General features: G+C 44.7%; 2 protein-coding genes across 2 annotated transcripts in view; one reads left to right on the top strand and one right to left on the bottom strand.

Annotated features, from left to right (window-relative positions):
• Positions 1-2329, top strand: part of RPL36A (ribosomal protein L36a) — a 13189-nt gene extending 10860 nt beyond the window's left edge. Inside the window, exons 4-5 of the mRNA XM_029607371.1 lie at positions 1349-1471; positions 2253-2329. Coding sequence (XP_029463231.1) covers positions 1349-1471; positions 2253-2273 — 144 coding nt within the window. The 3' untranslated portion in view covers positions 2274-2329. The remainder of the gene's footprint in view (positions 1-1348; positions 1472-2252) is intronic.
• Positions 2330-16067: 13738 nt separating this feature from the next.
• GLA (galactosidase alpha) lies at positions 16068-62285 on the bottom strand. Its single transcript, XM_029607370.1, has 8 exons — positions 62140-62285; positions 53965-54203; positions 46010-46184; positions 43308-43485; positions 42455-42546; positions 25749-25910; positions 25075-25272; positions 16068-21257 (listed from the first exon to the last, which is right to left on the bottom strand). Exons 2-8 carry the CDS (start codon positions 54123-54125, stop codon positions 20934-20936), a joined length of 1290 nt encoding a protein of 429 aa, XP_029463230.1. The 5' UTR covers positions 54126-54203; positions 62140-62285; the 3' UTR covers positions 16068-20933.
• Between the last annotated feature and the right edge of the window lie 9804 nt (positions 62286-72089).

Below are 72089 nucleotides of genomic sequence, written 5' to 3'. Positions count from 1 at the left end.
ATCTCTGAAGGTGGCTTTTTTTGATGGCAATTTGTTCGGCCAGGAGGACTTCAGAGATTCAAGCATTGTCTTGTAGATACCCTTTTCTTAAGATTTCGGAGGATGGGCTTTCTTTCCATAATGGACCTTCTTTTTACCATAGATGGTATCTTCGCCTCATCTATGTCAAACGGTGCATCTTCCTGCTTTTTGGAGTTTGAGACACTTCTACTTCGCTTGTGTGGAAGCTGCACTTGTTGGATGTGTGTCGGGTGCTGTTACGTTATTTGAAGGTGGTCAGCTGCTTTTGAAGACACATTCGTTCATGCTCTTTAGTGGGAAGAGCAAAGGAAACAAAGCCTCCAGCAAAAATCATGTATTGGCTTATGGAAGCCTTTGTCTCAGCCTATGTTTGTAAGGATCGATTGACCAGAGAGGCTTCGGGGTTCATTCCTCTAGGATGCAAGTGGCAGCCTGGGATGAATGTCAGTTGATGTTCCCTCTGTACATCTGTTGCGCAGCGACCTGATCCTCTTTACGCACGTTCACAAAACATTGTCGGCTAGACGGGCAGATGCCTGAGGTGGCTGGCTTTGGGAAGAGTGAGTGAGTGGGTTTTTTTGATGTCTCACCCAGTTTAGGGGAGCTTGGGTATATCCATGCATCTGGGGTATGAACAGGAAAATTTGTTCGTACCTGCTGACTTTCGTTTTTGGAATACCCCAGATCAGTCCAGAGCCCTGAGCCCTGCCCTTTTCAAGAGAGACTGCTCTTCTTTGTGTAGATAGGAAGAAATATTGTTCAATTGGGAGTTTGTCTCCCTTATCAGTTGTTGGGCCTCAGGTTTGGAGTCCAGCCTTTGCCCCGCTCTGGTTGAGTAGGAGAGTTGGTTAGTTAATCTCATCTTGGCATGGGTACAGGTTATACTGAGGGGACTGCAGGTGGCATGCTAACTTGAGTGTTAGTAAAGCTTTTCTTCTGTTGCCATATGCTGGTAGGGGAGCAAAACCCATACATCTGGACTGATCTGTAATATTCCTGGAATGAAAATTAGCAGATTATAAGAAAATTAGTTCTTAACTACATAAGTGTGGCTGATGGCCTAGTAAATGCTGGAATGGCACAAACTGCTGTGTAGTGATTTCTCAGCTTTTCTCTTGTCCCAGAAATTATTTTAATGTTGACTGATGCTGCTGCAATTAGTATGGTAGTTTGGCAATATAGACCTTATTGAATAAAGATTTCATGGAATCATATTGGACACTTCACTGTATTCTCAGGCTGCTGTCTCTGCCATTATGACAGATCTTCCTTTAGGCTTTGGTGTCTTGAGTAGGTTCCCTGCACTGATCTATTTCATTTGTTCCAGGCTAAGACCACAAAGAAGATTGTCCTGAGGCTTGAGTGTGTGGAACCAAATTGTAGGTCCAAGAGGATGCTGGCTATTAAGAGATGCAAACATTTTGAGCTGGGAGGCGACAAGAAGAGAAAGGTATAACATGGGGATTAAAGATTTTAGCACTTCCTTGCTGCAGAGGAGCTAGATTGAGTCTATTTTTTTTTTTTTGCTCTGAACTGAGAGGGGCACCAGAATTTATCTGCAGCAGCAGAGCTATGGTAATGATTCCCAAATCAGCTAGTTTGGTTTTTAAGTTAGCTACAAGGAATGTGTATTAGGATGCAGTCTAAGTATTCTCATTCTGGATATCCCAAAAAACAGACTATATGGTGGTATACCTGGAGGACAAGTTTGGGAATCACCCGCTCAGCTATAGTTAGGAAAGGCCAAGGAAAAGCAGCCTGCATTTAAAGGGGAAATCTTTACTAGCTCAGGTTGTGTGCAAAGTGCCCAGGCAATCTTATTCTGTATACGTGGTGCCAGTTCTCAAAAAGAAACAGTGTGGGTTGTTTCTTTGGAAAATGAGTGGGTGCAGAGTGTGCGCATTAAAAGCATTTGTGTACTTAGTGCTTGCTGTGTGTATGGGTGGCAGAGCGGGGCAAATCCTGTATGTCCCCCTTTTTCCTGCTCAAACCTAAATCTGCCCGCAGGAATAAGTACTTTCAGTGTGGCTAAAAGTAAGCATGCTGGGTAACTCAAAGGGAACTCATTGGGCAGTTTTTCATTCAGGCTGTTTTGCCTGTTTTTGAAAATTGCCTTCATTAAAACTCAACCTAGGACTGGTGGAATCATTTCTAATTTCTAGTGTTTAGATGAAGTTGCACAATGCTGTTTTCCATAAGCCGATACTGATAACATGTTTTCTCTCTTACAGGGCCAGGTCATCCAATTCTAAGCACCAGTCTTTCATTGCTTTGTTATAAATTGCAATAAAAAGATTCTAAATCTCCAGCCTGTGTGGTATGATTTTTTGATTGGCCCTGCATCACAGTGAACTTGACAGAATCAAAATCATTAAACCTTAAGATGAATATCCCTGAGTTATTTTATACCCTTTGACATCCTATATATTGTTTGTTTATTTGTTTTTTTATATACTGATGTTCGATTTTGCATATCACCTCTGTTTACAGACAACTGAGTGTTGCAGGAAACGAGGCGTTTCCTTTTGTCAAATACATTGAACATTTATAATGGTTAACAGACAAAAATTAAATATATTGAATGAAGATATTGCAGTAAAATTTTAAAGGATGATGTAGCTTGTGAGGGACAAGAGAATTTCAGGGCCCCAGTCCAACAAATAGAAAAGATGAACCCAACATTTGTGAATTGAATCCAATTCAAATTATTTCCTTGGCGATTAGGGCAGAAATTTCTTCATGTTTAACAAAGTTGGTGAATTTATCTTTAAATGAAGGTCTCTGCACCGATCACTTGAAGAGAGCAATAGTGTGCCTACTATTGAAAAATGAGCAATTGGACGGAATGAATGTGTTGAACTACCGTCCTGTATCTAACTTGGCCTTTATGGCTAAGGTGATAGAGAATGTAGTTTATAAACAATTAGATGAATATCTTGAAGGAAATTTACTTTTGAATTGTAATCAATATGGATTTAGGAAAGCTTGTAATATTGAACCTTTATCTCTTAAGTGATGTGATTCTTAAGAGGTTTTGATTGGGGACAAGCATTTGTGTTGAACTTCTAGACATAGCAGCATTCGACTTGGTGGATCACACTGTGTTGCTGCATCGATTAGCTGAGTTGGGGATAACTGGGACTGTTAAAACTTTTTTTTTTTTTAAGAGATTTTCAGGTAAGTTATGAGAATAAAACATCAGGGCAGTTTGAAATTTCAGCTGGAGTCCCATAGGATTCCTCCTTACGTGCCACCTTATTTAAAATATATATTGCACCTTTATGTAAAGTGTTTGAATTGGGGGTGGAATACAAATTGTTTGCGGATGATATTCAATTTTGGTTCCCTATTAGTGATTCTGCAATAGAAACTTTGCATGTTTTAATCTTTGACCTTCATACGATAAAACATTGGTTGAGTCAGAATAGGTTAGCATTAAATACAAAAAAGAAAAACAAATTATGGTGTCTAGGAATAATCTAAAGGGTGATGTTTTGTTTTTTCTTTTGAGGGAATGGATGTCAAAATGTCTAGAGTTCGTGATTTGGGAGTGCAATTAGACTAATTCATCAATGAAGGAACAAGTTCGAAAAATAGTAAAGTTGGGGTATTATAAATTATGTATTTTGTGGTGCCTGAAACCAAAGCTTGAAAAGGATGATTTCCGGTTAGTTTTACAGATGCTGATTTTTAGTAATATGGATTACTGCAATGCACTTCTTTTGGGTCTTCCCAAAAATGTGATTAAGCCTTTACACCTGCTCCAGAATTCGGCTGGTAGAGTGGTGTTGGGGGTAGGACGGTATGAACATATGCCAGCTTTATTCCATTTTCATTGGCTGCCAGTAGAACATAGAATTTGTTATAAGATCTTGACAGTAGTTCATAAGATTATTAATAACTTTGGCAATGATTGGTTGGGAATAAGATTGCAGGTATTTTCTTGTATGTACCCAGATCAGGCCAGTCTCCTGGGTTTTGCCTCCCTGCCAGCAGATGGAGACAGTTTCACTGACACTGTACATAACCCAGTCCCTCAGTATTTCTGTCTCCAGATGGTGCAAAACCTGCAGTTATGCAGTCAGAAGACTTTTGGATTTATGAGCCTTCCTCCCAGGGGGTTTTTGAGTTCTTCCCTGTCTGGTTGAGGTGGACGAGCTGCGGGTTGGTGACCATTTTGTATGCTCACTCCTTTTTTTTTCTATGGGGTGTAAATCTGGTGGTCCAGATTCCTCCCCGTCATGAGACTGCTGAAGCAGCTATAGGCTCAGGGCAGCTGTTTTCTTTTAGTCTGTCCCTTTTTTATGGTTTAACACTTTTTATTGAGAAAAATACACATTGACATTTGGCAAGCCTGTGACTCAGGCATACCAAGCAAAACAAGTAGCACATTTTTCAAATATCACAGCTTACAGAACAAAACCTCTATTCCCCCCCCTCCCCCCAATAGGCCCTAACTGCACCTTTATCAAGTTAACCCAAAGTATTCTTTCTCACACATACACTGTCACATATATACACATTCATGCTCTTATACCCAACATAACCTCTCGCTCTCACTGACACACTCTTCCCCCCCCCCCCCCCCCCCCCCAAACTCTTACTCCCTTGGATTTTCTCACACACACACATGCTCTCACTCTCTCTGGCTCCCTCACAAACACACACCCAGGCAAGCTCCCAATCATTCTCACACACACACACCCAGGCAAGCTCCCATTCATACACATGCACACACTAAAGGCAGACCCCCCCCCCCTCTTTCTTTTGCCAGCAACCTCGGATCCTCTCTCGTTCCTCTGCTGCCACTGTCACTGCTGCCGCGTGGCTATTGGGAAAGCGCTGATTGCTGCTACTGGTACTGAAGCCCATTCTGCTGCCTTCTCTGTGCAGGCCCCATGGGTTTCCACTTCCTCCACGTTGATCTCGTACATTGTGAAATCCGCATAGAGAAAGTGCTACTCTTGCACATTCCCAAAGATTACATGTGCCAATCAGTAAAAAGTAATTTATTTTTTTACCTTTGCTGTCTGATCTTAGTTTTCTAATCGGTTGGTCTCAGGCTTTTTTGTTCCACCTCCCCTTTCTTATTTTTTTTTGCCAATTCCTTTCATATTGTCTTTTTTCTATTTCTTTTCTTTCCATCTTCTTCTCTCAAACACACGAATTCTCACTCTCACATGCTCTCTCTCATACAATCATTCATACAGTCTCTCTCTTGCACATGCTGTCTGACTCTCACACATCCAGGTGCTCTCTCCCACATGCTGTCTTGCTCAAGCACAGGCTCTCACTGTCGCATGCTGTCTCACACACGCACACAGGCTCTCACAGGCTGTCTCTGCAAACATTCAGGTCCTCACTCCCGCACACAATCTCTCATCTCATACACACACTCTACGGGCCCTCAGCCTCTCTCCTACCTGTGGGCCTCCTCTTCACTGGTTGCTGCAGGATGGGCTCTGCAGTGGCCCTGATCTTCTTGGGCTGATCCACGGTGGGAGCCCTGTTACCGGGCCGCCTCTTCTCAGCCCACTGCGACAATGCTGCTCCTCTTCTGCACGCGGCTGATGCTGCTCCTCCTTCCTGCCCATACGGCTCCGGCAACATTTTTCTTGTGGGGCCATGTGGGCAGGAAGGAGGAGGAGCACCTGCACATTTAGACGTGACCTTTTTCTGCGGGCCTTGGGGATGTGAGCTCCATCATGGCCCTACTGATCTTCCTGCCTGTGAAGTATTGCTGTGCTGTGTCTCTGGCATAGCATAGCAATACTTCACTACTCAGCCGCCAGTGGGATGAGGTCCACTGGTGGCCGTATTGGCTCCCTCTGACATTTCCGTGGTATACCACTTGCTCCGCCCCGTCACGTGCACCGGGCTTCCGCGGCACAGTGCAGGCGCCACACTAAAGTGTCGCGACGCACACTTTGGAAAGCTCTGGTCTAGAGGATGTGAATGAAGAGTGGGTGGCTCACGGAAACGATGGCTACTACCTGGTGATAATACCCTTATTCAATAAACATACACACGGTTAATGCGACTCCACCATTGCTCTAAGCTTCAGCAGCAATGAGGAAATGTGGAAAAAAAGGATTTGCATTCACAAAAAAGCGGGGAGTAGCTTGCTTGTTATGGCGGTTACTACCCCAAACCAAATAAGCCTGATACTTCACTTTCAATGCAAAACCAGCATAGCTCTCTGCTTCAACGGCAGGGATGAAAGTTTGACACTTCACGCATATCCAGCATGGCTCTCTGCTTCAACAGTAGGGGGGAATGAAGAAAGGGAACCCTTCTTTTCGGAGAAGGTAGCCAACAAATGGGGCGAATCCCCATTGCTGTGGTTACAGGAGGACAGGAATAAGAGAAACCAGCGACCCTTCCCCTGAACTTCCAGGGGCAGAGGATCACAGCGCATGTCAAGCGGCTCACCCCGCAGGCAGGAACCAGTCCTTTCGGAACAAGCACAACAAAAGGGGAGCTGGCTCGGGCCCAGGTCCCACCCGCACCCCACAATGAAAATCAGCTGATCCGTCCAAAGGAAGAAGCCATAGGGGACAGACTTGCCTTATTCTACCAAAGTTGGATAGAGATAACTTTGGACAAGTGGGTCCTAGCCATCATTCGAGAGGGATATTACCAGGATTTCCACCACCTCACTCTGGACAAGTTTGTCGAATCCCCCTGCCACGACCCTTCCAAAAGGATGGCAGTGGAAGCAACACTGACCAGATCACTAGCCTTAGAGGCTATAACACCGGTGCCCACACAACAAATAAAATAAATGGAATAATGTCCAGTATTTATCGTTCCCAAGAAAGAAGAAACATTCCGGCCCATCCTGGACCTCAAGTCGGTCAACCGCCACCTGAAGATTCCTCGCGTCTGCATGGAAACCCTATGCTCGGTAGTATGGGCAATTCAACCGGAAGAGTTCCTTACATCCCTGGACCTGTTGGAAGCCTACCTACACATTCCAGTCCATCAAGACCATCAGCGTTTTCTACGCTTCACGATCCTGGATCACCACTACCAGTTCCAGGCACTATCATTCGGGTTAGCCACAGCTCCCTGGATGTTCACCAAGATCATGGTGGTACCCTGTTTCCCCGAAAATAAGACAGTGTCTTATATTAATTTTTGCTACCAAAGATGCACTAGGCCTTATTTTCAGGGGATGTCTTATTTTTCCATGAAGAAGAATTCACATATATTGTTGAACAAAAAAATGAACATTTATTATATTCTGAGTAGTTGTCTGGTTATGCTGGTTTGTGATGACAACTAACTGTGAATCCTGCAGGGTAAAAAAATCACAGCTGCATGCTCTGGTGTTCTGTGTGACGGGCATGCTCCCAAATAAAAACTTTGCTAGGTCTTACTTTCGGGGGAGGTCTTATATTTAGCAATTCAGCAAAACCTCTACTAGGTCTTATTTTTGGGGGATGTCTTATTTTCAGGGAAACAGGGTAGTAGCAGCAACACTGAGGAGGGAAGGAATCCTCGTACACCCTTATCTAGACGATTGGCTGATCAGGGCGAAATCCCCAGAGGAAAGTCACCAGGCGACCAACAGAGCCAAAACTCTACTGGAGAGCCTCGGGTGGGTGGTCAACACAAACAAGAGCTGTCTGCAGCCCTCCCAATCTCTAGAATACCTGGGAGTTCGGTTTGACACCAAACAAGACAAGGTCACCCTGACACCGACAAGGAGATCAAAACTGATGACCCAGTTGCGAACCTGTTGAGTGAGCTTTGTCCCACAGCATGGGACTTCCTCCAAGTCCTCGGCCTCATGGCATCCACACTGGAAATAGTGCCATGGGTAAGAGCTCACATGAGACCCCTACAGTGCTCCCTACTCTCACAATGGAATCTGCTGTCCCAGAACTACACCGTACGTCTTCAGTGCCCGGACAAAGTCTGGACCCAACTACGATGGTGGCTACAAGAAGGCCATCTGAGCCGGGGAGTGAGGCTATCCACACCGACCTGGATTCTGCTCACCACGGACGCCAGCCTACGAGGATGGGGAGCACACTGCCAGGAGCTAACTGCCCAGGGGCAATGGAACAAAGAAGAGTCAGGATGGAACAACAATCGCCTAAAAGCCTGGGCAGTCAGACTAGCCTGCCTGCAGTTTGGTCAACGACTCCGAGACAAATCAGTCAGAGTCATGTCGGACAATGCCACAACAGTGGCATACATCAACTGCCAGGGAGGAACCAGAAGCCAACAGGTGTCTCTGGAAATAGACTTCCTAATGTCATGGGCGGAAGCGAATCTTCACGAGATCTCGGCCGTCCACATCACCGGGAAAGACAACGTCGCTGCAGATTACCTCAGCAGAGAAAGTCTAGACCCAGGAGAATGGAGGCTATTGACCACAGCATTCCAATTGATAGTGAGCTGTTGGGGAACACCAAACATGGACCTCCTGGCAAACCGGTCCAATGCCCAAGTGCCCAGCTTCTTCAGCCACAGACAGGAACCTCAGTCCCAGGGAATCAACGCCCTGGTACAGACCTGGCCACAGGAAACTCTACTATACGCCTTCTCACCGTGGCCCCTATTGGGCGCAGTCATCCACAAGATAGAACACCACAAGGGACCAGTATGTCTAGTGGCCCCGGACTTGCCAAGAAGGCTGTGGTATGCAGACATGCAAAGTCTGCTGACAGGGAGTCCTCTTCCACTACCGCCACACAGGGATCTGCTCCAACAAGGGCCGATCCTCCACGAGGATCCAGCTCTATTCTCTCTTATGGGCTGACCATTGAGAGGGACTTGCCTGAGGAAGAGCGGATACTCGGGGGCTGTAACTGATACCTGCTCCATCAAGGTACAGGTGGCCGCAGTGTCATGCTACGGAACCAAGAGCGAGGACGGCAGCATAGCCTCCCACCCAGATGTCTCCCGTTTCCTAAAAGGAGTCAAGCAGATCCGACCACCCCTAAAGTGGCCGGTGCCTCTATAGAACCTCACCCTAGTCCTAGATTTCTCTTCCTCACAAGATAAACTTGACTTGTTTTAAGAGAATCAGCATTATCACCAATAATGTGTATTTGAGGGAAATGTCCTTTAAATTTTTGCAGCGAGTGTATATTACTCCTGTCAGGGGTATAAGGCTGATTTGTCTAAATGCCAAACTATCCACCCAGCTGTCTCCCATTTCCTGAAAGGAGTCAAGCAGATCCGGCCACCCCTAAAGTAGCCGGTGCCTCCCTGGAACCTCAACCTGGTCCAAGATTTCTTAGCAGGAGCCTCCTTCAGACCTCTTTGTTTGTTTGGCAGTCTGTTCGGCCCGTCGCATCTCCGCGCTACAAGCACTGTACTGCCGGGAGCCGTTCCTCAGACTCATGCCGGGAAGCATCCAGTAACGCACGGTCCCGTCCTTCCTTCCCAAAGTGGTTTCCCACTTCCATCTCAACCAAAATATCTCCGATGAGCATAAGAATTCAGAAGAATCTCGCCCTCTATGCCACCTCAACGTTGGCAGACTCCTAGTCTGATACCTGGAAAGGTCTGAATCCGTACCAAAGACGGACCACCTATTCGTCCTTCACAGTGGGAAGAAGCAAGGAGAAGCGGCCTCGCGGGCAACCATAGCCTGCTGGATCAAGGAAGTTATCAAGGCGGCCTACGTAGAAGCAGGCAAGCCGCCTTTGCAAATCAAGGCCCATTCCACTAGATCCCAGACAGTGACCTGGGCGGAAACCAAGATGCTGTCACCTGCCGAGATCTGTCGGGTGTCGACATGGTCCTCCATCCACACCTTCTCCAGGTTCTACCGCCTGGATGTTCAGGCTTGAGAGGACACAGCATTTGCAAGGGCAGTACTAAGTGGGCCATGGGCAGCCTCCCACCCGATTCGGGAGTAGCTTTTATACATCCCATTGGTCCTGAGTCCATCTGCTACACTCTAGGAAATGGAGAAATTACTTGATAATTTTGTTTTTCTTAGTGTAGACAGATGGACTCAGCATCCCACCCACGGCTGCCATCATTCATGGAATTCTCGGGTGACATCCCCGAGAGCGAGTTATTCACAGGTAAGCCAAGCTTTCCTCTCCAGTTAGGACACCCATCCTACTGCGTGCCGACGTTTCGAGGTTGAGGGCACTGGCGGTCTCCAGCTACAACCAATTCAAAGTTAATAAAGTTATCCACGTTATATAAGTTATTCAGCCACGCATATATCCACAATTACTTTTCGAGGAGAATACTGAAGAGCTGCACTTCCTGCAGAGGTATATGTACTAGGGCTGACGTCAGATTGAAATCTGATCCGTCTCCAACTGCTATCAGCAGTACATTATACTCATTGGTCCTGAGTCCAGCTGTCTACACTAAGGAAAATCAAATTATCAGGTAAGTAATTTCTCCAATATTACCCAGAATTAGCTACCTTTTTCAGGCCCTTCCATGCTTTCTTGCAGAGCAGGAACTGCGGCCTCTCCAAAGGCAGATGTTTGCTTTTGTCTGGTGAAGGCGACCTCCCCAAGTCTCCTGCCAGACACTTTACTAGACGTGGCAAGTGGGAGGCCTTAACTTTCCCTCTCTTATCCACTATTACGCAGCATCACAATTGAAATATATCATTGATAGTCATAATTTGAGTGTCTCCAAACAATGGGTTCAGATAGAATAGGCATGGATGGGTGTGGTCCTGCTGCAGGCTATATACTGGCTGCTGAGCCTAACTCAGAAGGAACAAGTGGCTTTCCCACCAAGCCTTCGTGCTATTCTAAAGGTCTGGGTACAATGGAAATTCAAGTTGTTGGGGGGGAAAAAGCAGTACTCTGCCCTTTCCCATATTCGATACCTTAGGGACTTTTGTTTGGGGTGGGATACCCTGGTCTTTTGAAACTGGGAGAAAAGAGGCCTGGCTAATTTAGGACAGCTGTGGAGTCAGGGCATTGTCTCCTTCCAACACTTACAAACCACCTATCAGTTACCTGTTCAGGATTTTTTGGCTTATGCATAACTTTGCCATTTTATATTAACTAATGGCCCCCGCAAGGATCTGCAACTCCCTCGCTCCATATTTGAAGGCTACTGTGTTTTGGTAGGAAAAGTGCAAAAAGTAATCTCAAACATCAATCAAAACATGGGGAGAAAGGCGGCTCACTTCGTTGCGTGGGAATGTGATTTAGGGGCTCACTGGGGGGATGAAAAATGGGAGTAGTGTTTTAAGTCCATGGGACGGTTCTCGATGTTTGCATCCATGATGGAAAATCAGTATAAGCTTCTTTATCGATGGCACTGAAAGCAGGCGTAACTTTGCGCACGTTGGCCGGCAGCCCTGCTCCGTCCTCTGGTCCCGGGGGCTGGTCCGGAGGCCTCGACCATGCCCCCGGGCCCGCCCCTGAAATGCCGCGTCATTTTGGGAACGCCCCCTCCCACCCCTTTTCGAAAGCCCCGGGACTTACGCGCGCCGGCGGCCTATGCAAAATAGGCGCGCCGGCGCGCACAGGGCTTTTAAAATCCGCCCCTCAGGGAGCAGAGGATAGACCAAAGGGTAGAACTTTGTATTGGTAGTATTTCAAATTCAATTGGAAGCACAGGAACCGCCAACATGAGGGATGTATTAGAATGTGGGTGAAGGCATCTTTGAGGTCCAATGAACACATCCAGTCATTCTCTTGCATGAATGAGAATACTAGTTTGAGGGATGTCATCTTGAATTTCTCTTTCTGAAGGTATTTGTTTAGGGAGTGCAAGTTCAGAATAGGACAGAGACCTCCTGAACGTTTGGGAAACAGGACGTATTGGGAGTAGTATCCCTCGTTGATCTGGTGGTTGGGTACCAACTGAATGGCCAGTTGTTGGATTACGGCATGCACCTCCTGTTTCTAGAAGAGGCAATTGAGAAGTGTCCTTCAACGGGGCCGTATGACGGGGAAGCGGAGGTTGAGAAAGGAAATTCAAACAATAGCCTTTGTAGACAATTCATAGGACCCACTGATCCAAAGTGATTCAGTTCCACTGTGAGGCAAAGATTGTTATCCTGCCTCCTACCAGAAAGTGAGGCTGTGGTTGGGTGTCTCTCAAAAAAGATGGTGGGGGCTTTTGAAGAGACGGTTGGGAGGATTTTTGCTGTTTCCTGTTCCTTTGGCGTCCCCTAGTTGGAACCGACTGAGCTGCTGAAACAACTGGAACTGTTGAGGTCTGTAGGATGGAAGAAATTTATATGGTTTCCTCTGGTTATAATATGATCTTCTATACTGATAGGTCCACCTCGATGATGGTTGGGGGATCTGAAACAGCTGACAGACTGAACTACCACATTCAGATCTTTTAACTGGGTCACCGTATCCTTCAATTTCTCACTGAATAGATTATCACCTAAGCAGGTAGATTGGCTAGCTTGTCATGCACATCTTTCCTGATGGAACTAGAGCAGAGCCAGGCTGACGAGCAGCTAGCGCAGTTGCCGAGGTCAATGAAGAAGTTTCAAAGAATTTGTACACTTCCCTGAGCAAATGCCGTAGATCCTCTTGCATGTCAGAATGGTTAAGGCATAATTTTCTCTCCCGATTCATTATGCAGGAATGGTTTAAGTAGCTGTAAGGTTTTGGACAGATACTGCACCATATAAAATTGATGCTGCTGTATTCGTGAAGATAACATAGCACATTCATCCAGAATCCTATGCTCTTTGAGAGGAGGAGTTGATGCATGGAGTTTAGATTTCATCACTGGTTTCATTGCTGACTCAACTACTACTGATGTATGAGGGAGTTGAATGACTCCGTATATGGCAAACTTTTGCAATCTGAATTTTAAATCCAGTTTTCTGGAGACAGGAAGTATTGATTGAGGGGACTCCCACATCTTAGACAATAGGGCATCCAGCAGTTTAAATGACAGCAGAGCAGATGGATCAGCTGGTACATCAATTATTTTCAGTATTCCAAATACTTCCTCCCAAGGGTCAGGAATTTTATGGACTTCCACCCCCAGTGCATTGCCCAGTTTCTCCCTGAATTTGGTGTGAGATTCTCAGAAGGAGAGAAGTGGTCTGGGGGCTCCTTTGGCAGGTCAGATGGAATTCCTGTTGAGCTGATCGGGAGATGGTTCGGTGTAAAGTCTTGGTGACTGGTTAACGTATGTTGCCCCATATCAGGCTGTTCCTAAGGAGGTGATCGTGGTTGCCCTGGCAGAGAGGGAGGAGTGTGCAATGGATTTGCATCTCTTGCTGGACCCTGAATGATGTGGAGGAGAAAACTGTGGTTGAAGAGATGAGAATAGATTTTTAATAATGGAGGAGATCTGGTCTATGGCCTGCTGGGAGCAACTGGCATTTGGATCTGTAGCAGGTCTTGGGTGATGTTCATCCTGAGGGGAATGGGATTTGCTTCTGTGAGGTCTTACTATTGCAGATAACTCTCTGAGGATGGTTGAAGTTCCCAGGATCCTTGTTTCCTGACAGGAAGCAGACATCTGGGTGAGAGTTCCTCCTGAAGTATGAAACAATGTAAATGAAGGCGATAAGCCTGAATATACAGAACGGTTGTCCTGAAATGAAGGTGATCAAGAACTTATGGAAATAGGTCTGGGAGGTGAGAAGCAAGGGAGTTGAGATAATATATCTTGGAAGGGGTCTATAGGCTGGTTTGGAGATCTGTGTTTCTGACCATGCAGACTCAGGACAGGTGTGAAATCAACTTTCCCCATCTTGACTCTCTTCTCTCGCAATGAATGTGTCAAAGAAAGCTTTGCTTGTATCACAGTTGCTCTGTGTTTATGACGATGCGCCTGTGTTGATACAGATTGTGTGGTATGATGTGGCGCCAAGGCCCCATTCCTTGGCTTGTGCGTTGAGGACCGGGGCACTGCGTGGTGTGTCAAAGCCCATGCCGATGTGTTGTGGTCTGTGCCAGTGCATCATGGTAACGATGCGTTTCTCCTCCGACACTTCTTTGGATTGGTGCGACGCAGCTCGGCTCCGATTCTCTTTCAGCGCTGAAGTCTCCAATTTTGAATGATTTGTGGATTGGTCCCCTGATCCCGATTTGGGCTTCTTAGGTGCCGCAGAGATCTCAGACCCTGATGGAGTCGGGTGTTTCTTACCCTTCGTTTCGACGGAGGAAGCCCTCCTTGTCACATCATGAGTAGCAGATTTCAATCCTGGAGATGAGTGGATGGAGAATCTCGGTGAGGGTGCATAGCTACCCGAAGCTGATGAGGCGTCCTCCCGGTCCCGAAGGCCCACTATCTTCACCGCTCTCTGTCTCCTCGCCCTAGGAGCCATTTGCCTGGTCATGATCCAGACCTAGGCAAATGTAACAATAATTATGATTGTCAGTGACAGACATTATGTGTCTGCACTGACAATATGTAAATCCTGTGTTTTTTCGTGACATAATAGCACTGAAAAGTGCTGTTTGGGAATTGGTAGTGTGAAATGTTTTAAGACAGAAGAGTGAAGAGACACACAGAAAAGTGAGCACATGTCCGTGCTTGAGCGTGGAAAAATAGAACTGAAGAGACCAGTACACACTTTGCATGGGAAGTGCTGCGCAGGCACAGCAGATTAAAAAACTTTGACTCAGAGAACAGAATGTCTGTGAAAATGCCATCGGTGATGTCATCCAAATAGCATGGCTAATTCAGTCTGCTTATCGATGGATTCCAATGGAATCACTGCAGGGGCTGGGTCATGCTAAGTGAAGAAGGCAGCAGTGGTAGCTGGCTAGCTCCTGCGGAGGGGGGGGGGGGGGGATTCTGAAAAAGAGACTGGGGGAAAATGAATGTTTATGTGTATATTGACATTCACGTTGGGCAAAGAGGACAGGGTTGGGAGAGCAAGGCTAGAGTCAGGAAAGGGGAATACGGTTGAAGCCAAGAGAGGGACACCTTCCTCTCCCCCTCTGGATGCCTCCCCAAGATCCCAGAAACTTCCTGCCCGATTCTTTTAACTTTCTCCCTGAGATATCTTCCACTCCTACATCAGCACCTGAGATTCCCTACCCATAAAACTCACAAAAGAAGAAGATTATATACACAAAGCATGATTGGAAAATAATTTTAATTATGCAAAATAAATTTATATTTAACCATTTGACGCTAAGTATCTCATAATCCAACAAATGCAATACACTATAAACCCCTGGAATATAGAGCAAGAAAAATTATAAAGTCGTGGTGGTAGGGAGTGTGGTCTCTTCTATTCCCCACAGCCAACATAGATCATAGAAAGCCCAAGTCATTCTGCTCATTTTAGCTTAGTGTACCCTGCCCCCATTCCCCCTATAAAAATACAACTATTTTTAGCCGGAGACTAGAAACCACACGAATAATACATGTACACTTCACCTATTCAGAACCCAGTTATGGGCTTTCAGAGATAAGTTTGGCTAGAGCGGTCCCACATCTTCAAAAAAGATCTTTTATGTTTGAAGGATGAAAGGCTTGCCACATTTTCCATTTGCATAAAAAAAAATGAAATTGATTTTGCCACAACCAAAAGGATGGTTCTAAGTCCTTCTATACACTTACAATTGATTTCTTCCCTAATAAAGAACCTTTACTAATTAACAAAAACCCACCCTATATTGTAAAGAAGAGACATCATCAAATAACAAGCTCTGACACAGTATATAAGGGACATCACATCATAATAAATGACCAAGAAAGATGGTAATCTTTTTTTCAAATTGTTGTATTAAGTAACAAGACCAAAAAACATGTGAGAAGGAACAAGGGGTATTTTGGAATTTTAGACAAATCAGCCTTATACCCTTGACAGGAGTAATATACACTCTCTGCAAAAATTTAAAGGACATTTCCCTCAAATACGCATTATTGGTGATAATGCTGATTCTCTTAAAACAAGTCAAGTTTATTTTGTGAGGAAGAAGAGTGCAACTCCCTATACCACAATTTAGCTAAAGATATACCAGAATTTTGATCTAATTTCCAGAATGTTTTATGAAATCTGGAAATTGAGAGCTTTTCAACCTCTTCCTTCTTGAAAAACATTTCCATTTTCACTTGCATTGCTGAAGTAAGGAAGTTTCCATTCAATGATAAAGCCTCAGTTGTAAATAAGGGCAAAAATCTTTATTTGGTATTTTATACAAATCATATATACATTTATATTTAATAAGCAAAATGATTCAAATTTATATAAATGTGATACAGAATTTCAAAAGCTTTGCTGCAGAATTTTCTAATCCTTATCACGATCGATTCCTGAGATGCCTCTGTTCTTCAAAAGATCTTTGATTTTTTCCACATACATTGATGCATGGACACAGGATAATATAGACCAAAGTGGATGTACAATTGGAAAACAATTTCATGATGATTACTTCATGGCTGAGATACTGAAGCATAGTCATCTTAGACATAACAATAGTCCCAAAAGTAAATGCTCTTTAAGATGTCTCTTTAAGATGGTGGGTTTCCTGAGCGTGGTCCATTTTGCAGGTCCTAGGCTCCAGGGCAATGGGCATGAATATAGTACCTTAGGTACAAACACATAGGCATCTCACTCAATTTGCTCTCTTCCTGGAGGATATTCAGTAGCCCAGGATCACCAGGCTAGAATTCCCTCTGTCAAGAGGTTATAAGAGGTGTGAGCAAGTAGTTTTTCAAAGTTGCTTCCTGTAAGGTTCTTTCACACCATAGGCATGAGCCTTATAGGTTGAGAAGGGAGTTATGTTCCTGGGCAGCTGAAGCAGGGAGAGGAATCAATAGGTTCAAGTCTAGGCTGATGGCTAGAGCCAGCCATTTAGCATTCCACAAATCCTGGCTTCTAGCTGTTGTGAACAAACTGAGAGATCTCCACCAGGACCTAGCAGCAGTTCCATGGCCAACAGCATCATCATATGGACAAATGTTTTGAGCTGACACTTTTGAAACCCTGAACTGTAAGGACAAGTAGAAGCAACCTTTGCCCTTCTAGGGGTTAGAAAGGGCGATTCTGAGTGGATTTCAGATTAGCAAGGGAAATGATGAGCAAGTTGTTCAACTGGAAAAAGGAAAGCAAGAGCCAGGAAGTCTGTATAGCCTCGTAGAACCATGACCAGCAGCTCGTCTCTGGCATATGTTTCCGCTGGAAGCCTAGACATTCCCTGGACATGCAAGAAGAAGTGCTTCTTCACTTATTCCTCTAGTCAGAAGATTTTTCCTTAGAAGATCCCTTCCATTCTTTAACAACCTTGGCAGTTAAGAGAACCAGGCTACATAGTATTGATACTTAAGATTGGAGTTTACAGCCTTTGGAGGCACCAAAGGAGAAATTTTATCTACTAATTTCCTTTCTATTAGTCCTGCTACACCAGTCCAGCCATGACAAGTGGGTTATTTCCCCCTACCAGCAGCTGGAGGCAGACAACACTGTTTTCCTTTGAGACATCACAGCCACCAGTTAGGATGTGGTGTTAGCAGTCGTAATCCAGTATTCTTCTGACAAAGTGGCAGTGTAGGCAACTGGAGAGTCTTGCATCTGACAAAGTAGACTCCTGTTCTCAAAATCTCATACCCGTAGATCAGTTAGTCTATAAAAGTGCCACCAGTCTGTCATTTTTGTTGCTACAAACAAATACAGCTACCTCTTTAAGACCCTTGGAAACACTCAAATCCATAATCATAATCCAACTTCTTCCCCTTTGCTTAATCTTTGCAAAACATGCTTTGTTGGATCACAAGCGAGCCTAAGAGAATAGGTAGTAACAAAATTTGATATATTTCACTGTTATTTCACCCAATCCATGTAACTATAGCACCTTCTTTTTCAGCCAATTTAATTTCAAATTCTGATGGCCAAACTTTCTACCTGGTCAGGGTGACCCATGTAGAATCTATCCTTATTTTAGTGGATAAATGCATATTGATTTTTAGATAGTTTTGGCTTGCTTGCATTTTGAAGGTTGATGGAGTGACAGAGCTAGCTGGGGCCCAGTGCTGGGCCATCGCTTTCAGCCTCCATTTTCACTTATGGTCATCACATACTGCAAAGTCTCTTGTGCTGACATCTCTGGACTTGTAGTACACAGAAGTATCTTCAGGACCAATTTACAAAATAAAGAAAACACAGTCTGCCTGCATTTTGACAGAGCAGATGAACTCAGCTGTAGCAGTAATTTGGATTGTACCTTTTACATTTTTTTCCCTATCAAACCATTCTTCTGTGCCATTAATCTCTGAGTTCTCTTTCTATATGCAGTGCAACATCCCTAATCTTATGCCCTCCCCTTATTGCACCCATTCTTCCACTGCCCATCTTCGGGTTTACCTTTCAGCCTTCTTCCTGTACATCAGTCTCTAGGGAAAGTTCTATTCCCACACTGGATGAGCATTGCAAACTCCTACTTTCATGCTTCCTGCTGCTCTCTAGTGCCAAACACCATCATCACTTCTCAATAATGCCAATGCACCTGTCCATCCCTCAACACCTTTATTTAAAAGCTCTGATATACAACTACTTTCAAAGCAGGGTCAACACGATCTAACACACTTGGGGCAGTGGGCTAGGGGGCGTTTTCAAGCAAAGATCAACATAGTAGCACATTGTTCTACAGTGTAAAATGTGGAAGGAGGTCTATTAAAACAGAACTCTCATCCCTCACAAAAACACAAAATAAATTCACTACCTCCAGTCCTACTTGTAGCTATAACCAGAACCTGAAAAGGAGGTTTTTTGGAAGAAGCCTTGTTATCAGTGTACAGGAAAGAATATATTTCAGTCCATTTATATCCTACTTCACATTTTGAGAAATTGATATTCAAAGATTTTGATAGATCTTTTGAAGCTACCTAGATAAAAACTGAGATTTAAAAATTGCCACTCACCCCAGTAAAAGTTTGTCCAGATAATTCATTACCCATACAAAATTTAGCCAGATAGGAGGTGATGATTGTGTTCCAAAGGCAAGGTTAAATTTTAGCTTGTTCAATTCCAATTTATTACTTGATGGATTTCTTACACTGGCTTCCTGTCTCTTTTCATATTCAGTATAATATTCTCATGATTATCCATAACCTTCTCTACCAGAATTCATCGATCTTCAGTATTTATCAACCAATATGACACCTCCATTCCCTGAATAAAAGCTTCCTTGAAGTGCCTTCAGTTAAACTAGCTAGGTTAGATCTCACAAGAAGCGTGCCTTTTCAGTCGCAGGCCTAACACTCTGGAACTCTCTCCCCAACTCTTTAAGGCTCCTGTCAAATCCTACAGAATTTAAGAAAAAATTGAAGACCTATGTGCACTGGCTTTTAAGCAACCGGTGTCTGTCTGATCTCCTCCGTTTCCGCATTGAGGCAAAATAGAGCTACTTTTTGTTGTGTTATGTTAAATTAGTTGTCTTATGCTTTCTATGTTTTACTGATAATATTTTAAGTTTTATTTTTTTTTATGTATGTATGTATTTTAATGGAAACCGCTTCGATCTACCTCCACTGAAGAAGCGGTATACTAACAATTTAAAAAAAAGTTTGCATAATAAAATAAGCGCTGGGTAAGTCTGGTTGGAGAAATACCCTGTTCTAAAGTTACCCAGATCATATCAGCCATGTATTCTCAGTGGCAGACTTCTTTGGATAAGTGCAGCTGAATATTTGGGTAAAAAGTTATCCAAATAACTTCCCACTCACTGGCTTGCTGAATCGCTCCATCTTTTGGCTATGTCAAAGTGTGACTTGGGCCTTGTGTTTTACACTATTATAATTTCATTTCTACCCTGCATTTCAGTGTGGATAGAGGTCATTCATTCATTATAAACTTAGGAAAAGGCCCTGTTTATCTTTTAGCAAACATCACTTAAAACATATGATATCCATTTTAAAACATCTTACACAGATATGGACCGAATTATAGTGCAAAACTGACCACAAAGACAGAAACATGTCTGAGAAGGTTTTTGAACCAATTCTCGAAGTTTCAGACTCTCCAAAGGTTCATGTATATTTAGTGCAAAATTATCCAAAAAGCACAAACATGGCTTAAGCTGTTCCAGCTTTCCATATCTGTTCTATTTAAACCAAGAATGAGTAAACAAAATTAAGAGTAGCTCAGTGGTTGGTGCAGCACACTGGGAACAGGGAAGCCAGGCTTCAAATCCTGCTGCTGCTTCTCCTTGTGACCTTGACCAAATCACCATCTTCCATTGCCTCCTCAGATTTTAAGCCCTCTGAGGAAAAAGGGAACCTGGAATGTAACTCACTTTGAGAAACTAATGAAAAGGAATGAGCTAAACCCCCACTTCCTGGAAACTACATTCAAGGACAGTTTCTGCCAACTCAATGCCTAATAATTTAAATCAAAGCAGCGGAGTTCACTTATTGTAAGAGGTTTCCATAGAGTGAACAGTAGCACTTCCAACAGAAAAAAAATTCATCTTAATATTTAAAATTTCTCTGGTAGCTAGCCTTAAGGCAGGAGAGCAAGAATCCTCCTGCTCCTTCACCTGCTAAGTGAAAAATCAAAGCAACTAATCCTCCGGAAAATCTCCATCCCAAAGCGGCCTTTCCTTCACTGGCACAGTCAATACAAGATATTGGCCACCTGACTATAACTCACGTCTATTTGCCTAGCTCTTCCTTTTGTCTATACTTAATGGCACTGTTGATATTTTCATTGACATTAAGCAGACAGGATAAGATGGAAGAGGATAATTCTATAGATTCTCATCAACAGGAACTTTACTTTCTAATATCCGTGGTCCTGTCAGTTGCAATAGGAGCTACCTGGGATTCTGAGAACCAGAGTGGCCTTCAGTATGAAGAGGATGCATGTGATAGGGCTTTGATTCATTCTCAAGAGAGGGAAGGACAAGCTACCCTCCATTTATTAAGAAGGCACATCTTAATTATTGATTTTTTCAGCTACTAAAGGGCAATTGCAGTAGTGCAGTATACATTCTTTTCTTCAAAGGGTACAGATGCTGGAAAAAAGGTCCTCATAAAATATCCATGGATTGCCTTGGATAGGAATGAGAGAGCAGCTTGTGGCGGGTGCCCCCAATGGCCGTCACCTTCAGCAGTGCAGTTCCTGTTGGGTTCACCAGAACCTGAATGGCTGAGGTAGAGTTCTGCAGCCCCATCGTTTTGTGAGTAGGCAGGAGCTGGGTAACCACACAGTTGATTTTGCACGCCAAGCCCTTCCCCAGAAAAGACATTGGAAGAACATAATAACGAGGGCTGCCAATCTCTTGCCGGTTCACTACAGCAACAGCCAAGGCTCCCCCTGACAAAGGACGCTCCCACAGTTCAAAGTTTTTAACCTGCGTAGCAAAAAAAGAAAAGGCTTGTTCAGTGTTAAAATCATAATACTTAACTCATAATGTGAGGATAAACAACCCCTTTTATTTCACTTCACCTGAACCGAGATTGGGAAGATGGTAGCTTGAATCACAGCACAAAATTCAGAAGAATGGCGAAGCTTCTTAAGACCAATTAGGACACATAGGGCCTCATTTTCCAAGCGTATCGCACGCGGTAAGGGACGTTTCCCACGCGAAATGTCCCTTTTCGCATGCGATACCAAAATGGGGGCGGAGTTGGCCCCGGAAGAGGAGGAGTCGGGGCGTCACCGGGACCGACTCTGCGACGATGGCGCGCACAGCAAAAAGGTAAGTGCCTTTTCGCTGCCTATTTTGCTCCCAATAGCTACACCTCCTATGGTGGCGCTAAAGTATCGCAGGCCTGCAATACTTTAGAAAATGAGGCCCATAATTTGAAGAAAACTTGTTTGACAACCGATTTGATGTGATGGCAAAAATTTAAAGTGGAGTCTAGCAGAACTCCCAAACTTTTAACATGATTTTTAATTGGAAATGAAATATCTTCTAGATGAATGGTCTTTATCAGAAACAGTAGTATAAGGACTGTGAATAGTAAGAAATTCAGTTTTATACATATTTAAGGAAAGATTACGAGGAACATAAGAAATTGCCATGCTGGGTCAGGGAGGATATATTGTAAAACAGGGGGAAAACTCCCAGGTAGTAGTCATCTCAAAACCTTGCCTTGGAAGGCTGATGTTGAACAAGGACTTAGCTCTTAACTCCTTGAAAGTACAAGTGGCTTGAAAGTACAGAGGCCAAACCAGGCCACAAGAACCTGGCAATTACCCAAACAGCAATAAGATCCCATGCTACTGATGCAATTAATAATCCAACAAAAACATATAAGGGAATAATTGCTCGGTGGTACTCCTGTACGGTGGTAGTCCTGTGAGGATGACCAATTTATGGTTATCCTCTTGTATACCTCCGTCTATTATTCTTTTATTAAGTTTTATTTTACCAACATTTTCTGCTTTTTGAAATTTTCCGTTTTTCTTAAAATCCCTTCTCCCCTGCTGCTTTTCCGCCCCACCGGTGTTTTATTTGATACTTATCGGGTCGTCACCTCTACAATGTCTCATGGGTGCGGAGCTGCTTGTCCGACACGGGCCATGTTTCGGCACGGAGTGCCTGCTTCAGGGACTGTGGGAGAATCAGCTGTGTCCTACTCTGGTTTCACAGCGTTTGGCGAACTGTTATGTCGCTTTCCTTTGTCATACTCGGGACGCCCGTAGTGCTTATCTGATAAGCACTACGGGCGTCCCGAGTATGACAAAGGAAAGCGACATAACAGTTCGCCAAACGCTGTGAAACCAGAGTAGGACACAGCTGATTCTCCCACAGTCCCTGAAGCAGGCACTCCGTGCCGAAACATGGCCCGTGTCGGACAAGCAGCTCCGCACCCATGAGACATTGTAGAGGTGACGACCCGATAAGTATCAAATAAAACACCGGTGGGGCGGAAAAGCAGCAGGGGAGAAGGGATTTTAAGAAAAACGGAAAATTTCAAAAAGCAGAAAATGTTGGTAAAATAAAACTTAATAAAAGAATAATAGACGGAGGTATACAAGAGGATAACCATAAATTGGTCATCCTCACAGGACTACCACCGTACAGGAGTACCACCGAGCAATTATTCCCTTATATGTTTTTGTTGGATTATTATTATTGAAAGGGAAAGAGGTTGGTTAGTGACTGATGCAATTAATAGCAGTGGCTATTCCCTAAATAAACTTGATTAATAGCAGTTAATGGACTTCTCCTCCAAGAACTTATCCAAACCTTTTCTGAACCCAGCTACACTAACTGCACTAACCACATCCTCTGGCAACAAATTCCAGAGCTTAATTGTGCGTTGAGTGAAAAAGAATTTTCTCCGATTAGTCTTAAATGTGCTACTTGCTAACTTCATGGAATGCCCCCTAGTCCTTCTATTATTTGAAAGTGAAAATAACTGAGTCACATCTACTTGATCAAGACCTCTCATGATCTTAAAGACCTCTATCATATCCCCCCCCTCAGCCACCTCTTCTCCAAGCTGAACAGCCCTAACCTCTTCAGCCTTTCCTCATAGGGGAGCTGTTCCATCCCCTTTATCATTTTGGTTGCCCTTCTCTGTACCTTCTCCATTGCAACTATATCTTTTTTGAGATGTGGCGACCAGAATTGTACACCGTATTGTACTGTATTTTAATGTACACAGTATTGTAATGTAGCCAGGATTTAATGGTAGAAAAGCAAATGTACAGGTGTTCCTCATTGTTTTGCCAGGTGGAATGTAGTTGTAAAACGAACTGAATGTCATCTGCATAAACTTTGTAACAGTACGAAAGATTAGAAAGAATTTTGCAGATTGAAGCAAGGTAAATGTTGAAAAGTACAGCAGAGAGAGGAGCCTTGTGGAACACCTCCTTTGATAGAAGAAACGGAAGACATTTCATTCTTGAATTTGATGAACTGTGATCGATTTGAAAGATAGGACTGAAATCATTTAAGAACACCCCCTGCGAAAACAAATTCATGAAGAAGGTAGAGGAGGATGTCATGATCAACCGTGTCAAAAGCAGAAGGTATGCCAAGTGACATGAGAAAAAAACATTTGTGTCCATTGTCAATTCCTCTTTAGTATTTCAGTGAGGGACAGTAGGGAGGATACGGTGTTCAGGACATGCCAGAACCCAAATTGATATGGGTCTAAACGTTCATGCTGGTCAGTTAGTTGTTTCAGAATGCCATTCTCCAGTACTTTAGCTAAAAAAGGCAAAGTTGGAATGGGCCTATAATTGTTAGGAATCAAACCGTCTAAATTGCATTTTTTTAGAAGAGGACGAACTGCAGCTTTTTTGAGAGAATTAGAGACTACACTTTCCTCAAGGGAAAGATTAATAAGCTTGGAGATAATGGGAGAAAGAGTGCTCTAGAGACTTTGATTAGCGTTGTGGGACAACTGCAAGAGGGACACATTACATCATTGATACTGGCAATGATCTGATCAATTTCAACAATGGAAACATAATCAAAAGATTCCCGTAGCGAGTGAGTGAGGGGTGTAGGATCAGAATTAAAATGTATGAGAAAAGACTCAGCAGAAGGAAAGTCAACTGAAGAAGAATTGGCAGGGATTGAGCTAGTGAGTTTCTTGGCTAAAGAGAACAGAGCTTTAGGATCCTAGCTGATGTCAAGTATTTGTTTCGAATAATATTCTTTTTTGGCCTCACTGATTTGATGTTGGTAGGAATTTAATAAATTTCTAAAGCTAGAAATTGATTCCAGAATCCGATGTTTGCGCCATCGTCTTTCGGATTTTCTCAGTGATTGGTGAAGAAGTTTAAGAAAGGGGGTCAACCATGGTTGGGGTCTGAATTTTCTCTGTTTAATGGCTTCTAATGGGGCTAGTTTATCTAAAACTGAGGAAAGGACAGAATCCCAATTAGCAACTGAGGTTGTGGTGTTAGACAGAGGAAAATTAGCTAGCAATGATGAAATGGAGGAGGAGAAAAGTGTGGCATTAATACTATGGCGTTGAATACAACTGGTTTGAGAATTAGAAAGAGAACACACTGCAGTAGCAAGAATTTCTTAATTTAATTAGAAAATGGTCAGACCAAAGCACCTCCAAAATGGACAGAGACTGAGAGAACAACTTCAGAAGCAGTCATATATAAAGTGGTATTTGGCTGACTAAACAACTTACCATGCTTAGTGGACACTTACCCTGGATAACCCCGTATCAGCATAGTTAATGGAGGATTACCTTGCTTACTCGGTAACCCTGTTTGCCGAGTGGGTCCTGGTTGATTGCAATGACCTCCTTGTTCTGGAGCAGTGCTTTAGACTTGGGGTCAATTGACCGGAGATCATTGGACATTATCAATGGTGCTGCCATGATGGCCCACAATGCCATCTGGGTAATCTGCTGATCCCAGCTCAATCCAAAGTTTCCGATAATAAGCTGGGACAAATAGAAATGAGTGACGTTAACTACGAGATGTTGAATACTTGCTTTGTTATTATCCAGAACAGAAATACAAAATACAAAAGCTTTAAAATTTGGTTTTATAATATGTAGTTCATAGATGATTTCTCTTTCTCGGAAAGAGGTGTGGAAAGATGACAGAAAGATGTGGTTACTTATGTATTTATAACTGTTGTCTTGACTGCATGAAATCATATCTTACATCATCGATTTTGCTACATATAAGAAACTCATTGAAGACAGAAATAAAATGTTGGTTTAAAATGGGTCTAATACAAGACCATGCTATTAATTAAATCTGCACTCCCACCCAGTCAAAAATCTTAGAGAGAAACCACCTCAAAGACAATTTCATTCCATTTTCTCTTATATGATTTAGTGACCCAAGTCCTGCAGCAAGTCACAAGCAGCCTAGCATAAAAATGAATTTCTCGCCTGAAAAAGGTTCTCACCATGTCGGGGTCATTCCAGCCTCCTGGACCAGCTGCAGGGACAATCAAGTTCTGGCATCCTGCTGTCCAGTCCAGGATGGATTTGATGCTGTCCCAGGAATCATAGATATCATTAAAATTCCTCCAGTAATTGCAATACTCTCGAATCTCTGTATAATTGGGCTAAAAGGAAAACAGAACAGTTTTTACATTTGTTTTTGTTTTATTTAGTACATTTAATATACCATCTAAATCAAATATTCACTAGGTGGATTACACTCTATCTTCACAAAATGAATTATTGCAATAAAAACATTCACATCAATCTTCCCTCTCCTCCCCCAATCAGCAAAGGAAATACATACAAATCCACATCCCTTACCCCCCAAAAACAGATATTATATTCCAGCGCCAGTACTAAAATATCAAATAATTACAAGTATTTAAGGTTTTGCAAACAAAGAAGTGAGCAGGTGCTGAATGTAGAGTGCAACCAGCTACACTGTATTTGGAGAAGCAAGAGGAAAGAGAGGTTGGGGAGGAAGAACAGTTGTTCTTCCTGTTCACCAGCAAAAACTAGGTGAAACTCTAGCTATGATGAATAGTGGACTAGCACTTGCAACTAGCTGACTTGTCGTGCAGAGGTGAGGGCGACCAGGAACAGCACCTTCCAGGAGAGGCACCTTGGATGGGCTGCGTCCAATGGTTCAAAGGGTGGCAGCATCAGCTGCTCCAGAACGACATTGAGGTCCCACGGGACCAGTGGCTTGTGGCAGGGCAATCAAAGGCGAAGGATGCCCCGCATAAAGCGGGAGACAAGGGGGTGGCTGGGGATGGGGAGACCCTGGTGCGGGTGGTGATAAGCTGCGATCGCGCTGACATAAACTCTCACTGATGCAGTCACCAGACCCGACTGAAAGAGGGAGTGAAGGTATTCCAGACGATGCTCCGGGGAGCGCAAGAAAGGGTTGATGTGCCGGGCATTGCACTAAACAGCATAGTGGAACCATTTGCCTTGACAGTTGCACCATTTAGAGGATTTTTGAAACGAGATGAGAACATCCTGGACCTCAGTTGGCAGGCGTAAGTGCGTTAACACTGTCCTTTCAATCTCCATGCCATGAGATGGAGGGAGGAGTGCAGTGGGTGGAGCAGTGAGCCCCTGTCCTGTGATATCAGGGTTAGACTGTGGCCCAGAGGGATGGGAGGTTCCATGGATAGACGTACAAGATAGGCATACCACGGGTGTCTGGGCCACGCTGATGCCACGAGGATGAGATCCGCTCAGTTCAGCATACATTTCTGCACGATTCTGGAGATGAGGGATATTGGATGGTACACATATAGGAGCCCCCCCGGTCCACAGTATAAGGAAGGCATCCGGCACCAGATGTTGGCTGGGGTACACGGAGCAGAATGTCTGCACTTTCCTGTTGCTCTCCGTTGCGAAGAGGTCCACGCTTGGGAGGTCGCAATTCTGGAAGAGGGGAGTCCGCCACATCCTGATGCAACTCATACTCGTGCGGAAGATCCGACTTAACCTGTCCACCATGGCATTTTCCACCCCGGGCAAGTAGGTGGCTTGAAGGGTGATGGAACTTTGTTCCACCCACTCCAGGATGCGCACTGCCTCTGCACAGTATCTAGGAACCAGACCCTTCTTCCTTGTTGACAAAGAACACTGCAACCTGATCTTCCATGTGGATCATGACGACCTTCTCCTGAAGGAGGCTTTCGAATGTGCGCAGGGCGTAGTCGATTGCTCTGAGATCCAAGAGGTTTATCTGCTGGATCCTCTCCTATCGGGACCAGAGGCCTTGTGTGCAAGCATGACCCAAATGGACCCCCCCCACCCTGTGTTCGAGGCATCCATGGTGAGAATCAATTGATGAGGTAGAGGGCTTAACAAAAATCCCGCCGACAGGGTCGTGGGCTGGAGCCACCAGTCCAGGTTGGATCTCATGCTGGGGGTGAGCCGAATCCGGCGAGACAGCGGTTGGCCGAAGTGAGTCCATTGAAATTTCAGGCCTCAGTGCAGCTTCCGGATGTGCAAGCGTGTGTGAGGCACCACATAGATGGCTGCCGCCATATGCATGAGCAAGGACAGGAGCTGCCAGGCTGACGTGTGAACTGAATCTCTCATCTGCAGGGCTAGGGTGTGGAGCGCATGGGTCCTGTCCATTAGGAGGAATGCCAGACCTTGAACTGTGCTGATACGGGCGCCACTGAACTGCAGGTTCTGCGTGGGTTGAAGGGTGGATTTTTCGTAGTTGATTACTAAACCCAGGCCTTCCAGGCATTGGATCGTGGTAAGCAGGTTGCTCTGGAGGGCACTGGGCTAGGGGCCAACTAGCAGCCAGTCATCAAAGTATGGAAATAGCTGAATTCCTTGTCTCCTTGTCTACCGCTAGGCCCTTGCTAAACACTCTTGGGGAAGACAAGAGTCCAAAAGACAGAACCTTATAGAAACATAGAAACATAGAAATGACGGCAGAAGAAGACCAAACGGCCCATCCAGTCTGCCCAGCAAGCTACGCAGTTTATCCTTTTTTTTTTTTTTATCTCCCCCCCCCCTTTTTTTCTCCCCCTCCCCCGTCACTATTGGCTTCCAGCACCCTCCGGCCCCAATTCCCTTCCACCCCTCCACCAATGCAAAGAGCAGTGCCGTATCCGCATCCCAATGAACATCCAGCTCAATCAGGGGTAGCAACTGCCGCAATAAACGGCCACACCCCTGCCCCATACTCTTACCCATCTCTGTTTTGTTTGTTTGTTTTTTGTTTTGGTTTTTTTGTTTTTTGTTTTTTTGGAGATGGCAGCCCTCCAACCTTCCGCTCCGTGAAGGTGGAACACAAACCACTGGCATCCCGCTCCGTGAATGCCTCTGTGGCTACTGCCGCTCCGTGCAGTATTTTGCTGCCTGAAGGTGGAACAACTACTGGCCACTGGCATCCCGCTCCGTGAATGCCTCTGTGGCTACTGCCGCTCCGTGCAGTGTTTTACCACCTCCTCTATATTTATGCCCACTAGACTTGATGGATCCACAGTGTTTATCCCACGCCCCTTTGAAGTCTTTCACAGTTTTAGACTTCACCACTTCCTCCGGAAGGGCATTCCAGGCATCCACCACCCTTTCCGTGAAGAAATACTTCCTGACATTGGTTCTTAGTCTTCCTCCCCGGAGCCTCAGCTCGTGACCTCTGGTTCTGCTGATTTTTTTCCGTCTGAAAAGGTTTGTCGTTGTCTTTGGATCATTAAAGTTTTTCAAGTATCTGAAAGTCTGAATCATATCACCCCTGCTCCTCCTTTCCTCCAGGGTGTACATATTTAGATTCTTCAATCTCTCCTCGTACGTCATCCGATGAAGATCCTCCACCTTCTTGGTTGCCCTTCTCTGTACCGCTTCCATCTTGTCTTTGTCTCTTTGTAGATACGGTCTCCAGAACTGAACACAGTACTCCAGGTGAGGCCTCACCAAGGACCTGTACAAGGGAATAATCTTGTACAGGTCGATACTCGATACAGGTCGATAATCGATATTCCTCTCTCTATGCAGCCCAGCATTCTTCTGGCTTTTGCTATCGCCTTGTCACATTGTTTCGCAGACTTCATATCATTAGACACTATCACCCCAAGGTCCCTCTCCTGCTCCGTGCACATCAGCCTTTCCCCCCCCCATCGAATACAGTTCATTCGGATTTTCACTCCCCATATGCATGACTTTGCACTTCTTGGCATTGAATCTCAGCTGCCATATCTTCGACCACTCTTCCAGTTTCCTTAAATCCCGTCTCATTCTCTCCATTCCTTCCGGCGTGTCCACTCTGTTGCAGATCTTAGTGTCATCCGCAAAAAGACAAACCTTACCTTCTATCCCGTCCGCAATGTCGCTCACAAAGATATTGAACAGGACCGGTCCCAAAACCGATCCTTGTGGTACACCACTTAAAACCGCTCTCTCTTCAGAGAAAGTTCCGTTTACCATCACACATTGTATTCTGTCCGTCAACCAATTTGCAATCCAGGTCACCACCTCGGCCCTCACTCCTAAGCTTCTCGTTTTATTCACCAGTCTCCTGTGCGGAACCGTATCAAAAGCTTTGCTGAAATCCAAGTAGATGACATCGAGCGCTCTTCCTTGATCCAATTCCTTGGTTACCCAGTCAAAAAAGTCAATCAGATTTGTCTGACAGGATCTTCCCCTGGTGAATCCATGTTGCCTCTGGTCCATTAATTCTCCTGACTGTAGATAGTTCACTATTCTCTCTTTCAGCAGTGACTCCATTACTTTTCCCACCACCGAAGTGAGGCTAACCGGTCTGTAGTTGCCAGCCTCCTCCCTGTTCCCACTCTTGTGAAGCGGGACCACCACCGCTCTTCTCCAATCTCTTGGTACCACTCCTGTTTCTAGGGATCTAATGAACAGGTCACACAGCGGACCCGCCAGAACATCTCTGAGCTCCCTCAGTATCCTTGGATGAATCCCATCAGGCCCCATAGCTTTGTCCACTTTCAGATTCTTTAGCTCTTCCCATACATTTTCTACTGTAAAAGGATTTTCATCTATTCCACTTCCCTCCAGTTTCTTGTTGTGTAGAGATGGTCCTTCTCCAGGGTCTTCTTTAGTGAACACAGAGCTGAAGTATTCGTTTAATATTTCTGCCATTTCTTCATCTCTCTCCACACATTGATCATTACCACCTTTCAATTTCACTATACCACTTTGGACCTTTCTCTTTTCGCTGATGTATATGAAAAATGTTTTGTCACCATTTTTTATCTCCTTGGCAATCCTCTCTTCCGCTTGACTTTTTGCCAACTGATTAATTTCTTCGTCTCCCTCAGTTGAAACAAATATTCTTCTTTGTGCTCCTCCCTTTGGGATCTTTTGTATTTTTTGAATGCTGTTCTTTTAGCTTTAATTTTGTCAGCCACCTCCTTTGAGAACCAGATAGGTTTCAATTTTCTTTTGCTTTTCTTTACATTTCTAACATATAGAGCAGTTGCCTTGGTGATTGCTCCTTTTAGATTGGTCCACTGCTGATCCACATCTCTTTCATTCTCCCATCCTTTTAGTTCTTCCTCCAGGTACTTCCCCATTTCCTCAAAGTCTGTGTTTTTGAACTGTAAAACTCGGGTCTTTGTGGTTCTTTTCCCTATTCTTTTAGTGATATTAAACCATATCGTTTGATGATCACTAGTGCTGAGGTGGGTGCCCACCTGGACATCGGAGACATTATCTCCATTAGTGAGCACTAAGTCGAGTATAGCTCCTTCTCTCGTGGGTTCCAAGGATGGTAGTGATGACTCTTGACATGAAAGCACAGGTAGCGCCAGGAGGAGGGGTGCATGGGAATATGTGAGTAGGCATCCTTGAAGTCTAGCAAGAACATCCAATCGGTTGGAGAAACGGTAGGATGGATTTGAGAGAGGTCATCTTGAACTTCTCCTTGACCAGGAATTTGTTGAGGGCTCTCTGAGGTCCAAGATGGGGCGCAACCCTCTCAACTTCTGGGGTATAAGGAAGTATTGGGAGTAGAACCCCTGATCCTGCTGCAAATTTGGAATCCGCTGAATGGAATGCTGGCGGAGAAGAGAGGACACTTCCTCCTGCAAGCAGCTGTGGTCCCTCGCGGGGGAGCGATGTGGGCTTACCTGATGTGGTAGAACAGGCAGCGACTTGAACTGGAGTACGTAATCATCCTTGATTATGGAAAGAACCCAACAATCGGAGGTGATAAAATGGAATATCATCCCTCCTATGTGTGGCAAGGACGTGGCCCTCATGTCTCTAAAAACCCTGCTGGGGTTTTGGGTTGTTGTTAACAGTCAGGGGTAGGTGTTGCTGTCTCTGACCCCGCTTATGATTCCGGAGTTGTGGCTGTGCTGACTGTGGAGGCCTCGCCGGTGGGTAGGACGGTGGTCTGTAAGAGGAGTATGGCCGAAAGGGGTGTTGCTGGAAGAAGGGCTTACTATATGGGTCCCTCAGAGGAGGTCTGCTTCGATAGCCTGGGGCAATCCGATCTGGGTCCTGGGCAGAAGTGGGCTGACAGGCGCTCCGACACCGGGGCATAGGACCCGGAGTTGTCCTCCTTAAGGCGCGCTATCTTGGTAGCGTGCTGCCTCTGGGCCCGGGGGGACATGCGGCTGCAGTTGGTCATGTCATACTCCAGGCCCAGACACAAATAACAATAATTGTGCCCGTCCATTGCGGCCATGATTTTGCCACATTGGGAAAACCTGGTGGCCTGGGAGGCATACTGGGCGAAGAAATTGCTGAAGGCGTATGAGAGAATGACAGAGAGGAGTTGAGGAGCTCAGCTTGCAAATCGCGTACGGAAGAAGCAAGATAGAGGAAGATGACGCTACGTGGGAAAGTATGCGCAGCCTCACGCAGAGCAAAGCTCTATCAGCTAAGGGAAGCTCCGCCTCGGCCGTCCCGGAAGACATCCCACCAGACAGCATGGCTAATTCAGTCTGCTTATCTGCAGAAAAAGTAGACTCTAGTAATGGGAAGGAAATTCAGGAGCTTTCTTGCTGGTGGGATCACTTTAAGAACAAATGGAGGCTTGAATGACACAGCAATCAGATTAGTACACTCCCACCCAATATACTTAAAAAGAGACTCTCTCAAGAATAGTCTCATTCTTTTCTCTTTCTCATGATCTGATCGCAAACTTAAAGTGAACTTTCCCAACAAACTTGTACACAAATGGTTACCAACATACTAGTCCCAAAAAACAACGTTCCAATAACATTCTCCCTTTAAATTTGTGATCAGACTCATCTTTGTACAGATTTACAGCGATATTCACATCACATGCATGGAGTATATAAACAGCAATTTATCTGGGGTTAATGACTGAAAAGACCTGCGCTGGCCGCTTTCTAAGTCAGACGCGTCACCGGCTTGCTGAAACCCCTTTAGCTCATTTGCTGTAAAGTTGAATTACTTTAGCATTCCTATAGGTTTTTCTATTTACCTTGGTTTTATCAGTAAAAAGGTAAGACCAGCTTTAGATCTTAAGGTTTTTCAGAGCTTCTGAACGATAAGAAGAAAAAAACATTAGATCCCCTTGGATCAGTGGGAAGAAGAGTGAAATTCTACTATTTAAAGGATTTATGATGAAGTGACTTCATAGACAGTTTTGTATAAACGAAAATGTATTACGAGAGCTGCTAGTCTTAAGAAGAAAGATGAGAAAATGTGAAAGGCATCAGCGAAAATCCTAATTAGAGGATAATGCCAAGAAATGGTATTTTGAAAATGTAATTAATAATGCCTTGAATAAATCAAGTTTTTTGGTGTGGTTAAGCGACTGATGAGTTAGCTAACTTTTTTTGTGATAAGCTTCAGTTGTTGCAGGAGTCAATGAAGTCGGGTATAATAGACTCTAGTGATGGGGAGGAAATTCAGGAGCTTTCTTGCCGGTGGGATCACTTTAAGAACAAATGGAGGCTGGGATGACTTACTTCCTCAAAATAATATTGTTTCCTGTAGTTTGGATTCTTGTCCTTTTGCGATTATAGAGAACTTACTGGATGTGTTTTGGGAGCATCTTGTTTATTTTATAAAAACTATATTTTAGTGGAAGGACAGGTCCTTTCACTGTTGAAGTGTGCGATTATTGAGTCTCTCCAGATATAATTATTAATTATTGCTCCATCTCTAATCTTTGTACCCTAAGTAAATTATTGGAAAAGTGGCTTTTATTACAGCTAGATGCCTACTTAAAATGATAACGGCATATTGAATAAGTGGCAACTTGGCTTTAGAAAAGCTTGAGGCACAGCTATTTGCCGTAATTTATAAAAGATCAAAACAGGGAGTTTGGTGCAACTTGGTCAGGAGCTTTTAATACAGTGAATCACGTGTGTCTGTTGGCTTGATTAAAAATTATAGGAATAATTAGTAATGTGGGGCAGTGGTTCCACTCTTTTCCAACAGACAGAAAACAGCAAGTGAGATGCAACGCTGAATGTTCCTTGAGGTACTCCAATAATATTGGTGTACCTCAAGATTCAGCCTCCTCTGCGGCGCTTTTAATACATATGCAACCACTCGGCTGGGATTATACTACACAAAATGCAAGATTCAGCCTCCTCTGCGGCGCTTTTAATACATATGCAACCACTCGGCTGGGATTATACTACACAAAATACAAGATTCAGCCTCCTCTGCGGCGCTTTTAATACATATGCAACCACTCGGCTGGGATTATACTACACAAAATACAAGATTCAGCCTCCTCTGCGGCGCTTTTAATACATATGCAACCACTCGGCTGGGATTATACTACACAAAATACACGATTCAGCCTCGTCTGCGGCGCTTCTAATACATATGCAACCACTCGGCTGGGATTATACTACACAAAATGCAAGATTCAGCCTCGTCTGCGGCGCTTTTAATACATATGCAACCACTCGGCTGGGATTATACTACACAAAATGCAAGATTCAGCCTCCTCTGCGGCGCTTTTAATACATATGCAACCACTCGGCTGGGATTATACTACACAAAATGCAAGATTCAGCCTCCTCTGCGGCGCTTTTAATACATATGCAACCACTCGGCTGGGATTATACTACACAAAATATGCTGACGATGTGCAATTTTATCTTCCATTTAATGTGACTGGACAGTTTCCCAGGGAATGACTTTTGGATTGCTTTGATAAAATCTCAAAACTGGTTTTCTGCTACTGGCCTAAAGCTTAATGTAAGCAAAACTTCAGTTTTATGGTTGAGGCCACGCTGGGCTGTCAGAAGTAGAACCTATTATGATGGAGAATATTAAGAAACACACAATTTGGGGATGGTTCTTGATTCTAAATTGAATATGACATCACATGCGAGTGATATAGCTAAAATAGCTTTTTATAAATTGCTATTAAGACCATTAAAGAACTGAGTCTCAGAATTGATAACTGCAATTCATTGTTTCTATTTATGATTTATTTCACTTTATAAACCACTATTACTGAGGCCCTAGGCAGTTTACAATTTCACATACATAATTCGATGTAAAAACGACAAAAAGAGACACACAAAACATCATTTGATGTCAAACACAAAGGGCCCAGTATTTAAATATATCCAGTTATCTAAATACAACTTATCCAGCTAACTTAGAAGGAATATTAACGGCATGGCCATGCTGCTAAATATAATCAGATAAGTTCTAGTTTGCCAGATAAGATATATCCAGATAACTTTAGACCAGCTATTGCATCATATAAAGAACGCAATTTAAATTTTTAACTTGGATGCATAAAGCTATATATGAAGAAAATCATTGTCAATGAAGTTAAGTGTTAGAAGCAAATCTTTTTCTATTGCAGGAGTTCTATTATGAAATGGTTTGCCTGCAGAAATTTGTAGGGCGCATGAACATTTGAAGTATAGGAAGAAAGCAAAGTCATTTTTATTTGTGTAACCTTGTACAGAATTTAAGATGCTTTTAGAGTTATATGATGCTGTTTGTTTTAATTTATTTTAATGACCGTGAATTTTATAATCCACATTGACTTACTGGAAACAGTAGAATAAAAGATATTAAAAATAAATAAAATTGCAGCAAAGGTTTTTATACTGTCCTGCATAGGAAGCTCAAATACAGTACGGAGCCGGGAGGTGAATCCCAAGGTAGAAGACAGTATTGTATTATAAAATGGCTGAGTGATAGACCGAGGTTAGAGGTAAATGGAGTTCAACCTGAAGAAAGAAGGGAGATGAGTGGAGTTCCTCAGGGATCAGTCCTGGTGCTGGTTCTGTTTAATGTCTTTGAAAGCAATATTGTGAGAGGGGTTAGAAGATTTGTCTTTCTGCAGATGATACTAAGATCTTCAATAGAGAGAATATCCCTGAAGGAGTGGACAGGATGAGAAATGAACTAAGAAAGCTAGAGCGGCTGAATGCTTGGCAGCTAAGTTTCAATCAAAAAAAGGTTCAGGCTTATGCATTTGGAGTACATAAAGCAAAACTGTGCAACAAGATAGTAGCCAGAGCAAGTAGAAACTAGGCTACATAGAAAGAGACATATCCAGTAGAAAATAAAGGCCTCTATACAGGTCATTGGCAAGACCTCATCTGAAGTATTGTGTCCAGTTCTGGAGGATGTACCTCAAAGGGTATAGAGTAGAGGCAGACCAGAAAAGAGCCCCCATGACACACATATATGTATACCCTAGAGAGGAGAGGACATACGATAGAGGCATTCAAATACCTCAAAAGTATAAATAATGTACAAGAGGAAATCTTTTTCAGAGGAAAGGAAGTTCTAGAACAAGAGGTCACACATGAGTCTCCAAAAGGTAGACTCGGGAGTGACATCTGAAAATATTTCTTCATGGAAAGGGTGGTTTGAAGGTGGTAAAGGCAAAATCAATAGCAGCTACAAGATCCCTAGCTGCAAAGAAGTAAAGGGAAAGCCAGAAATCTACTGGGTTTTATGGAATATATCAAAAAATAACTGAGCAGACTGAATGTGCCTTAGAGTTCCTATCTGCCATCATGTTCTATGTTTCTGTCAATCTAAATGCTGCCACGACTAAAGCTGTATCTCTTGCCTTCACAACCCTCCTCGTTTGTAAACATAGCTAAAAATGGGTGAGCTGGATTATCTTGGAATTCAATCAACATATTGCACCATTTCTATGTTTGTGACAGTTTTATGCTCGCTATCACCAGGGTGAGCATTTACTTAATAGTGCAGATCAAGATTTCTAATCCAGTGGTTCTCAACCCAGTCTTCAGGATAGTCTGGTTTTCAGAATATCCACAACGAATATGCATGAGATTGCAGGCAGTGTATGCAAATCTATTCCATGCATATTCATTGTGGTTATCCTGAAAATCAGACTGGCTTGAAAAGCACTATAAATTTAATCAAGAAGCTCTGGAACTAAATTTGCAACCCTCAGACTCAAAATCAGCCTCTCACCCATGAATTAAAGAGGTGGCCCTTCTAGGGAACTGGCAACACTTTAGCCTGGATAGTTATTCCCCTCCCTTTGGCTCTTAACATATATTTAATCTTTTGAACAGTTTTGAGGAGGTTAAGATTTGTTTCCTATTGTGAAAGTTAGAAGCATATAAAAGTGAATATAGGAAACCACAGATCAGTCCAAACTCCTGAGTTTTGCCTCCCTTCCAGCAGATGAAGACATAGAAAGTTTCACTGACACTGTACATAACCCAGTGTGCCACCTGCAGTCCCTCAGTATTCACCTGTACCCAAGCCAAGATAGTAACAAGCATAACTGCAAGAAAACAAACACGACCCCCTGAAAGAGCAGTAAGAAGTGGAACCTTATAACGGGAACGATCCTTTCCAATTTTAACCACATAATGATCTAAAAACAAAATCTGTGCCATTCTTCACACTATTACAATAACAGATTGAGCAGACTCTCCAATTCTCCCCACAGCAACTGGGCAAGGCTCTGGACTGATCTGTGGTACTACAGAAACAAAAATTAGCAGGTAAGAACCAATTTTCCTTTCTCTGTATGTATCCAGATCAGTCCAGACTCCTGGGATGTACCCAAGCTTCCCTAAACAGGGTGGGACTGTGAGAGTCCCATGCAACACACACTTTCACCAAAACCCATATCCTCTGGGGCCTGGGCATCCAAACAATAATGTCTGGCGAAAGTGTGCAAGGACTTCCAAGTAGCCACCCTTCAAATCTCTTGTGGCGATACTTGTCGACATTCGGCTCAGGAAGCCACCTGTGATCGAGTAGAGTGAGCCCTTAGCCTTTCAGGGATAGGACGACCTTGACAGATGTATGCCGAACCTATTGCTTCTTTCAGCCACCACACTATGGTGGACTTTGAAGCCTTATGTCCCTTTTTTGTGCCACTCCTCAGCATAAAAAGATGATCCGACAGTCGAAAGCTATTAGTGACTGAAATACTGTAACAGGTCTCGCTTTACATCCAAGAGCCGCAACTCTGTCGTGTGAGGTGCTGCCACGTCCAGATTCGGGAAGGCCAGAAGCTCTACTGATTCAAGTGAAAAGACGATACCACCTTCGGAAGAAAGGAAGGAACCATATACAAAAACTCCAGAATCCGTAATCCTCAGAAAAGGATTCCCTACATGACAGAACCTGTAGTTCTGAAACCTTCCTAGCGGAAAAAATTGCCACCAAAAAAACACAACCTTTAAAGGTAAGATCCTTCATAGTTGACTAAGGGGCTCAAATGGGGCCCGCATACAATCCCTTGAGGACCAAACTAAGGATCTAGAGGGGAGATAACCTCCCCACTGGAGGCCGCAAATACTTTGCCCCCCCAGAGAAAACACACTACATATGGATGTGCAGCTAGGGCTACTCCCTGCACTCTGCCTCTAAGACAGCCCAACGTCGCCACCTGAACTCTGAGGGAATTAAAGGCCAAGACCTTCACCAACCCTCATTGTAAGAAGGTCAAAATATGTGCCACAGACACTCGAGTAGATTCAACCCTCTGCTCTGCGCGCCCAGTCTCAAAAAAGCTTTCCACACTCTCACATAGGTTAAGGATGTTGAAGTCTTCCTAGTTTGCAGCAAACTGGAAATGACATTCTCGGGATACCCTTTCCACTTTAGAAGCTTCCTCTCAAAAGCCAAGCTGCAAGACAGAAGCAAGCTGCCTGATCTGAAAATATGGAACCTTGTTGCAGAAGGTTCGGAAAATGTGCGAGACGCAGTGGCCCGCCCAGCGCTAGATTGATCAAATCTGCAAACCATGGCCTTTGAGGCCACTCTGGAGCCACCTGAATCACGTCTCCTGGATGAATCTATTCGCCGCAACACTTTGCCCACCAGCAGCTACGTACAGGAGAACCTCTTGCGGCCATGGGAGCACTAAGGCATCGACCCCTTCTGCTCCGTGTTCCCTTCTGTGACTGAAGAATTGCAGAGCCTTGGCATTCCTTTTGAGATGCCATCAAGTCCATGTGGGGCATGCCCCACTTGTGATGGATAAGCCGCATTGCTTCCTCTGACAATTCCCACTCCCTGGGATCCAGCTGTCGACGACTGAGAAAATCTGCTTGCACAATGTCTATCCCGGCTATGTGAGAAGCTGCCAATAATTCCAGGTGTTGCTCTGCCAGCGTATTAACTCCTGGGCCATCTCAGCCACCGCCCGACTCTTGGTACCATCCTGTTGGTTAATGTAAGCCACCGTTGTTTAATTGTCCGACAAAATCCTTACCGGCTGCCTGCATAAGAGAGGTAGAAAGGCACTCAGTGCGAACTGCACCGCTCTAGTCTCTAAGCAATTGATAGACCATGACACCTCTTCTTCTATCCACCAGCCCTGAGCTGACTGAGTCTGGCACACAGCCTCCCAACCAGAAAGACTAGCATCGGTGGTGGCTACTATCCAATTTGGAACCTCCAAGTCTACACCCCGACTTAAATGGTCCCGACGAAGCCACCATGAGAGACTGGACCTGCCTATCTCCATAAGCAGCAGTATTAGATGAAACTACTCTGACAACGGATTCCACTGGGAAAGCAATGCCCTCTGCAGAGGTCTCATTTGAGCAAACGCCCAAGTAACTAATTCCAACGTGGCAGTCATGGAGCCGAGAACTTGCAGGTAATACAATACCCTGGGAACTGCTCTCTCCAACAAGCTGTGAACCTGTCTTTGCAGTCTGCAAATGCATTCCTTGGCAAGAAACACTTTCCCAATCCTGGTATCGAAACGTGCATCCCAGGAACTCCAATACCTGAGTAGGTGTAAGTTGACTTTTTGACAGATTCATTACCCAACTCAGGGATCTTAACCGCTGCAGTACCAATGCCACGGTCTGCAAAGAATCTCTGACTTTGCTTGAATAAGCCAATCGTCCAGATACAGGTGAACTAGAATGCCCTATTTCCTGAGAGCAGCCACCACCAAGACTATCACTTTGGTGAAGGTCCTCGGAGCAGTCGCCAACCCGAATGGAAGGGCGCAAAATTGAAAATGTGTCCGGAGAATCATGAACCTGGTGTGCCACCTGCATCTGGTGTGCCACCTGCATCTGGCCAGATTGCTATGTGTAAGTATGCTTCGGTCAAATCTAGAAAGGCCAAGAACTGCGCACCGCTGCAATTACCAAGCACAGGGTCTTCATCCGAAAATGAGGAACTTTGAGAGTCACACTCACCTTTTTTAAATCCAAAATTGGGCGGAAGACCTTCCTTTTTTGCGACCACAGAATAAATAGAATACCTCCCCATCCCTCGTTCCTCTGGAGATGGGAACAAAGGCTCCCAGCATCTGTAAGCGGTTGATGGTTTCCTGTACCACCTGCCTTTTGTTTACAGAAGCACAAGGAGAGACCATGAACAAGTCCTTTAGTGTATCTTTGTCTTATCACACTTAGGACCCACTGGTTAATCGTGTCCCTGGCCCACTCCTCGCAGAAATGTCAGTTGACCCCCTGTGACTGGCATCAAGGAGTGGACTGGCCTCAATTCATTGGGTGGACTTGGATCCACATGCCCCCTGGTTGGGACCATCTCTGTTTGGCTTTTGGCCTCGAAAGGACTGGTTCCAAAACTGTTGCCTCCCAGTGCCTTGTCTCTGGGCTCCTCCCAAAGCCCTGTTCTGCTGAAACTGCCGATTCACTCTAAAGCAGAGTTACATAGAAAAAGAGCCTTTCCTACTCTTCAGCTTATCGTCTGGCAACCTATGCCCTTTCTTCTATCCCATATGCTTTACGAGCTCCTCTAAGTCCTCTCTGAAAAGCAGTTTCCCTTTAAAAGTCCTCCCTTTAAAGGCAGTTTCCCTTTAAAAGTTGCCCCTAACTGCCTAACTGAGACACAGACCAAATGTCCGCCGACCAGTTCTTCAACCAAAGGAGCTGCCTAGCCATGACCACTGACATCATAGTCCTGGAGGATGTTCTGATGAGGTCATATAACGCATCTGCTCCATAGGCCACCACGGCTTCCAGCTGCTTGGTCTGTTTTGCCTCTGACGCTGACATTATTTTGACAACCTGCAGCTGCTGTACCCAGCATAGACCACACACAACATAAAACTGCTGCAAACCATAGCACAAATGCCCAGAGCAGACACGTCAAAGATCTTTTTGAGATGGACTTCTAACTTCCTGTCCTGCAAATCTTTAAGTGCTGCAGAACTTTCTTCATAATCAGACACTGAGGCATCCACTTTTGGCAGCCTCAACAATTCAAGCGTGTCTCTCTGGTAACAGATATAATTTATCCATTCCTCTACCAACCTTCAAACTGGTCTCTGGAGTATCCCACTCCCTAACCACTAACTTCTTCATCGATTTATGGAAAAGGAAGGCTTTCACTGGACCTCTTAAGCCATCCATGACTGGTTCCACCTCTTCCTGATCAGATTCTTCTCGCAGAACCTTAATTCCCAGCTCCTCAAGGATACAGGGAACCAGAGGCCACAGTTCTTCTCTATGGAAAAGACGAACAACCTTTGAATTGTCCCCTTCAATAGTTGAGGCTTGACCCCGCCTCTCGTCCGGATCTTGACCCTCCAGAGATGAATCCAATTCAGGAGAGTCCTGCACTGGAGGCTCCCCCTCTAAATCCCCCGAGGCCTTGTCCACAGTAACTGAATATGCAGACTTACCAAGGACTAGCCGAATCCTAGCCGCACCACTGGCCTACAAAACTTTGGACTTCGTTAGGCTATGGACCCTCTTGCCTGGAAAGATGCTGCCCCATGGCCTTCCTGGTGAAGTACGCCTTATGCAGCAGCAGAACAAAATCGGAAGAAAAAACTGCAGGATCATCAGGATCCTCCCCTAGGAGGTCCTCATCTTCCTCCGACAGAGGATCCCGGGTCCCCAGTCCTCTGTGGGACTCCGATTGTCCAGGGACAGTAGTTGAAGGAGATCCCCCCTCCCCCCACCTTCAGAGGCTGCCGCAAAAGAAGTAAAAATGGCCGCCATTCCTGCACTAAGTGGGAAGGGGTCCGCTGGCATCACCTGCAAGCCCTGCAGTCTCATGATGCCTCCCCAATACTTTTTCGAGTGTTCCCGAGCTGTCCTCTCCTCTGGAGAGACAGCGAGAACAAATGCTGGATCTGGAAAGGCGCGTGCATCGCCGCACGTGGAGCCCCGGCTGCCACGCAGCATAGTCCTTGCTAGCTCGATTGCGTGCCTCGACAGCTGCTCAGAGGACACCGAAGACGAAAGCTGACACAGCCTAGCTCCTGCCCAGCTGCCTGCAATCTGCCCCCAGTTAAGCGAAGCAACAAAAGGAAAAAAAAAATGACTTTTTTTTTTTTTAAACTTTAAAAGCTTAAGGACACTTCCCCTTGAAGCTGGGCAGCAGGCTCTGGATGTCCTCCAGAGGGTGAGGGAATTGGCTCCACCAGCTATCTACCCCTGGCGGCAAAAGGATTGAGCCAAATAAGGATCCCCAACCCCCTGCTTGCCCACCTCAGGACCAGAAGAAATGGGCCCACCAGGACCTGTCAAACCTTCTGGGAGGAAATCCTCTTCTTTACTTTTCCCTCTCTAGCTTTCTTTCTTTTTTTTTTTTTTTAACTAATTTCCAGACTGCATGTTTTGCACTCTACCCACTGTTGGAGAGAGAGAAATACTGAGGGACTGGAGGTGGCACACCAGGTTATATGGCAGTGTCACCAAAACATTCTCTGTTTCCATCTGCTGGAATGGAGGCAAATCCCAGGAGTCTTGGCTGACCTGGGTACTTACAGGGATTTTGGAGATATTCTAACCTGCTTGAAAGGCTTCATGTATGCGGGCCACTCACAAGAATATACAATGCTTCTGCCAGTCTTGTTCAGTGCCAGTGACATGTTCCTGTAACCTAAACAAGAAAAACACAATATATCACAGTTCATTACAACTGAAAACTTTGGAAATGGGGATACTGAAGAAGAGGTCACTCGTTCCAAAATCTCAGCTCTTGCACTGTTGGTGTGTGAAGTGGGACAGAGGAGCAGGGAGATTTGGTTTCTGGTTACCATGTCAACATAAGCAATTGCAGACATCTACAAGTACCTAGAAGAGCAATCTCTTGCCACCACTCAGATTCTAGATAGATCCCCACTGATAATCAGAATTAAAATCCCATGCTTAGAAATCCTTCTTACCATCTTTCTAATACAGTTCTGTGAAAAATACAGGGTTAATTGAGGACAGGGATCCCCCACTGGGGAGACAGTGCATGGTGGGCAAGGGGCACCAGAGAAATGGATGACCACATTGACCACAGGGCTTGTGGCTCCATTGAAAGACACAGATGATGGACATGGAGGAGGCTGTGCCACCCACTAAGATACAGTCACACCTTGCAGTAGATATAAAACTGGGGTACCAATGTGGGTCAAAGTGCCAGTGGCCTGCTTGAATGAGATAAGAGTAAACCCCATCATGCCAGGTAATCAAAGAGCAGATTTCCTTGTCTGGCAGACTAAAGATAAAGGAGGGGAAGGCTCTTTAGTATCTATTTAATTCTCTGAATTTGTAATTTGATAGTTAAGGTGATGATCGAGAAAAGGGACAGCCCTCACATCTACTTTCCCAAAGGACTGAACACATCACTGTGTTCTGATTTTAGCTCCTTACCTTCAGCTAGCAGGTCCAAAGAGCCATAGTTACAGCCATCAAATTTCAATAGGTCAACTCCCCAGCTGGCAAAGGTGTGAGCGTCGAGTTCATAGAATCCAGAACTGCCAGGGAAGCCAGCACAGGTTTGACATCCAACGTCTTCGTAAATCCCCAGCTTCAGGCCCTTTGAATGGACCTGAGATCACAGAGAAAAAAAAAGCAACACAAAAGAAAGGGAGAGAAGCTCGCAAAAATCTAAGAAAGATGCATTACAAAGGGGCAAGAGACAGGAAGGCAGATTTAAAGATGTTTGTTTTATGCTTGAACTTTTTATTGAAAACAATGAACAGATAACCACTTAGCATACTTCTGATCCTTATGTATACCGAGCAATGATATGCAAATAGGTTCTTTTAAGTATACAAATTTCTCCCTAGCCCCATATATATTTTGCATAGCAGTACAAACCTCCTTGTCTCTTGTTCATTCCTCCCCCACACTCCCACTGGCAATAGACTGGCACATATGGCATAATTACAATTCCCCACTGAAAAGCTCAAGGTTCATAAATAACAATTTTGCACCTCTCTTGTTTAAGAAGGCCTTGTGCTTAAGGAAAAACTCCAGCGAAAAAAGGTTCTCTTCCCTCAGTTCCCGTCCTGCAGGCATGGCTAGAACGACTCCGTCTCTCTCTGAGAATCCCCCCCAACATGAGGCAACAGCAGGGTTATCTGTAGCATCCTCCCCTGCAGAGCTCTGCAATGTGGGAGCCCTTCCAAAATGGCCGCCGATCCTGCCATCAGCAAGTCTGCTCGAGAGTCACAAGCAGCCTGCAGCTGCCTGAGTGACATCCACGGCAGACCAGGACTCTGCTCTTGCACAAGCACCGAAAGAAGACGATTCCACCATCACCCTCCGGCCTTCATGGGCTGGGTAGCGCATCCTGCGCCACCCCACTGCAACCAGCTTGAGCCTAAATGCTGACGGGAACTGAAGCAACAAATGTGCCTGAAACATTTTCTCACCCTCCGTGCAGTTAAAATTCCTTCACTGGTTCCCGCACCACGGGAAAATGACTGCACAAGGTCCCTTGTTGTCCAGTGGCACCAAGCTGCTTCCAGCAATGCCTCTGCTATTTTTTTTTATTTTTTTTTTAGATTTTATTAAAATGATCATGCACCTAAAGCAGTGACAGACAAATTAAATAGAAAATTCTTCCCTTTAGCTGATCTTGCTCTGGAGAGAACTGGAGCTTCCATAGAGGGGAGGAAGAGGCAGAATACAAGGGAGTCAGTGCCACTGGCTATCAAACCCTCCTAAAGGTCTAGGCAGAAGGGCCACCAATGCCCTGCTTTACCAGGAGGATGGTCCTGCATGGAATCTAGCACCTGTGGGAGGAAGGTTTCCTCTTTCATATTATTATGAAAGAGGTTTTACTCCTCTACCATCTGCTGGAGTCAGAGAAATACTGAGGAACTGCAGGTGGCGCTCTCGGTTTTGTAGCAGTGCCTGAAAAGTTTTTATTCTCTGCCTCCATCTGCTGGTAGAGATGCAAAACCCACTCGTCCTGATCTGGGGTATGAACAGGAACAGTTTAACTTTAAAATGAGTGTGTGTTGCGCCCATACATGCATGCATTGGCGAGTGAGTGAGCATATGCTAGAATTTTTAATCGCGCATGCACTTAACGCGTGTATGTTTTAAAATGCACCAGCCGCGCATAAGTAGGCTCCTAATTATGAGAGGTTACTCGGGCACAGCTACCGTGCATGTGTCTTCCAAAGGACCTTGTCAGGTTTTACGCGCTTATGTCAGCAAATTTTAAAGCTGGTTCACACAAGGCACATTCCCAGTTTTTCAATTCGTCCAGTTTGTGCAGCTAATAGCGAGGTCTTTCGGATCCCTCTGGTTCTTCACCCTACATGCTGCCCAGCTGACCTGGACCCCCCCCCCTCACCCTTTCCTGTAAGTCATACGACTTGAGACCTCCAGACTTGCTCCTCATCAGGAGCGGCAGTAAAGTTACGCGGAGATCCAGTGTATGCGTGATGTGGGTTTCGTTTTTTAAAATTCATAGTTACAGCGTAAGTCTGGGCCCTGTCCCGGATTGCCTATGTCCTGCCCCTTTTCCGGGTACATACGCACGTATTTTGCAGCTTTCTAAAGTCCACGATGCTCGCGCGTGTGGCCGTTTATTATTATGATTGCTGCTTTTCCCGTCTCTCCCGTGACCAGAGGCTCTTCAGCAGCAATGAACCCCCCCCCCACCCCCACCCCTTCTCTCTCCGAGGTGGCCAAATGTGCCTTCCGGCATAACGATTATCTGAGATGCCATTTGGAATAAGTTGCTGCACACTGAATTACATTCAAGCTTTTGCCCATGGGCACAGATGAGGAACAGGAAAGTCCAGATCCAAAAGGCTGAGCCAGACTTTTCTGGAAAATAGTCTCAATGCACGGTCTACAGCCATGAAACTAAGAAGGTATCAGAACAATTTCCAGTGATTTCTGGTTAGCAGGCAGACTCCATCTATTTGAATCAAAATGCTTAATTTTCCCTGCTACCTCCCTCTTCGAATGCCCTTCCTTTTATAAATTTCTACCAGAAAATCAAAGAAGCCCTGCCCGGGCCCTGCCCATTCCCCCCACCTTTTATCCTACCAGTTTTCCTTTCCACACGCACGACAGACAGACAGACAGAACAGGCCCCATTTACTTACATAATCAGCCAGTTTACTGATCCCGCTGGGGAAACGCTTTGGGTCGGGCTGGAGCCGGTTCTGGGCATCCCTTGTGTCTGCGAGCCAGCAGTCATCAATGGAGACGTATTCATACCCTGCCTCCTTCCAGCCATCCGATACCATCAGGTCTGCCATCTGCATAAACAGCTGCTCACTGAGGTGGGGGGGGACAAACCAAACCCAGTCAAATCAGAAATTCATAACCAGGAGAGAAAAATAAATAAATCAATTCTCAGCTGGAGAAAAACAAGCCTCGGGCTGTCAATACAAAAGGCATTCATTATTTATTTCTATACATTCCCTTCTAGACACAAAAGACAGCTTCCAAAATGACTTACGTGGGTAAAAAGCATTTCATCACTGCAAATCAGAAGTCTGAAAGTTGCCCACCCTGCAGGCAGCTGAACACGTGCATGTTGTGAGACGACACATCTACTCTGAGCTATACTATGAGAAGTACGAGCGTAGGCGGAGCTTTCAAATCTTCCCACTTGCTTTTCCACTGAAAGTCTACCCGCAGAAAAAAAGGCAAGTGACCGTGTATACTTTGTACCCATGACAAGTTTCAAATGGGGGGGGGGGGGGGGGAGACGGACGGCACGTGTTTTCCCTTTGAAAACGAGTCAAAGCCTGGGGGTAAAGCGTGCCCAAAATCTTCATTCCATGCTGGATGGTCTGAATATTGCCTCCTTCAATGTACGAGTCGGGTCACAGCCGAACATTTGCAGGGGATTTCCATATGACGCAATAAGAGCTTTGTGCTTTTAGATGTTCCAGCTGTGAACAGCGAAGGATTTGAATTTTAGAAGGATATTTGAAGTGTTATGCTATGTACTATGGTTAAATATGTTTATGAAAATCGTGCATTATAATCAGCCAAGATTATTATGATGAGTTTCAATGTTTGTATTGATATTTTATCTTTAATTGTTGTGGGAACGCGGATAGCGATCCCATCTCATGGGTTTTTCGTGTGCCCCTGAGCCCCAACGCAGCCGCAGAGGAGCTCCGGCAAGCGCAGAGGCAGGTGAGGGGTGCCCCAGCATGGGCTGAAGATGGAAGAATGAATACCCTGACCACAGCCGAACCTGTACACAGCAGAGAGAGACCCAACAATGCAATGTTGGTCTCATGAGTGGTCCTCCAACTACTCCAAGCCGTTTTGGACCTGCCGCACAGGAGCAGCAACTGCAACAGGGCACACAGTGGTCAGAAGATGAGGACATCAAGACTTGAAAACGGGGAACGTGAGGGTTTCACGAAGAAAATTGAAGGTTAAGATGAAGACTTGTATTGTTTGGAGAGTACTGGGTAGGTACTGTCATATCACGCGCCCTACTCAGCCAATGAGGGCTAGTCAAGGACCACGCTTGTAGGCACGCCCTACACAGCCAGACAGGGCTAGTCAAGGCCACGCTGGTGATTCCCCGCTCAGGTAATTGAAGAAGGTGAGATGAGACTCAGGTTGTTGAAGAAGGTGAGACAAGACTCGGATGGTTGAAGACTATGATCTGAGACGGAACTCAGATGGGTAAAAGAGGTCTCCGGATGGCTGAAGAGAAGGTCTGAGATAGGACTCAGAATTGGTTACTAAGGAGGACTCCGAAAGAGTCATAGTGTCCACAATGCTGTGTAGGTACTGCCACACCACGCGCCCTACACAGCTAATTAAAGCAGGTCACGGACCACGCTGATGATTCCCAACACAGGTTGCTAGAAGATCCAGGGCGAAGACTCCGGCGAGGCCTGCACAGAGGCGTACCCTCCACAGCCAATCAAGGCCAAGCGTGGACCACGCCAACGGACAGGTTAGAGCAGAGTTCATTCATGGATGGAGGTAAGCTCAATGGACTCCAAAGGACCCAGACATGGTTCAGGAAAAAGGAGAAGCTTGGAGACGGGACTCGGAGCCGAGATCACCGAGGCAGAACTCGGTGAAGGAACACTGAGGCGGGACTCAGTACAAGGAGGATTAAAAGCCAGGAACTCTGGAGGTTGCGCTGCCAAGGACAGGGATAGAATGCAAAAAATCCAGATACATGATGACCTCTGGAGAAGAAGATCATGATACGTGAAGACATCTGGAAATGAAGGTCAAGATGAGAAGACATCTGGAGATGGACGACATCTGGACGGAAGACATCGGAAGGTCGGAACATCTGGAACACAGAGACTTGACGAGACGAGAGACCTAGGGGAGATGAAGACAAGGGGTCCCACATAGAACGAAGTGCCTTGAGAAGCTGAAAACGAGACGTCCTAAGGAGGACTGGCTCCTTGCGAAGGCAAGGAAGGAATGACGACAAGCCCCTTTTGTAGGGCTGAAGAGGCAACTCCCTTGATGACATCAGAAGTGGATACTCCCTCGCTGTCCCTTTAAGAAGGGAAGGAAGATGTGGCCTCACCCCCTAAGAGGAAACAGGAAGTTCAGGACCTTCTCCTCCTCGCATCTCAACCCTGCTGAGATGCGAGGAGGAGAAGCAGGCCCAGACGCTGGAACTAGGCCTCAGGGCAGGGCCGACACTGAAGGCAGCTTCCCCAGCCGCAGGAGGATGGTCTCAGACGGCTCCAGGCTCCGGGCAAGGTCGGGGATGATAGGCCCTTCTCCCGGAGGGTACAAGGTAAGGTTGGTGGCCACTGGGCCACATGGGAACACTGTCGGCTGCCTCCTGGCTGCAGGGGAAGTGGTAGCGCGGCTCCAGCTGCATTGGGAATACTTCGGCGACCTCCGGGCCACTTGCGATGTAGAAACGCGGCTCCAGCCACATGAGGGACGAATCAGTGGCCTCTGGACCGCGAGAGATGCAGGAACGTGGCTCCAGCCACGTGACGAGCATGTCGGCGGCCTCTGGGCCACATGGAGAGTCCCACGCGGCTCCAGCCATGGAAGGAAGAAGGGAGAGATGTGGAGAGGCGTCCTGTGGCTCCTGCCACAGGCTGAATCATAATATTAATATTATTATTATTGTTTGTTTAGATTCTTGTGGATTTTGATTTTGTTATAATCTCAGTTTAAGAGGTTTTTACTAATATGGGATCATTTTATTTGCTGATAAGAAGATGGGGGTTTACCCTATTGAGAGGGATGAGTCGTACTTTTACTTAATTTTGAAGAGGGAGGATTTAGATGTCTGCCATTGTAATGGAATGGAAATTATAATTCAAATTAAAATAAATCCTGCCAAGTATGATCTGGTTTAGGTGCCACCCTGACTGCATCTTAACTTATATTACAGTAATTAAGCAGCTTGTACATTTCTTCAATGGTTTAGTTTAGTCATTTATTTAAACATACAGTATATTATATAATAATCTCTCTTTTCCACATAAAAACCTAACAATCACTTCCTTGCCCCTCCCAATCATCACTCAGAGTTATACACTCACTGCCAGCAACTGAATCTATCAAGTGGTACCATGTTGCCTCCTTCACATGTTCAGACTTCTCAGCCCATGTCTCTCTAACAAGACAGGACTACCAAGAAAACAAATGTGATCTTACCTGCTAATTTCTTTGCTCAAGTCCTACAAGACCAGTCTAGATGCATTGATTGTGATTCCCTAACAGCAGATGGAGATAGAGGAGAACTAGATTGTTGAACCTGCTCTATGTAAGACCCCATGCAACCTGCAGCTCTGCAGTATTTCTGGACCCCCACCAACTGAGGGCTTAAAACCAGTAAGCCAGAAACATTAATTTCTAAATCCCCATGAGAAACTATTAGGCAGACATCTCTTCTAATATGCATGATAAAGCAAATCTAGGTGGGAACCTGGACTGGTCTGGTAGGGCTAAAGGAAAAAAAGTTAGCAAGCGGTAGAGCTCTCCTCATATCCAGAAAGAGAAGCTCCCTCTGATTCTCTATCTTCCTTCTTAAAGGATATCAGACATCGTTTGAATCATGTGAAACAGAGACCACCTTTGGCAAAAAGGATGGTGCCATACGAATGGCCATTCCTTTCTGTGAAATGGCTCTCTACAAAGGAGTGCCTGCAACTCAGATATGCACCTCGCTGAAAAGATAGCTCATCACAGTCTTTTTCAAGCTACTATGATGCCACAGTGGTAATTCTCTGAGAAGGAAGCGATTCTCCTTTTAAAACAGAAATAATGAGTATGACCTGTGACAGCACAATAAGAAGGCACGAATGGATAGACTGGGTACACCAAGTGGCCTTTGCAAGAAGAGAGGTGGGGAAGGGGTAGCTATTGCTATTTATGCTGCATGTTATTATATATTTGTATATATTGTTGTGATACTCGTTATTTGATGTACATGTTTGATTGCATATTTGATGTATATGCTATGATTACTATGTTGTAAACCACTCCAGGTCCTTTTCTGGGGCAGGGTGGAATGTAAATTGAAATTGAAAAAAATTTTTTTTTAATTAAATGTAGGTCCTTGATCAATGTTCCTCTTAAAGGGTTTAAACAGAATCAAACACAAGGCTCAAAGTTCCAAGATGAGGTCCCAGGAGAGGTGTTTTATTTCCCTCAGGGAGCACGAAATGTCCAGATGAACTGTCAGAGACATCCTTCACCAGCCCCTATTACAGGCAAATCGCTTTCACCTGAACCTTGAGAGAATTCGACATCAAATCTTTCTGCAAACCAGATTATGAAAAGGCCAAGATCAACAGAGGTGATCCAAACCACATTCTCCACACTCTGACATAGGTTAGTGAGATGGACCACTTCTGTGCCTATAACAACTATGACCTCCTCTAAGTAGCCTTTGTACACCTCAGCCTTCTCCTTTCAACAGCCAAGCCATAAAACAAAATGGAGATGGGTCATCCAATATAATCAGCCCTTGAAACTGAACACTTGCTCCTGAGTGGAATCTATCACCTTTATCCAACTGGGGGATTCCAACTCTACTTCTCTTGACAAGTTTTACACATCTAGCCACCAAGCCAGACTGATTCTAACTTCATCTTGGAATGGAAGTTTCACCTTACAACACAAAAGAAGGGATCTCTGCAGTGGTCTCATATGCGTTCTTGTCCAAGGAATTAAGTCCAATACTGCTGCCATCGAACCTAGAAACTGCAAGTAATTCCAAATCCTGGAAGACCAGACTGACAACAGATTCCAAACCTGAATCTGCAGCTTGGAAATTCTCTCCAATGCCATCTAACCTCTATCTTTCCACATATCAAAAAAGGCCACCAGGTACTCCAGGGACTGGGATGGAACCATGAGATGGGATGAGACCACTCCAGAGATCCCTTGCTTTTGGCAAACTTTATCTGATCTCTTGGAGGAGTCATATCACCCAAGCTATATTTGTTCTGCTCTCTTCTAACTACTTTGGCCAAATCAAACAGTCATTGAGGTAGTAGAAAACCAAAATGCTTCTTTGTGAAGATTTGTATACACCACCACAATTATCTTGGAAAAAAGATTGAGGAGCTGTGATCAATCCAAATGGAATTGCCCAAAACTGTACCTATTCTCCCAGAACTCCAAACCTGAGGAATCTTAGGTGGTCTGGCCATATGGGAATATGGAGGTAAGCCTCTGTGTGGTCCAACTATGCAAGAAGCTCTGGCACTGCAAAACAAAAAATGCATAGGGAGCACAGGCCATTGATGGGCCATGGAGGTGCTGCCTCTCTGATCCCCTCTCCATTACTCTGGATTAAGAGACAGAAGTGCTCTGATTGCTGGCCCAATGCTTCGATTCGTCTTCTCTCTCCATTTTTTAAAATTTTATAACAACTTTACTACCCAAGCAAACAAAGGCCTAAACCTGCAAGCTAAGCTGCACTTAAACCACCTGGCTCCAAATATCCTCTTTTTTTTTTTTTAAAGAAGTGGTAGGAGGAAAAAGGGAAAGGGAGAGGGAGTCAGACTTTCACTCCCCCCAGAGCCAGAGGATCAACGTTGGTCAGAGGCCACCACTAGGCCCGACCCCCAGGAGCAATTTCTTCTTAGACTTCCACAGCTGCATGGATCTTGCACATCTACCATCAGCTGGAGACAGAGAATCCTGGAGAGCTTCAAGCTGCATGGGGCCTTATATAGGACTGGTTTGCCAATCTAGTTGTTCTCTATCCCCATCTGCCGGTAGGCAGGCTAAATCCATTATCTGGACTGGTCTGGTGGGATATAAAGTAATTGCCAATTGAATGCCTGACAAAGTCCTGATCACTATGTGAAAAACTACTCAACACTCAGCCTAACTCAGCACAAGGCGACAGAAAAAATGTATTTGCAATCTGACAAAATAAATCCAACATGTTTTTAAATGATGACGGCATACGAGCCAGTCATGTATATCTTTAAGTTAATTCCACAGGTGAGGAGCCACTGCTCTAGTTTTAGTCAGCCGTAAAGTTTTAAACCTTGGAGTGGTCACATGTTTTTCTCGGCTTGAATGTAAATTTCATCCCAGTTGATACCAGGACACTTTCCCTGGATGATCCAGTCATTTCTTTTAAATCCCGTTCCACAGTGTTTTAAATTGGTTTACGGAGGGTGAAACCAAGTAGAATTCAAGATTAGATTATAAAATAGATTTTCTGTGTGCATGTTTATGTTTAAAACTTCGTTTTTAAGTTCCATATGAGACTTCAGCTGAGGGCACTTCCTGGCAAGCATAAAGGATGTAGGTTAAGACCTGCAGTGGTTTCTGGCTTTGATAAGTTTTAATCATAGCAACACAGAGATTGTTGGTAGAAAAGGACCATTTGGCCCATCCAATATGCCCAGTTGCCCCTACTCTAGCTATGGTTATCATTTCATGAAACAAATTAGTAGCAGATTTAAAACAAATTTAAGAAAGTATTTCTTTAATTAATGCAGAATTAAGCTGTGGAATTTGTTGCCAGAGGATGTAGTAAAGCATATTACTACAGCCAAGTTTAAACAAGGTTAGGACAGATTTCTGGAGGCCAGGCCCATTAATTATTAGCCAGAGAGACTTGGGGATCATCATCCCCTTTCCTATGGCAGTGATTAACAGGGAATGGATTTACCATTAGGATCTACCAGATTGGCAACTGTTGGCGACAATGCTAGGCTTAATAATGTAGCTTGACATTTTTTAATGTTTTTAAGTCTTGTCTCTTTTCTTCCGCAGTGGATACTAATACTTTCTGATTCAGTGCCAGTACCATCCTGAATCTGGACTCCCGCAATGATCATCAAAGCGCTGTGCATGTGGGGACCAAGTCTGGACTCACAGACCTTGCCCTCTGCAAGGAAGCCCAAAGGGGGGGCGAGATCTATGAGCGCAGTCTTAGTACCCATGCTCCCTGCGCTCCGAGGATCACTGCTGGAGCCGAGGTCTAGAGGGAGAGGGCAACGACGGCTGCAACAAGGAAGGCACAGGACTGCAGGGCAGTGGGGGAGCAGCAAATTTGCTGCCCTCCCCAATGTTGCCACCCTAGCCATAGACCTAGTCTGTACTCTTTCTCCTCTGGATGCTTTATCCATCCCTCCTATTCCCCTTGTTAGGTTGAGCTCCATGCCTGCCCCCCCCCCCCCCCCAGCTTAAACCTCAGTTTCCTTTCTCCCCTTTCCCCAAATCAAAGCCTGGTTCTTTCTCCCCTCCCCCTCCACCCGCTGAATCCCTGATCCTTTCTTTCCCAGCCACATTATCCCTGGTCCTCTCTCTCTTATTCATCCAGCTCAATTCAAGTTCTCCCTCCATTGGTCTTCTCCCATCTAATCCTCATTCCCTCCCTCCACTCCATCTCACTCTCTTCATCCTGGGTTCTCCTTCCAAAGGGAAAAGGAGTGGATTGCACAACTCCCTCTGTTCGCCCCTTGGATCTCTCATGGCTCCCTCTTCCCACCCATCCCCCCAACTGGGGACATCTGGTAACCCATTACTTAGGTTTATACAGCAGGCCCTATCCCATTCTGATAGCCCCCCCTGCAAATTGCTCCATCCTATATGCCCACTCTCCTCGTGCCTGTACCTGATGCAGTTGTGTGGGTCCTTAGCACAGTCTGTATTGCAGAGGAAGCGCTCCCAGTGCAGCCAGCCCATGGGTGGGGTGAGAGCAAGTCCATTGTCTAGAGCTTGGGCCCAGTCTGTCCAGAGACCCAGCAGCAGTAGGGCAGTCCAAGGGACGTTCATTCTCTACAGAGACAGGCACCTCTAGCACATCGGCAGTAGCTCCACCACCGCCCGCTCTCCCGTGCAGTACTGCTAGATCTAAAACACAAAATCATCATATCGGAACCTCAAAATTATTGTATTTTACAAAACATTTGTTCACTGCTAAAATGGATACGTGTGTGTCATAAACATATAGCAAAACAAACAAAGAAAAGATTAAAGTTGCAGTTTATTACTTGGGAGTTTCTCCTTCCCATCGCAGCCTTCCTGGGTGGGACGCGGAAGGCCCCACCTGTCACCATGGCTCTCCTGCCTGGGAGCCACCCCCACCAGCCCTGAGGCCACCGAAGCCAGGGCAGGGGCACCCTTAGTAGCTGGAGCCTGCTGCCTGCCTGCCTGGGATCCCTCCACCACCCCTGAAGTCATTGCTCCTACCGCATGCTTAGGAGACACTGTCATCTACAAAAGAGACTAGGAGACAGCCACAGGTAGGAAACATCTTTTGTGTGATGAAGTTTTACGTTGGGGGGGGGGGGGCTTCTCATCCACCCCCCCTGCCCACCACTAATGGCAGTGGTGTTTTTGTGTGTGAGGGAGGAGGGCAGGTAGTGTTGTACTGGAGCCTCATAACGTAAATTGGGCTGCATTATTGAAGGGACATATGTTGTGAAAATGAGTCTTTTTATTCTTGATCAGAGTGGGATGGGTGGGAATAAAGAAAGTGTGTGTATGTGGGGGGGGGGGGGGGGGGGTTCCATCCCTCACTTTTGCACCAGGGCCCCTGAATCACTGGGACTGTCCCTGATTACATCAATAACTGACTGCGCTGGGGCAGGAGCAAGAACTGGACAAAGATTGGAGCAGTCCAGCTTGTTCCGATTCCTACACAGAACGTAGCAAATGGTAGCAGAAAACCTTGCAAAACAGACAGACCCTTGCAGATAATAATAAGTGACTACACATTAGAAACAGAAATATACAGACAAAAGCTGAACTGGAAACCCCAAGCAGCCAGACCACATGCAATTAATTAATTAATTAATTTATTTATTTATTTATTTATTTTGTATACCGACATTCGATCGAGATATCACATCGGTTTCCAGATAACTAAAGGAATAGGGTGATAACAGCCCTATTTTACATTATAACATGGTATTAAATAGATATAAGAATATTTTACATTATAACATGGTAATAAATATAACAAGTTGTAACAGAACTAACAGGAGAACAATGCAACACTGGAGAAGTAGGAACTGACATTTTTTCCTGTACCGTGCAAAATACATCAGAGATACACACATTTCCCAAAACTAAGAGAAAAATCATAGTCTTCCCACAAAAGAATGAGCATAGAAGCATATATAGTTACACAGTAACGATGGCAGAAAAAGACCAAATGGTCCATCCAGTCTGCTCAGCAAGTTTCTTACAGTAGTGACTGCCGCTCTGTGCCAGTGTCCTCTAAGCCTTATGCTAAAGGGCAGTAATATTTACAATCAAAACCAAGCAACTGTCAAATCCATAATAAAATTACTGCTAGCAACATTTTTACGGGGTGAGCAGCCTTCTTGATAATTTAAACAACTGTAGCAGCAAAATATGTTGGATCCTACCACCAGGTCAGAAATATAATCTGCATAGGGACAATAAGAACTGGCATCAGAACCTGGGTACTGTCCTTGTTATTTATTTTTTTATTTATTTGGAGTTTCTTATATACCGATAGCCGTTCGCACATCGTATCTGTTTACATACAACTAATAACTTGTGGGTATAGCCCTTACAAAGAACAATAACAGAAAACAAAAACAATAACAGAAAATGGAACACAAATATACAAACGATATATGTAATTAATTACTCTAAGCAACAATATACAGGGGATAACTTAATTGCTGTCTGCAACACTATACACTGGAAATATGTGTATATGAAAGGGGTTCTTAGGCAACAATAGAAATAAATACAACATAAAGAGAATAATTATGATGGGGGTGTCATGTTACTAGCAAAGGATAATCTTAAACTATACAGGGTTAACATAATAAAGTTAGTAGCAACAGTGTTGGGCAGGGAAAGTCAGCGATTCAAATAGTGTCCTTTCTGTACCCTATAATTATATTTTACTGTTATCACTATCATGTAGTTTTTTCTCCTTTCCCTTGTGTGTGTGTGTGTGTAGTTCAAATCTGTTATCAATTTTTATTTTATTTAAAATTCTTCTATTCTGTTATTCTAAGCGGATTACAGAATAAAACATCAACGTTACACTAACAGAACATAAAAGCAAACTGAAGCAAAAGCTTTGCTAAAAAGAGCTGCTTTTACGTGTTTCCGGAAGAGTTTAAAATCTGCCAATTTACGAAGAGCATAAAGCCCTTGATGGAAAACACCTGGTTTTGACAGACCTTATCAAGCCACTGGTTGACACTTCTCAGTAGCTGTCATTGTGATGGAATTATACTGCCTCAAAACAGAACCCCCAAATCCTCTCCTACCCACCCCCCCCTTCCAAAGTCACACATTATAGAGAGCTCCAACTCCATTTGCTCATAACCTCCTTAAACAAACCAGTTACTGATACAGGTACAACTCTATCCTCAGTAATCTGCAAGCACTAAACTTCTAACCCTGTGGGGCAAACACTGTAAATAGAGATCCCATATCTTTAAGAAGACTTTTTTTCTTTCTATGTAGATCAATATTTTCCACATATTGCTCATAGAGACACACACTTGGTGAAGCTGATTTCTCCACTGGGTCAATGCTGGTGGATTGCCTGGTAACATGCCTACCTGGTGCGAAGGTGGCGGACCTCACGCGTCACCTAGATAGGATTTTAGACAGTGCTGGGGAGGAGCCGGCTGTCGTGGTACATGTGGGCACCAACGACATAGGAAAATGTGGGAGGGAGGTTCTGGAAGCCAAATTTAGGCTCTTAGGTAGAACGCTTAAATCCAGAACCTCCAGGGTAGCATTCTCTGAAATGCTCCCTGTTCCATATGCAGGTCACCAGAGGCAGGCAGAGCTCCGGAATCTCAATGCATGGATGAGACAATGGTGCAAGGAAGAGGGATTCAGTTTTGTAAGGAACTGGGGAAACATTTGGGGAAGGGGGAGTCTCTTCCAAAGGGATGGACTACACCTTAACCAGGGTGGAACCAGACTGCTGGCACTAACCTTTAAAAAGGAGATAGAGCAGCTATTAAACTAGAACAAAGGGGAAAGCCGACAGTCGCTCAGCAGCGCATGGTTCGGAGAGCGGTATCTTCAAAGGATACTAATGATGCATTAGAATTAGGGCATCCCGACAATGAGGTTCCAATAATTAGAAAAATAGTCCAAGTGCCTGTAACTAAAAACTCACCTGAGCTAAAAAAATTCTAACTTATCCCTATCAATTAAAAAGCAGAATGAAAATACAAACAAAAAACAAACTTTGAAATGTTTGTATGCTAATGCCAGAAGTCTAAGAAGTAAGATGGGAGAATTAGAATGTATAGCAGTGAATGATGACAGACTTAATTGGCATCTCAGAGACATGGTGGAAGGAGGACAACCAATGGGACAGTGCTATACTGGGGTACAAATTATATTGCAATGACAGAGAGGAGCACCCAGGAGGTGGTGTGGCGCTTTATGTCCGGGATGGCATAGAGTCCAACAGGATAAACATCCTGCATGAGACTAAATGCACAACTGAATCTTTATGGGTAGAATTCCCTTGTGTGTCGGGGAAGAGTATAGTGATAGGAGTATAGTACCGTCCACCTGGTCAAGATGGTGAGACTGACAGTGAAATGCTAAGAGAAATTAGGGAAGCTAACCAAATTGGTAGTGCGGTAATAATGGGAGACTTCAATTACCCCAATATTGACTGGGTAAATGTATCATTGGTACATGCTAGAGATATAAAGTTCCTGGATGGAATAAATGACATTTTTATGGAGCAATTGGTTCAGGAACCAACAAGAGAGGGAGCAATTTTAGATCTAATTCTCAGTGGAGCACAGTATTTGGTGAGAGAGGTAACGGTGGTGGGGCCACTTGGCAACAGTGATCATAATATGATCAAATTTGAATTAATGACTGGAAGGGGGACAGTAAGCAAATCCACGGCTCTCATGTTAAACTTTCAAAAGGGAAACTTTGATAAAATGAGAAAAATTGTTAGAAAAAAAACTGAAAGAAGCAGCTACAAAAGTAAAAAATGTCCAAGAGGCGTGGTCATTGTTAAAAAATACCATTCTAGAAGCACAGTCCAGATGTATTCCACACATTAACGGATCAATACTGTAAAACCGCGGGAGAGCGGACGAACGCCCGCTCTCCTGGCGCACGCACCGGCCCTTGGCCGGTGCGAGCTATACAGTATTCAAATGAGGTGACGCGGTGCAAACGAGGGAAAGGAGGCGCTAGGGACACTAGCGCGTCCCTAGCGCCTCCTTTTGGCCTGGAGCGGCGGCTGTCAGCGGGTTTGACAGCCGACGCTCAATTTTGCCGGCATCGGTTCTCGAGCCCGCTGACAGCCACGGGCTCGGAAACCGGACGCCGGCAAAATTGAGCGTCCGGTTTTCGGCCCGACAGCCGCGGGCCGAATTCAAATTTTTTTATTTATTTTTTTTACTTTTTTTTTTACTTTTGGGGACCTCCGACTTAATATCGCCATGATATTAAGTCGGAGGGTGCACAGAAAAGCAGTTTTTACTGCTTTTCTGTGCACTTTCCTGGCGCCGGAAGAAATTTGCGCCGACCTTTGGGTCGGCGCTAATTTCTTAGAGTAAAATGTGTGGCTTGGCTGCACATTTTACTTACTGGATCCCGCGCGCATACCTAATAGGGCCATCAACATACATTTGCATGTTGAGGGCGCTATTAGGTGCCGCGGGTGGGCCGCGTGTTTTCCTCCCCTTACTGAATAAGGGGTAAGGGAAAACACGCGTCCAGAGCAGGCTGACAGTGCGCTCCGATGGAGCACACTTTACTGTATCGACCTGTAAGAAAGGTGGAAAGAAGGCAAAACGATTACTGGCATGGTTAAAAGGGGAGGTGAAAGAAGCTATTTTAGCCAAAAGATCTTCATTCAGAAATTGGAAGAAGGATCCAACAGAAGAAAATAGGATAAAGCATAAACGTTGGCAAGTTAAATGTAAGACATTGATAAGACAGGCTAAGAGAGAATTTGAAAAGAAGTTGGCTGTAGAGGCAAAAACTCACAGTAAAAACTTTTTAAAATATATCCAAAGCAGAAAGCCTGTGAGGGAGTCAGTTGGACCGTTAGATGATCGGGGGGTTAAAGGGGCACTTAGAGAAGATAAGGCCATCGCGGAAAGATTAAATGATTTCTTTGCTTCGGGGTGTTTACTGAGGAGGATGTTGGGGAGGTACCCATAATGGAGAAGGTTTTCATGGGTAATGATTCAGATGGACTGAATCAAATCATGGTGAACCTAGAAGATGTGGTAGGCCTGATTGACAAACTGAAGAGTAGTAAATCACCTGGACTGGATGGTATACACCCCAGAGTTCTGAAGGAACTAAGAAATGAAATTTCAGACCTATTAGTAAAAATTTGTAACCTATCATTAAAATCATCCATTGTACCTGAAGACTGGAGGATAGCAAATGTAACCCCAATATTTAAAAAGGGCTCCAGGGGCAATCCGGGAAACTACAGACCAGTTAGCCTGACTTCAGTGCCAGGAAAAATAGTAGAAAGTGTTCTAAACATCAAAATCACAGAACATATAGAAAGACAAGGTTTAATGGAACAAAGTCAGCATGGCTTTACCCAGGGCAAGTCTTGCCTCACAAATCTGCTTCACTTTTTTGAAGGAGTTAATAAACATGTGGATAAAGGTGAACCGGTAGATATAGTATACTTGGATTTTCAGAAGGCATTTGACAAAGTTCCTCATGAGAGGCTTCTAGGAAAAGTAAAAAGTCATGCGATAGGTGGCTATGTCCTTTCGTGGACTGCAAACTGGCTAAAAGACAGGAAACAGAGAGTAGGATTAAATGGACAATTTTCTCAGTGGAAGGGAGTGGGCAGTGGAGTGCCTCAGGGATCTGTATTAGGACCCTTACTTTTCAATATATTTATAAATGATTTGGAAAGAAATAGGACGAGTGAGATAATCAAATTTGCAGATGACACAAAATTGTTCAGAGTAGTTAAATTTCAAGCAGATTGTGATAAATTGCAGGAAGACCTTGTGAGACTGGAAAATTGGGCATCCAAATGGCAGATGAAATTTAATGTGGATAAGTGCAAGGATGATGCATATAGGGAAAAATAACCCATGCTATAATTACACAATGTTGGGTTCCATATTAGGTATTACAACCCAAGAAAGAGATCTAGGCATCATAGTGGATAACACATTGAAATCGTCGGTTCAGTGTGCTGCGGCAGTCAAAAAAGCAAACAGAATGTTGGGAATTCTTAGAAAGGGAATGGTGAATAAAACGGAAAATGTAATAATGCCTCTGTATCGCTCCATGGTGAGACTGCACCTTGAATACTGTGTACAATTCTGGTCGCCGCATCTCAAAAAAGATATAATTGCGATGGAGAAGGTACAGAGAAGGGCTACCAAAATGATAAGGGGAATGGAACAGCTCCCCTATTAGGAAAGACTAAAGAGGTTAGGACTTTTCAGCTTGGAGAAGAGACAACTGAGGGGGATATGATAGAGATGTTTAAAATCATGAGAGGTCTAGAACGGGTAGATGTGAATCGGTTATTTACTCTTTCGGATAGTAGAAAGACTAGGGGGCACTCCATGAAGTTAGCATGGGGCACATTTAAAACTAATCGGAGAAAGTTCTTTTTTACTCAACGCACAATTAAACTCTGGAATTTGTTGCCAGAAGATGTGGTTAGTGCAGTTAGTATAGCTGTGTTTAAAAAAGGATTGGATAAGTTCCTGGAGGAGAAGTCCATTACCTGCTATTAAGTTCACTTAGAGAATAGCCACTGCCATTAGCAATGGTAACATGGAATAGACTTAGCTTTTGGGTACTTGCCAGGTTCTTATGGTCTGGATTGGCCACTGTTGGAAACTGGATGCTGGACCCTTGGTCTGACCCAGTATGGCATTTTCTTATGTTCTTAATCACCTACAAACACACTCTCTCAGATACACACACACCCTCTTATATCTACTGTTATGATGCTGCTCACAGTGTCCCCCTCCAGTGGGCTGGCATAAACATGTAAAATTATTGAACTTGCTGCCAGTCCTTCCCCAGCCTTTTAACAGTGCCCTCACACTCTCAGAGGCTCTGCTCTTGTTAGACTTTCTACTCTTCACACAAAAACCTCAAGACTGCTATCCTGAACAGTCACAGGACATATTACCAGGCGCCAGTCACTGCTGAAAGCCTGACAGCCAGCATCTATTGATCATTCCTCCCATCCTGCAGGCAATATTGCATATACTTTGCAGTAGGTCCCCACCCCAGTTCAGAATGCCTTGTACCCTGTCCCTAACCACATCAACCTCCTTCAAGGCTTGGGCGTAGGTGAGTGGGAATGAATATATTATCAGAAGAGAGCTCCAAGAAGACGGTCACTGCAAAAAACCAGACACACTCTTTTCAGTTGCCAAGCATGCTCAGTCTGTATAGAACCCGATGGAAATTTTAGATTTCGATTCAGATTTATTGGCTTGACAATTTTACAGGTTGCCAAATATACAGAATGATTAACATAAAAGAGCAAAAGGAAACATTTACAAAATAATAATACGTCAAGAACAGTGAGAAAGTTGCTAGATGCACTGCAAAATTATACAAAATTAGCATTCACAGTTCTAAAGGCCTCCATCAGGTTCAAAAAGACTGAAGATTTGTCAAATCTCCCACATTCGGAAACAAACTCCTGGTTTTGCAAACTATCTCCCACACTCCTGCAGAAACCCAAGTGCTACTTGTGTCTATTTTAATAGTAGTAACAGAGTAAATCTGTTTTGTTTTATTTTTCTTAATCGCCTTAGCAATAACACCGTAGCAGCAGACTTACCACCACCTCCTGTGGACTGTAGGACTTCCGGTTTTGAAAGGAGACGGGGTGGACACCTCCTAGCACTCAACTGGGCTGCGTCTCGCCCCCTTCCCTTCCTGCATTCTGATTGGAAGCGGTGGGGTGAAGAGGCGGGGCACAGACTAGGCCTTGGATACCGCCCTACGGCAACCCCTTTTTCCGATCTGCCTCTTCCTGTACTGCGCTGGCTGGGGAGACGGCGGGAGAGCTTGCTGAAGGGGGCAGAGCCAGAGACGGCAGAGAGGGAGGCCTGGAGGGAAGGGAGAAACAAGAGCCGTAGAGGAGAAAAGAGAGAGAACGTGGGGACTCAGGGAAGGGAGAGAGAAAGCGGCAGAGGTTGCTGTGTGGTTATGGTTGAAATCATTTCTTAAATTTTATATTAATAAAGTCTATGGGGAAAGGGTGTGTGCGCAGAAAATATCTCCCTCTTAAAATTTGCTCCCCCGTGGCAGCTCTGGAGGAAAGCAGACTCCACTCCCCCCCCCCCCCCCCCGGCATAGGACTCTTAGCTGATGGCTGCAGGAAGGAGCAGGCACTAGAAAAAAAAAAAAAGACAGCCAAAGTGAACAAGAGGGAAGAAAACAATTACAAAATAATAAAAGTAAAGTAAAATTAGAGGTAACAGTGTACATTGATGGTATGGAATGGAATGATACAGAGATCATAATCCTTTATACACTCCGTCCCCTCAATCCCCTCTGCTAGGAAGCCACCACACCCCCCAGTGGCATACTTACAGTCCTTCACATATTCCATGCTCCTCGCCACCCCCCACATCCCAGCGAGGGCAAATATACAGTCTGAGTAGCTGCCCCCTCTGCTCACCGGCCGCCTCATGCAGCAGCAAACCCCCCCCCCCCCCCCCCTCATATTGCCCCCTTAACTACTTACAACATTAACAATTGCCAATTTGGGCTCAGGTTTCAGCTACAAAACAAGGACAATGTCAGTTGCCCTTGTACCCCCAAACTGGTCCTACAAAGTCCAATTCAATAACCTTTCCAGAGCCTTCTGAAATGTGTTGTTAAACAAGTCCAACCTCACTTCCGACAAATGGACTCATTCTGCCCGATATAACCCCTCATAAACGTCCCACACCCACTCGTGCCTCACCCACACCCACTCGTGCCTCACCCAGAAACCGCCTTGACCCTCCACCCATCTCCCAATTTGTCTACTCACTTTCTTAACCCCATGCTTCCAGAGAGGCTCACTCTTCAATTTAAATCTCACATTAATATCTGACCAACCCACCCTTGAATTAGACACGTAAGAACATAAGAACATGCCATACTGGATCAGACCAAGGGTCCATCAAGCCCAGCATCCTGTTTCCAACAGTGGCCAATCCAAGCCACAAGAACCTGGCAAGTACCCAAAAGCTAAGTCTATTCCATGTTACTGTTGCTAGTAATAGCAGTGGCTATTTTCTTAGTCAACAATTAATAGCAGGTAATGGACTTCTCCTCCAAGAACTTATCCAATCCTTTTTTAAACACAGCTATACTAACTGCACTAACCACATCCTCTGGCAACAAATTCCAGAGTTTAATTGTGCGTTGAGTGAAAAAGAACTTTCTCCGATTAGTTTTAAATGTGCCACATGCTAACTTCATGGAGTGCCCCCTAGTCTTTCTGTTATCTGAAAGAGTAAATAACCGATTCACATCTACCCGTTCTAGACCTCTTATGATTTTAAACACCTCTATCATATCCCCCCTCAACCGTCTCTTCTCCAAGCTGAAAAGTCCTAACCTCTTTAGTCTTTCCTAGAGATGTGAATCGTGTCCTCGATCGTCTTAACGATCGATTTCGGCTGGGAGGGGGAGGGAATCGTATCGTCGCCGTTTGGGTGTTTAGAGTATCGTGAAAATCGTGAAAATCGTGAACCGGCACACTAAAACCCCCTAAAACTCACCCCCGACCCTTTAAATTAAATCCCCCACCCTCCCGAACCCCCCCCAAATGCCTTAAATTACCTGGGGGTCCAGCGGCGGTCCGTAGCTAAATCGGGGGAAGGGGGAGGGCAGGAAAACCGGCACACTAAAACACCCTAAAACCCACCCCCGACCCTTTAAATTAAATCCCCCACCCTCCCGAACCCCCCCCAAATGCCTTAAATTACCTGGGGGTCCAGCGGCGGTCCGGAACGGTCTCCTGCAATTGAATCGTGTTGTCTTCAGCCGGCGCCATTCTGCGCCGCCATTTTGCAAAATGGCGGCGCAAAATAGCGGCGGCCATAGACCAACACGATTCGACTGCAGGAGGTCGTTCCGGACCCCCGCTGGACTTTTGGCAAGTCTTGTGGGGGTCAGGAGGCACCCCCAAGCTGGCCAAAAGTCCCTGGGGGTCCAGCGGGGGTCCGGGAGCGATCTCCTGCCGCGTGTTGGTGGTCTATGGCTGCCGCCATTTTGAATGGCGCCGGCTGAAGACAACACGATTCAATTGCAGGAGACCGTTCCGGACCCCCAGGTAATTTAAGGCATTTGGGGGGGTTCAGGAGGGTGGGGGATTTAATTTAAAGGGTTGGGGGTGGGTTTTAGGGTGTTTTAGTGTTTCGGTTTTCCTGCCCTCCCCCTTCCCCCGATTTACGATTTTTTGACGATAAATCGGGGGAATTGGTATTGTATCGTGGCCCTAACGATTTTTGACGATTTAAAATATATCGGACGATATTTTAAATCGTCAAAAAACGATTCACATCCCTAGTCTTTCCTCATAGGGGAGCTGTTCCATTCCCCTTATCATTTTGGTCGCCCTTCTCTGTAACTTTTCCATCTCAATTATAACTTTTTTGAGATGCGGCGACCAGAATTGTACACAGTATTCAAGGTGCGGTCTCACCATGGAGCGATACAGAGGCATTATGACATTTTCCTTTTTATTCACCATTCCCTTTCTAATAATTCACAACATTCTGTTTGCTTTTTTGACTGCTGCAGCACACTGAACTGACGATTTTGTTACGCGCCCCACCCGCGTTTGTCCCGCTCACGGGACCGCTGACCTTCGGGGTTCCACAGCGGGCCCTGGTCCTGTCTCGCTTGCGGCCCTTGCAAGTCCAGCTAGGCCTTGGCATCCCGGAGCGATGATCGCCGGGCCTTCGGCTGCATGCCAGGCCTCACGCCGGGCCTCGGCGTCAAAGCAGCTAGCCATGCCCCTATGCGAGTGCACGTGCGGACTATCCGCCCCGATGTAGGTTCCAAGGCGGGGCCTAGTTCATCTACAATTTCGATGCTCCATTTTCCAGTCTTACAAGGTCTTCTTGCAATTTATCACAATCTGCTTGTGATTTAACTACTCTGATTTTGTATCATCTGCAAATTTGATTACCTCACTCGTCGTATTTCTTTCCAGATCATTTATAAATATATTGAAAAGTAAGGGTCCCAATACAGATCCCTGATACACTCCACTGTCCACTCCCTTCCACTGAGAAAATTTTCCATTTAATCCTACTCTCTGTTTCCTGTCTTTTAGCCAGTTTGTAATCCATGAAAGGACATCGCCACCTATCCCATGCCAAGTCCTTTCTTGCCATAGTGACAAACTCCTTGCAAAAATAGGCCCCAATATAATTTCCCCCAAGATGCACCAAAATAATTTCCGGTACCCCCTACTCCCATAACAGCCCCCGAAAAATCTTCAAACAATTGATTCCACCTCTTTCCCCCATTACCAAACCACCGTATCCTAATCCTCTTCTCTTGTAAACTCGGATGATCACTATACGGCCTCCATGACACCCTTTGATGAGCCCTGTGAACAAGAGTGGCTCACAATCAGGCACACCCCCTGTCAGTTTGAACCCCCAGAAACTCTGCAAAGCACAACCCATAAAAGGCATTAATAAGCTATTCCTCCCCTCATCCCTCCACATTACAACCTCACATATGACGCAAAGGCCTCGGACTGCCACCTCCCAATAGGAATGTGCAGAAGGAAAAAATGTGTTTCGATTCGTTTTTCGTTTCACCGGGACCCAAATTTGTTGCATTAGTTTCATAGGGGGAAAAACCAATTTGTTTATTAGTTTCATTTGTTTTTCGTTTTCCCATTAAAGTCCATGGGGGAAGTATTTGCAGCCTATTTTTGGCTGCCAAATTGTTTCTTATCAATTCTGATGAAACTTCTGGGGAGCAATCATAAGAATGCGAAAAGAGCTCCAAGGTACTTAAACTGTGGCAAAGTGGCACCAAAGTGGCATGAATAGCCTAAGGCACTGTAAAGGGGCAAAGGGGTAGCAGGAATGCTACTTGCTAACTTCACAAAATTCCCCCTTGTCCTTATATTATCTGAAAGAGTAAGCAACCGATTTACATTTATCCGTTCTAGTCCTCTCATGACTTTGTAGACTCCATCATATCCCACCTTAGCCATCTCTTCCCCAAGCTGAACAACCCTAACCTCTTTAGCCTTTCTTGATAGGGGAGCCGTTCTATCCCCTTTATCATTTTGGTTGCCCTTCTCTATATTTTCTCCAATGCAATTATATTTTTTTTGAGATGCGGTAACCAGAACTGAACACAGTACTCAAGGTGCAGTCTCACAATGGTGCGATACAGAGGCATTATGACTTTCTCTGTTTTATTCACCATTCCCTTCCTAATAATTCCTATCATTCTGTTTGCTTTTTTGACCGCCACAGCACACTGAGCCAACAATTTCAATATATTGCCCACTATGACACCTACATCTGTTTCCTAAGTAGTAACTCCTAACATGAAACCCAAAATCGTGTAATTACAACATGAGTTATTTTTCTCTATATGCATCACCTTGCACTTGTCCACATTAAATTTATCTGTCATTTGGATGCCCAGTCACCCAGTCTTCTGCAATTTATCACAATCCGCTTGTGATTTAACTACCCTGAATAATTTTGTATCAGCAAATGTGATCAATTCACTCATCATTCCCCTTTCTAGATCATTTATAAATATAGAGATCCCTACACAGAAAGTACATAATAGTATAATACTTCATCTCAGTCACACATGCAGAACATAGACATGTCCTTACCAAATACAGAATAGGGATGTCATAAATTATAAATAGAAACATGTAGACAAAACTGAACTGGAAACCACAACAAAGCCAGTCAATCAGTACAACAATGGAAAAAGAAAAACATCACCATTCCTTAAGGAAACATAGAACAATAAAAACACAAAATATAAATTATAATATTAAAACCATACTAATAAAAACAATATTTCAAAACAGCTGATAAATAGAACATCCAACAATCAAAATTTAAAAAGTTTAAAAAATGTCCCTAATACCTATAAAACATTTTAAAACAGCAGACACATGAAATACCATCCAATAATTAAAAAGAATAAAGGTTTTTAAAAAATTATCTTGCTCTCAATACCTAGGAACTATTGATTCCAGTACCCTGAGATTGTTGTGAATTAGTCAGAGGAAGTGATGTGCACAAACTTTCTTCTCTCTTTTGTATGCAGAGCAGACACTCTAACACACATGTTCATTCTCACACACACTCTCTCATATACTCACTCACAAACGGTCCCTGACACACATGCTCACTGACTTGTTCACACACATACTCTCATGCCTATATACATACATGTTCACAGACCTTCACATATGCTCTCTCTCTCATATTCACATACTGACTTATGCTCTCTCTCTCACACACACACCCTTCTTCACTGACACTCACATGCTGTCATGCTCACATACATGCTCACAGTTGGACATGCTCGTTGACTCATGCATTCTCACAGCACTGACCCACACACACAGTCTCACTCAAAAACACACATTCATTGACTCAGGTGCTTTTTCTCTCTTATCTCCCCTCTGAATAAATTTAAAAAAATTAATTTTTACTTACATTGGTGGTCAGAGGGACCCAGGCAGGGCTCCAAGAATAGGATTTGGATGGCTGCCTGTTGCTGCTTCATTTCCCCCCTTGGTTTGGGAAGGGGCAAGTTGGAAGGCCCCGATGAAAATGTTTGTTTTTTGTTTTTCAATTACTTTTATATCATGGCCCAGTGGCTGAGAGTAGGGTTGACCTGCTCATTGCCTTCCATCAGCTGCCAGCAGAAACACGTGAGGGAAGCAGCCAGGAGTGCGGCAATGGTGGAAAAGAGGGGCCTGAGCAGAGCAGCCGCAACGGCAACAGGTGCTTGAAGCAGCCGCTGCTGTTAATGCTGCCATCACTGCTGTGCCGATAAAAAAAACAAGCCAAAAAATATACGCCAGACTGAGTGCAGAGCTTCTGGGGAGGCTCCTGCTCCGTGATAAAATATTGTGCAGGGCCTGGTGTTGGTCATAACGGCTCCACGGGCATGGGGCCACAGTGACCAACACAAACCACGTGATCCTCCTGGCCGACCTTCCGGGGCAAGCCTGAAGCCCCAATCGGCCAATCCACCCCTGCATGGCCGCTCTTTCTTTCTTGCTGCCTGCAGGGAGCAGAGCTGCACATTGATGGGCCTGAAGGCAGGGTGAGGCGACTGTGGATGGAGAGTTTTGAAGGGTAAGTTTTGCCGCCTCAAAGTTTTGCCGCCTGAGGCCACCGCCTCACCCTACCTCATGGTTGAACCATCCCTGACCCTACGCCCCTGCTTGTTATTCAGATCTCATGCTCCTTTGGGTCCTTTCACTCCTTGCTGTACTTGAAGGGTATCATTCCAACTCCTTTCCCGAATATACTTTGGATATCTTAAGTGGATCTACACTAGTAAGGTGCCTTTCTTCTTCTTTACTAAACCTCTTCCTTTCCTGAACATTGGATAGCAGTCCAAACCTCCTTTCAAACCTCAAGTGGGTAATTGAATCTCTCAGAGGGAGAAGTTCGGAAAAATCCTGTACAAGACCTGTCAACCAAATCCAAAATAGAGGGAAGGGAGAGTTGAACACTTCCTACAACTAAATCCCCAAAAATGGAAAACAAGTTCCTCCTCATAATAAACTCAGAAGGAAAAGAAACAGGAACTTAAAATAAAGTACTCCTCCTTCCTGCAAGAATCCACACACCGATTAGGGATCTCTGCTTTAGAATAGAGGAAGGCAGGCAACCACTGCAGCAGCCCACATGGGGATGCTGGAAAATAGATGGTATGCTTCCCTCTACCCTCACTGTTGGAATAGTCTTCTTAGGAGAAACTAGAGGTGGGAAGAGGAAAACATTGTTTTATTTTTCATTTCATTTTCCCCCACAAATTTATTTTCGAGTGATGTTTATTTCGCTTCTTTAGTTAAAAAAAAAGTAAAACAAACAGAAAAATATACAGGAAAGAAAAAAGAAACGGGGTCTCCCGAGCCCCCTACCCATCCTTCCCACCCATAAAAATGCCACGTCACATACCCAATCCTGGGAAGATCCACAGACGAGGCCTAGGCCCTGGCACGAGCCAAGGCTTTGCATAAAGCCTAGACCAAGGTCTTAGCAACCTATCATGGCCTAGGCCTATGCAAGGCCTAGTGTAGGCCTAGGCTGCTTAGGTCACCATGACCTCAGCCTAGGCCCTGTGCAAGGCCCAGGCTTGGAGGCCAGGTCTCAATGTTGTGGCCTAGGCCCGGATCAAGCCCAAGTCCTGACTACTGGCCTGGACCCACCCCCGACGCAAGGTGAGCACCTGGGCTTCACCCCAAGGTCAGGTCCAGGCCAGAAACCCAGGCCTCAGAGCTCCTCATTAGCATCTTCTTTCTTCTTGTCCTCTTTGCAAACTGATGCCATTCTCTGAGGTCACTCCGGAGTTATTTAACTCTGGTGAACCTCTCCAGTGGAGGGCGCCATTTTGATGTACGGCAGCTAATTGAACTGCCATATATAAAAATGGTGGCCTGTGCTGGGGAGGTTGCGCCGGAGTTAATTAACTCTGGTGCAACCCCAGCAGATGGTATCAGATTGTGAAGAAGACAGGAAGAAAGAAGATGCTGCTGAGGAGCTCCATGGCCTGGGCCTGACCCTGGGGTGAAGTCCAGGTTTGGCCTTGTGTCAGGCCGGGGTCCAGGTCAGGACACGGCATTGCATTCAGTATGTATGGGGGGGCGGTCATTGGGAAATCTTCCAGGCCTGGGCCTTTGCTCGGGTCTTGGCCTAGGACCCTCATATCTGGCCAGAGCCTAAGTCGAGATCCTGGCATCACACTCAGGCATAGGCTGGGACCTCTGTTTTGGGTCTTGGCCTATTCCCTAAATGAAGCCTCACTTTTGGGCCTAGGCCTGAACAATGAGGTTTTTATTTTTAATGGGTTTTCAAAACAAAATGAGATTCCAACTAAATTTAACTTAATCCATTTTGAAAATGATCCGAAACGAAGTAAGAAATGAGATTAAATTTCCTATTTCTTTTCTCCCGAATGGTCATCCCTAGTAGAGACCAGCAGGCTCTACATATGCTTATTTCTATGATGGCATGCCTTTGTTGAGCCCCTTAAATTGCAAGAGTCCCAACTTGCAATTTAAGGGGCCCATTTACTACAGGTTTTCTCCCATTTTGTTTCTATGGGAAAAATGTTTAGTAAATAAGACCCTAAAATAAATGAACTTCCCGTCCTCCACTTTAAGATCCAACATATATTGAACCAGGACACACACATCCTAGAGGTCCACTCTCACACATTTACTTAAAGAGGAATGAGAAACCATGCCATCACTTCTGTAAAAAGTTAAACCCCACATTATCCAAAGGTAGAGGTTAAGTGACAACATTTGAAGGATTAAATAAAGGGCACATTTCTAGTGGCTAGGAACAGATTTCGGGCATGGGCCACCCTCACATGAAGGTGATTATTGTTATATATTTAGATTATTTGATTAGATGCCTAATTTCCTAAGAGTTGTACAATAATTTATAAGCATAAGTAACAATTCAACCAAATCAAGCTAGAGAAGCTGTTTCACTCCCGGTTTTGCCCCATTCCATGAAAAGAGATGTTATACTTTTTTTTTTTTAGGGGAAATCAGAATTAAAACTCCTCTTCTCAAGTCACTGTACTGGCTTCCCATCTGCTTCCACATTCAGGTTAGGCTTCTCCTCAACCCCCTCAACTGCTTTCACTCTTCACCCCCTTCTTACCTCTACTCTCCCTCTACACCTCTTCTCATGAACTCTGTTCATTGGGTAAGCTGCTCTTATCTATGTGCTTTTCTTCTATTGCAAACCTCTGCACCGTATCTCTGGAATAACCTTCCTGAATTGGTGTACGCAATATTTAAATCTCTCCTAAAAAAACCATCTTTTTGAGGCTGCTTTTAAATCTTAAACCCTGGTCCTTTGTGATCATAGCTTTGTTGATTTCAGCTATGTTTACTGTAATAAATAAATGTAATGACATCTCTTATTTGCCTTGTCTGTGTGTTTGGACTAGATTGCAAGCTCTATGGAGCAGGGGCTGCCCCCCTTATGTATATCTGGACAGTGCTACTACGTAAGTCTAGTAGTGTAACAGAAATTATAAGTGGTGATAGTAGTAGTGACTCTGCGTATGCAATGAGACAAGATTAGGACTGGATCAGTCTCTTTGGGTTCACCCGGATGAGGCGGTAACCCTAGTTATTTTATCCACAGTCACAACAAGAATCTTGTCAGCTTGGAGTGATCACTGTAACACCCGAACACAGTGGTATTGGAAAGGTCCCCAGCATGGGGTCTGAACCAACTAGTGCAGCAGGAGGCAACTCTGATCCTAAAGAGATCATGCACAAATCTAATTTTCAGAGAAAGCAGCATATGCAATTTACATAGCTTTTCATTTGAGTTAAATATATGCGAGTGCATCTCTCATGCATATTGTTCATTGTGGATATTCTGAAAACTGGACCTGTGTGTGTGGTCTTCAGGATTGGATATGATGACCTTAAAACCACTGGATCCTAGGAGATTTGCAGTAGGGTCATGAGATAAAACACCATTATTAATAGTGATCACTCAACCAGCCAAATATATG

This window comes from Rhinatrema bivittatum, chromosome 6 (assembly GCF_901001135.1).
Source record: "Rhinatrema bivittatum chromosome 6, aRhiBiv1.1, whole genome shotgun sequence".
Classification (NCBI taxonomy): Eukaryota; Metazoa; Chordata; class Amphibia; order Gymnophiona; family Rhinatrematidae; genus Rhinatrema; species Rhinatrema bivittatum.
The sequence above is the reverse complement of the archived record's forward strand: the minus strand, read 5'-3'. Positions and strand labels throughout refer to the sequence as shown.

Bases quoted from the DNA above. Each gene is read 5' to 3' on its own strand.
- GLA (XM_029607370.1), bottom strand. From the start codon at position 54,125: ATGAACGTCCCTTGGACTGCCCTACTGCTGCTGGGTCTCTGGACAGAC. The intron at 46,185-53,964 runs GTACAGGCACGA...CCCCCACCTCAG, and splicing joins GACCCACACAACTGCATCAG to TGAGCAGCTGTTTATGCAGA. The intron at 21,258-25,074 runs GTAATCCTCCAT...TTTGCTACGCAG, and splicing joins AGGGTTACCGAGTAAGCAAG to GTTAAAAACTTTGAACTGTG.